Source organism: Aureococcus anophagefferens (genome assembly GCF_000186865.1).
Source record: "Aureococcus anophagefferens unplaced genomic scaffold AURANscaffold_8, whole genome shotgun sequence".
NCBI lineage: Eukaryota > Pelagophyceae > Pelagomonadales > Pelagomonadaceae > Aureococcus > Aureococcus anophagefferens.
This window is the reverse complement of record NW_008705568.1, coordinates 431,598-497,068: the sequence shown is the minus strand read 5'-3', so window position 1 is coordinate 497,068 and position 65,471 is coordinate 431,598. Positions and strand designations below refer to the sequence as shown.

Sequence of the window (65,471 nt, the reverse complement as noted above, 5' to 3'; positions counted from 1 at the left end):
CTACGCGCGCTGCTTGGACGGCGACGGCGCCGCGGCCCTCGCGGCGACGGCGCGGGGCACGCTCATGACCGTCGACGTGACGACGGAGGCGGGCAAGCGCGGCGCCGTCGACGGCCGCAAGATCCGGAGTTTAGTGGTGGAAGGCCACGTCGGGCCCGCGAGGGACGTCGCGGCGCACCCGACGGACGGCGCGACCTTCGCGACCTGCGGCGACGACCGGCGCGTCGTCACCTGGACCCTGGATCGCAAGCTGAAGCACGCGACGCTGCCCCGCGCGGCGACGGCGCTCACCTACAGCGAGCCGTCGGGCGCGTCTCTAGTCGTCGGCCTGGAGGACGGCACGGTCCACTTTCTGGACGCGGAGTCGCTCGACGACGCGCACGGCTTCGAGGCGCTGCGCGAGACGGCCGTGACGGCCTTGGCCTTTTCGCCCGACGGGGACCTGCTGGCCGTCGGCGCGCGGAGCGGGAAGGTGCTGCTCTTCGACCCGCGGAGGACGGCGAAGCCGCTCGCGTCGTTGAGCGGGCACCACGCGGCCGTCGAGGCGCTGGATTTCGGTGTGGAGGGCTCGGGGCTCGTCGTGCTGCGGAGCCAGGACGGTGCGGGCGAACTCTTCTACTGGGCCGTCGACGGCAAGGCGAGCCGGCGCCTCACGCGGCGCGACGACCTGGACGACCACGCGAGTTGGCGCTGGAAGTCGTGGACGGCGAGGGACGCGACGCGGGGCATCGACGCCGTGGACCGCGCTCACGGCCGCGACGCCTACGTCGTCGCCGACGCCGACGGCCTCGAGCTCCGGTCCGCGCCCGCGGCGGCGCCCGACGGGCCGCCGGACGAGCTCCGGCGCGGCGTCGTGCACACGACCAAGGTCGCGCGGCTCGCGTTCCTCGCCGACGACGCCCACGTCGTGAGCCTCGCCAAGGGCGACCGCGCCGTCGTCGTCTGGGCCGCCGACGCGGGCGAGAACTACGCGACGGGCGAGCACTACTCGCCGGGGCCGTCGTCCGCGTCGCCGGCCTACCTCGAGGCGCAGGTGTCGCAAGACGACGACGCGGAGAACTTCCCGCCCGACGCGGAAGAGGACGGCGACTGGCCCTTTTAAAAGCATGGCCCCGCGCATCTGGATGTCCCACGCCGGGAGGTTAGTGAAGCGGGGCTCAGATGGTCCCGAAGGGCTCGAGGGTCGACGTCGCGCAGGACCGGGGGGACGGGTGGAGGGGCCGGGGCGAGAGCGGCGGCGGCGCGACCTTCGGCGGCGCCCACTCGCTGCCGCCGCCCTTCCACGCGGGCCGCGGGCTCGCGCGGTCCGACTCCTTCTTGGCGAAGAGGGGGTGGCGCGCCTCGTCGTCGAGGATGGCCTGCTGGAGGATCCAGGCCTTGGACTGGGTCTTCGTGAGCGTCTCGAGCGTCCGCGGGCTCTTGCTCGGGCTCCGGGGGCTCCGGGGGCTCCGCGGCGACAGGCTCTCGCGGTTCGCGCACATGCGGCTGTGGTAGATCTGGGACCGGATCACGTTGAAGTCCTGGGACGCGTTCGCGAGCTCGAGCTTCTTGATGCGCGTCAGAGCGTCGACGACGGTGTTCCGGTGCGCCTTTCTAGCGCGCTTCAGGGCGGCTTCCAGTTCGCGGACATCCAGCGTGCCGCCGCCGTCGGTGTCCAGGAGCTGCATGAGCGCCCGCAACCGGTCCCTGGGGATGGCGACGCCGGACTTGCGGAGCACGCCCTCGAACTCGCCGACGTCGAGGACCGTGTCCTTGAGGTCGACGCCGGACGTGTTGAACTCGCTGTTCGTGAAGAGCGTGTTCACGCGCATGCCCCGCGAGCCCAGGAACTCGTCGAGCTGGACGAGGGCGAGCTGGGCGGCGACCTCCACGGCCGTGGTGCCGCTCACGGAGAGGCGGCCCGCGCGGCCCCGCGGCGACCTCGGGGACCGGGGGCTCCGCGGCGACCGGGGGGACCGCGAGGCCGCGGATTTCGCGGGGCTCAGGCTCAATTCCGGCAGCGACATCGCGGGCATGGCGGTGTCGTGCACGCAGCCCCGCTCTGCGAAACGCTCTCCCAGACTCAAAAGTAAATTGACAAAAGCTGTTACGACAACACCAACTAAATCTCGTTTGTTTGAGCACGCCCGAGCTCGAGCGAGGAGCGCGCGGCGGGGTTCTAGCGCTTAAAACTCCTCCTCGCCGAGGGGCCGCAGGTAGAAGGGCGTGTCCGTCTTCTTGAGGTCCGGGTTCTTGACCATGGGCGGCTCCCAGGGTCCGTCCTCCTCGTCGTCCCAGCCCTCGGGCCGGTCGACGCCGGGCTTGGGGATCATTTTCGGCTTGTCGAGCTCGACGTAGTTCGGCCGGGGCTCGAAGCTCCAGGCCTCGAACTTCTGCTGCCCCGCGGGGCCCAGCGTGACGTCGACGCCCTTGTGCCAGGGCTGGCCCTCGACGAGGAACCGGTACGTGTAGTGCTGGAAGGCCGCCTCCTTCCACCAGCCGCCGGGCTCGAGCACGGCCTTGGCGTCGTCGACGAAGAGGGCCGCGTCGTCGCGGTCCTTGCCGTGGCGCAGGAAGTAGGCCGTCGCCGCGACCGCCGCGTTGTTCCTGAACCACGCGTCGACGGCCTCCTTGTCGCCCCGCGTCGTGAAGTGGTGGTTCGCGTGGCAGGCCCGGAAGCCCGACGCGTGGCCGCACAGGGCCATGCGCAGCTGGGGCAGGTCCATGAACCGCTCGTTCGCGTCCTGCGACCGCTCCACGAGCGCGTCGAGCGCCGCGACGACGTCGCCCTTGCGCGACGCGACCAAATCCTCGCAGTGGGGCGCGAGCTTCGGCGCCGTCGCGCAGGTGTGGTTCAGGCGCGCCTCCCAGGCCGGGTCCTCGTCCTCCTTGCCCATGAACTTGAGGCGGATCTGCTGCTTGACGGCCTTTTGGATGTCGACCATCATGGTCTCGCAGGCCTCGCAGACGCCCATCGGCGCCGCCTTCTTCTTCTTCTTCTTCTTCGCCTCGGCGACGAGGTCCGCCGACAGGAGCGCGCACGCGCAGACGACGAGCACGGGCCGGGGCAGCCAGCGCGCGCGCCGGGCAGCGGCCACCATTGTCACTCACTGAGGGCGCTGTGGCGAGCCGGCGGCGAGGGCGGCAGGGGCGGCGGCGCGCGCCGGCGCCCCGCCTGGCGCCCCGGCCGCGGGGCCCTGGGCAGCGGGCGGCGGCGCCGGCGCCCCGCCTGGCGCCCCGGCCGCGGGGCCCTGGGCAGCGGCTCCGCGCGCGCGGGCGGCTCGGCCCTCGGCCGCGCGGCGCGCGGAGAAGCTCTTAGGAAGAGGGGTACGATAAAGTAGACACGCGACGAGAGGGCGGGGGTGGGGCGTCTTCGTGCGGCGCGCGTCGCGCGCGGGCGCCGCGTCGCGCGCGGGCGCGGCGTCGCGCGCGCCGGCGAGTCGGGTCGGTTTGCGGGGGCGGGGTGCGCCCTCGTCCTCCTTCTACTCGCCGAGGTTCGGGTTCCAGTCGGGCACGGAGTAGGGCTCGAGGAAGTCCTCCTCGGGCGCGAGCTCGTAGGAGTCGGAGACCTCGATGGGCGGCGTGATCTTGTCCTTGTTGTGCTCGAGGAGGTCCGTCCAGGGGAAGCCGGAGAAGAAGCGGTGCTTCTTGATGGCGCCGAAGCCCTTGCGGCCGTTGCCGAGCCGCGCGGAGGGCTTGGACTTGCAGAACTTGCGGATGATGTCGCTGAGGTGGCGGCCGAAGTGCGACGGCATCTTGATGCGGTTGCTCAGGATGTTGTCGAAGATGCGCATGGGCTCGTCGGCGCAGAAGGGCGGCACGCCGTTGACGAACTCGAAGAGGAGCACGCCCAAAGCCCAGTAGTCCACGGACTTGTCGTGGCCCTCGTTGAGGATGACCTCGGGCGAGAGGTAGTCGGGCGTGCCGCACATGGTGAACGTCTTGCCCTCGACCATCTTCGCGAGGCCCAGGTCCACGACCTTGAGGAAGCCCTCGGCATCCAGCACGAGATTCTCGGGCTTGAGGTCGCGGTAGGCCATGTTCTTCTCGTGCATGTGCTGGAAGCCGAGGATCACCGAACTCGCGAAGAACTTCGTCTCCGGCTCCGTGAAGCGCTTGCGCTTCGTCATGTGCTTGTAGAGCTCGCCGCCCGGCAGGAGCTCCAACAGGAAGTAGATGTACTTGTCGTCCTGGAAGGCGCAGGCCAACTTCAGCACGAAGGGGTGGTCGAGCTGCATGAGCACCTCGCGCTCCTGGAGCACCGTGTTCTGGAGCTCCTGCTCGACGATGGCGGACTTGGCCTGGGCCTTGAGGGCGTAGTGCGTCTCCGTGGACGTGTGCATGACGCGCGTCACCTTGCCGAAGGCGCCCTGGCCCAGGGGGCAGATGTGCTTGAGGTCCGCCTTCGTGATCTTGTCGTTGACGCGCTTGATCACGGGCTGCTTGTTCTTCGTCTCCTCGCAGGTGCCGCCGGCGCTCATGATCTCCTGGACGCTGCCGAGTAATGTAAGGAAGTCGTCGCGGTCGATGGCCAGCAGCTTGACGTCGCCGCCGATGGCCGTGCACGTCGCCGCGCGCCGGTCCTCGGAGATCAACGCGCGGTCCCCGAAGTAGCCGCCCTTCTCCAATGTCGTCACGATGCCGTCGTGCTTCGTCTCGACCTGGACGCGGCCGTCGGCGATCACATAGAACGTGTCGCCGATCTCGCCCTCGCGCAAAATCGCGTCGCCCGCGTGCACGATGTCCTCGTCCATCGCGTCCGCGAGCTTGCGCAGCTGGGGCTCGCTGAGGCAGTCCTTGAGCATCTTCTTCTCCTGCTGGTCCGACGAGACGAGGACGACCTCCTTGAGGATGGCCATGTGCTCGTTGGACCGCTGGACCGCGTGGTACGCCAAGATGAGGCGGTAGGCCTGGCGCGCGATCTTCCAGGCCTTGACGGGGCACGTCGACTTCACCGTCGCCGCGCGCGGCGTGTCGTACATGAGCGCGAGCTCGCCGAAGGAGTTGCCCGCCGTGCACTTGGCCACGGGCACCTCGTTGTTCGGGAGGAAGATGTCGCACGACCCCGTCTGGATGATGTAGAAGCAGTCGCCCTGGTCGCCGGCCTTGATGATGACCTCGCCGGAGGCGTACTCGCAGGCCTCGAAGTTGGCGAGGAGCTCCTCCTTCTCCTCGGCCTTGCAGCGCTTGAAGAGGATGTTGCTGTCCATGACGGACGTGATCAGCGACTTGATCTCCGGCGGCAGGTTGGCCTTCTTGGCCTTGTAGTGGTCCAGGTTCAGCTCGTCCTTGACGCGCTTCCCCGCGTGCTTCGCGTTCACGCAGGCCGCCGCGAGCTGCCGCAGCCGCGCGAGCTCCTTGACGGCGTCGTCGGGGCTCACGTCCTTGGCGCTCAGCCAGTCCTGCTGCTCGCCGTGCTCGCTGAGGCCGTTGAAGACCTGCGCCAGCTGCGGAGGGGAAGAGCGTCCACGGTTGCGCGCGCGTCGCTGCGGGGCGCGCGGCCCCGGCATGGGGCAGCCCCCCGGCCGTCGGCCCCGGCGCGCCGCACGTCGGCTGGCTGCCCCCGGCCCTCTCGCTGCGTCGCCGCGGCGCGGCCATGGCGACGCACCTGGTCCTTCATCTCCTCATTCACCGAGAGACCGCCCCCCATGGCTCAGGGCACCACTGTCGCGCACAACCACGGGGTGGCCAGTTGTACAGGCGAGAGAGCGCTAGCCTCTCGATAAAGCTGGGCAGCCGTATCCAAGGTCAGTTTTATCGATGTAGATGCCACATATCTTTGTTCATTGCACCTCAAAATCACCGAACTGAGGCGATCGGGCAGCATCCCAGGGTCGACGCCTCCGATGACCGGGTCGTTTCTCCCCTGAAGCGCGGCTCCCTGAGCGCGCCGGCGCGCCGTTCAGCTTCGGCCCGCCGCCGCCGCCGTCGTCCGCGCGCCGCCGCGTGCGGTTGCGGTCGCCGCCGCGGCGGTCGTTGCGGTCGTCGTCGCGGTCGCCCCCGCCTGCCGCCGGAGCGGCGCCGCCGCCATGGGCTGCACCTAGGCGCGCCATGGGCGCGGCGGCCTCCGTCGAGCAGTGGCCGCCGCACGACCGCGAGCTCTGGGAGCGGAAGGGCCACCTCGTCGTGCGCGCCAACGGCGCCGTCGTCGACCTGTCGCCCCTGACGTGGTACGAGCGCGAGGCCGTCTCCGACGGCCACGTCGTCACGGCGCTGCGCCGCGACCTCGTCGAGCTCGTCCTCGACGACTGCTCGAGCCTCACGCGCGCGCTGCTGTCCGTCGTGGCCGCGTCGTGCCCGAATCTGAGGATCCTGCGGCTCGACGGCTGCGGCGACGTCGGCGTCGACGGCCTGCTCGCCGCCGCCGGCGGCTGCCCGCGGCTCGAGACGCTGAGCTGCGCACACTGGGGCCAGCTCACGTCCCGGTCGCTCGCGTCGCTCCACACGGCCGCGCCGCGGCTCACGTCGCTCGACGTGTCCCGCGCCGCGAACGTCGCCGCGCTCCCGGGCGAGCCCCTGGCCTCGCTGACGGCGCTGAGCGTCGCCGGCTGCGTGCGCCTCGCCGGCGTCGAGGCGCTGGCGGGCGCGGCGCACCTCCGGGCGCTCGACGTGTCGGGCTGCGCGACGCTCGCGGATCTGTCGCCGCTCCGCCATTTGCAGGGCAGGGCAAGAGAGCGAAATTCCCAACTTCAAAGCCTCATATCTCGGCCGTTTTCCACTCGTTTTGGCTGATTTTTGGACGAGCGATCATCTCTTGGAACGGTCTCGAAGCGTGGATGCTTTTGCCGGGACGCGCGCGCGCGGAACACTCACGTTGAAGCGACATTGAATCTCTCTTGTCCTGCCCAGGCCATTTGGCGGACCTCGCGAGCCTCGACGCGTCGCGCTGCCCCGGCCTCGACGACGTCGCCCTCTTCCTCATCGCGACGCACTGCCCCGGGCTGCGGCGGCTGGCCGCGCGGGGCTGCGGCCGGCTGACCTCCGTTCCCGCCGACCTCGCGGCGCTCGAAACGCTGGACGTCGGCGGCTGCGGCGCGCTCGCGGAGGTGCCCGCGCTCGGCGACGCGGTGTTCGTGGACGTCTCCGACTGCGGGGCGCTGCGGGACGTCGATTCGCGCGGGCCGCTGGAGACGCTGGACGTCTCGGGCACGTCGCTCGCCGCCGCGGCGCTGTCGCGGCTGAAACGCCCGGAGCGCCTCCGCGCGCTGCGCTGCGCGTCGAGCGACGTCGCCGACGGGGCCCTCGCGCGCCTGCTCCCGACCTGCGCGGCCCTCGAGGCGCTGGACCTGTCGGGGAGCGACCGTTTGACGGACCACGGCCTCTCCGCCGTCGCGGCGTGCCACGGCCTCCTCGACCTCGACGTCTCCGGCTGCCCGGGCCTGAGCGACGTCGGCATGATCCAGCGCCCTGCGGCCGTGACGATTGTCGCGAGTTTTTGACCGGGAAAATGATGAAAATCGTGACCGACGTGCTCGGTAGGCATGATCGTCCTCGGCGCGAGCTGCACGCGGCTTCGGCGCCTGAACGTCGCCAACTGCGCCGGGCTCTCGGGCCGCGCGTTGGCCGCGCTCCACTGCCCGGACCTCGAGGCGCTCGACGCCGCGGGGCTGCCCCTCGCCGACGACGCCCTCGACGACGTGCTCGCCGGCGCGCCGCGCCTGCGGGTGCTCGGGCTGCGGGGCTGCGGCGGGCTCACGGACGACGCGCTGTCGGCGATCGCGGACCGGTGCCCGTCCTTGGTCGAGCTCGACGTCGCCAACTGCGGCTTCGCGGAGCTGCCCGTCGACTTCGGCGACCGCCTCGCGACGCTCGAGAAGTGCAACTTGAGCGGCAACGAGTTCGCCGTGCTTGTGCGGTCCGTCGCGAAGCTCCACTGCCGCGACGAGGACCTCGACCTCTCGGACAACCCGTGGACGCGGCCGCCCGCGGACGTCGTCGACGAGGGCATGGACGCCGTCAACGACCACTTCGACGACATCTTCGGGGCGAACGACGAGTCGGACCGCTGGCCGCCCATCGGCTACCCGGCGACGGAGTTCGGGCTCTCGAAGTTCCGCGACGCGGGCCGCCTGGGCCTCCACCGGGACGCGATCCAGGCCGCGCCGCGGTCGCCCTTCTCTATGATCCTGCGGCGACGCCACGACTTCAGCCGCCCGCCAAGGCCGGACTAATTAGCGTGTCGTCTAGCGCTATAGCGGGAGTCGGCCATGTCAAAATTTTAGCGATCAAAGTCGACGAAGAGTTGTGGAGTCACGCCCGGGCGCCAAAGACGTGATCTCGCGCTCGGCGACACCCACAGGGGGGGGGGGGCGTGTGCCTGAACGCGTCGCCCGGCGGCATACCGTAAAACGCGATGAGCAGCGGGCGAAGGAGAAGTCACGACCTAAAGTCGTGCGAAAAAATTTCGCCGGGGAGTAAACTTTCGCGCCAGAGCTCCTCCGAGAGCGTGCGGCGTTACGAGCTCGAGTTCTCGCGGATGACAGGCGTCCCCCTCGAGCAGCCCGTCGCCGCGCACCCCTGGCCCATGGCGCCGCGCGCCGTCGTCCCCGCGGACGACGACGACGACGGCGGAGGCGTCGTCGTCTCGACGCCGCGGCTCGCGCCGAAGCCGATCCGCCCGGAGAACCGCGACTACGCGCCCGGCGGCTGCGCGCCGGCGTCGCCCGCGAGCTCCTTCCTATTCAGCTGCATCTAGCTCGAGCCGCGCGACGCTCCCGCGCGGACCGAATAAAACAGCGCTCGCTGGTCGTTATGGACGCCTGGCGCGCGAGTGGGGCGGATTGCACGCCGGAGGAAAGAAAGTCGGGGCGCGCCGCTACGCGTCCGGGGGCCGCATGGACGGGAGCACGGAGCCGATCGCGGACGTCCGCCGCGCCTTCTTGCCGCGCGTGAGCTTCTGGAATTTGAGGGCCGCGACGTCCTCCTCGGTCATCTCCGGCTCGACGGCCTTGGCCGAGGGCTTGGCGCCGAGCTTGTAGATGCGGAGGAAGCCGTCGCTGTAGGGGCAGCAGACTAAGGTGCCGTTCCAGTTGATCGCGACGGCGTTCGGCTCCGGGTGGTCGTCCGCGTCGTCCCTCTGCTCCGACACGCGCAGGAGCTGGGCCGGGTCGCTCGCGTAGAAGGGGGACTCGTCGGGCACCTTCCAGACGGCGACGTCGCCGTCGCGCTGCGCGCTGCAGACGAACTTGTGGTCCGCGTCCGTGACGACGTCCATGATCCAGGACCGGTTGCCCTGGAATGAGGACTCCGTCGGGAGCTCGAGGGCCGGGCTCGGCGCCTTCTTCGCGTCGCAGGCACCGAGGCACGCAGATACGTCCCAGACGCGCGTCGCGCCGTCGGACGACCCCGTGATCAAACGGTCGGGCCGCGCGAAGCGGCAGCTGTAGACCCAGCCCTCGTGGGCGATGTCGCAGAGGACGACGCCCGCGTGGTTGAGGACGGCGACGCAGAGCGCGGAGCGCCCCGCGGCGATGAGCTTGGCCGAGATGGCGACGGCGAGGACCTGCGAGGACCGGTCGGGCGTCGCGGCCTCGACGGCCTCCTGCTCCTTCTTCTTGCCCTTCTTCTTCTTGCCGCCCTTCTTCTCGGAGGCGCCGGCGTCGTCCTTCTCCGCCGTGAAGTTGACCATGGCGGCCATGTTGGATTCTGAGGTATCAGAATCGTAAGAGAAGATGCGGAGCTTGCCGTCGTCGCAGCCCGTCGCGATGGTCGCGACCTCGTAGACGGCGACGCTGGTGACGGTCTGGCTGTGGCCCCGGAGCGTCGCGACGGCCTCCTGCGTGTCGCAGCGCCAGATGCGCACGCTCTTGTCCTTGGACCCGGAGACGAAGTACGCCTCGTTGCCGCCGCCCGCCGCCAAAGCCGTCACCGCGCGCTTGTGGCCCGCGAAGGTCTTGACGACGTGGCCCTTGCGGTAGTCGTAGGACCGAATCAAGCCCGACTCGCCGCCGACGAAGACGATGGATTTCTTGGAGCCGGACGGGATCATGACGCACGTCAGCTCGCCGGGCTCGTTGAAGCCCTGCATCTTGAAGGGCGTCATGACGACGCCGCCGCCCTCGAGCTCTCGCGTCGCGCCGTTCTCCTTGTCCTCCTTCTTCTTCGACCGCGGCGACAGCTGCGTGAGGCAGTCCTCGCGCGCCTCGCTGATGACGACCATGGCCTTGCGGAGCCTCACGATCTCGTCGAAGGCGTCCTTCTCGCTGAGGACGTCGGACGCGTCGAGCGGCGCCGTGCACATGATGCTCAGCATGCCGTCGGCCTCCTCGATCTTCGGCGTCCGCTCCACGGACGTCGCGCCGCCCATGGCGCAGGGCTACGCGGCGTCGGCCGCGCCGCCGGCGGTCGGTTCGTGCGCGTCCCGCGCGGGCGCGGCGCTGCGCGACCTTCCGCGCCGCCGACGAGTCGCGGCGTGCAACCGTCCGTCCGCGCGCGCGCCGCGGAGCCCTCGCGCGCCGACGCAGCCCCAGGCCCCGACGAGAGCTTCAGTTTTACTGGGGGAAAGGTGAAGGACTAGGGCAAACATATCATTTATGCCAAGGGGGTCTTTGGATTTCATTCGGCCCTCGGTTCCACAGTGGTGCCTCGGTTCGCAGTGGTGCCTCGGTGCTCGGCGCGGGCGTTCGGAGGAGCGCCGGCTGCATCGTCGCGGGCGGGCGCGCCGCCGCGTCCCTCGGCCCCGGCCCCGCGCGCGCGCCGCGCCGCCGCTTCTCCGGGTCCGCGCGCGCAGCCCCCGCGTGGCCCCTCGGCGCCGCCGCCGCATCCGAACGGTAGAAGACACCATGAAGCGCGAGGCCGCGCCGGAGCCCGTCGCCATGGCGCACATCGTCGGCGAGGTCATCAAGAGCGACGGCGAGGGCGCCTTCGTCCTCCAGGGCCGCTGGGCCTTCGAGGAGCACAATCTCGACTCGCGGCACGCGCTGCAGGCGGTTTACAACATGATCCCGCAGCCGCAGAGCGCCACGGACGGCACCTCCTACATCTTCAAGGGCGGGCGCGCCGCGGCGTCCGCCGCCCCTCCGGGTCCGCGCGCGCGCGCGCGGACCTATTTCCCTCGCAGGTTCCAGAACTACGTCCCCGAGGGCGAGGCGGAGACGAAGGACGCGGGGGGCTTCGTCGTCGACAGCATGACCCTGTTCTTCAAGAAGAAGGGCCCGAAGCGCTACGACGTCGCGGGCGTCGGCCGCTCCGAGTTCGTCGACTACGAGGTCCGCGGGACGCAGGAGGGCAAGACGCTGCGGCTCGCGCGCTACGCGACGCGGCCCCCGAAGAAGCCCCGGCCCGCGCGGCAGGCCAAGGCCAAGCTCGCGCCGCCGCCGGCGGCCGCCGCGCCGCCGGCCGCCGAGGCGCCGCGCGACATCGCGGACCTCCGCAGCGCCCTCGAGGCGCACGCCGCCGCGGCGCCGCTGCCCGCCCGGGCCAAGGCCGCGGTGGCGCCGGCCGCGCCGGCGCCGCGGCCCGCGCCGCGCGACTTCAACGCGAAAGGCGGCGCGGCGTTCCCGGCGGCGCTCTACGACGCCGTCGACTCGAACGGCGGCGTGGCCGACGGGGACGTCGTGGGCTGGAGCGAGGACGGCGACGCGTTCGTCGTCCGGAACATCGGGCGCTTCTGCGACGAGGTGCTGCCCTCGCGCTTCGGCCTCGACCGCTGGAAATTCCAGTCCTTCTACGACAAGCTGCACAACCGCGGCTTCAAGCGCGTCGAGGGCCTCATGTACTCCTACTCGCACGAGCACTTCCGGCGCGGCAAGCCGGGCCTGCTCCAGTCCATCAAGGTCATCAAAGGCATCAAAGGGAAGCGCCCGAAGGCGGTCGACGCGGCGCCGCCGGCCGCCGAGCGGCCGCGGCCCGCGAAGCAGGCGCGGCGCGCGGCCGCGGCCGCGGTCGAGGCCGCGGCGCCCGTCGAGGCCGCGGCGCCCGCGGCGCCCGTCGACCGCGCGGCCCTCGCGCAGCTCCACGAGTGGCTCGCGGGCGCGACGAGCGAGGACCTCGAGGCGCACCTCAAGGCGCACCTCGACGGCGCGAGCGCGCCGGGCTCGGACGTCGTCGACGCCTTCATCGGGCTCGTCGACGCGCTCGACGAGTCGAGGGACCTCAAGCGCGGCTACGAGGTCGCGCTCAACAACGACGTCTGCCGCCAGCTCCTGGAGACGGTCGCGGGCCGCGCGGCGGCGGCGCGCGGGCCCGCGGGCGCGCCCGCGCCGGCCGTCGCCGCGGAAGCGCCCGCGCGCGCCCCGGCGCCCGCGCCGGCCGTCGCCGCGGAAGCGCGCGCGGCGCCGCCGCGCGCCATTATCGCCGGCAAGCCGCCGCCGCCGCGCGCCGCGGCGCCCGCCGACGGCGCGGAGCTCGCGGCCTACCGCGCGATGACGCTCGCGGCCTACGCTGCGGAGCTACGCGCCGCACGCGCGCGCGGGCGTGCCCATGGAGGAGGACGCGCCGCCGGCCGAGGACGCCGCGCCGCCGCCGGCCGAGCCGGAGGACGCGCCGATGGCCGAGGAGGACGCGCCGCCGGCCGAGGACGGCGCCGCGCCGCCGGCCGAGGACGCGCCGCCGCCGCCGGCCGAGGACGCCGCGCCGCCGGCCGAGCCGGAGGACGCGCCGATGGCCGAGGAGGACGCGCCGCCGGCCGAGGACGCCGCGCCGCCGCCGGCCGAGGACGACGCGCCGCCGCCGGCCGAGGAGGACGCGCAACTTTTCAAGGAGATCGAGCCACGCGTCTTCTATCCGCCGACGTTCTTTGCTCTGCGCGATGCGCCGCCGCCGGCCGAGCCGGAGGACGACGAGCCCTCGACGGAGGTGCCCTGGACGGAGGCGGCCGCCGCGCCGGCGGCGGCCGAGGAGAGCCCGCTCCGGGCCATCCGGTCCGCGTGCTCGGACCTCCAGGCGCAGCTCGGCGCCATGATCGCGTCCTTCGACGACTTGGACGCCGCGCCCCTGACGCTGTCCCTCTAGGCTAGGAATCGTCTAACGCCGCGAAGATGGACGACAGCGCGAAGTTGGAGAAGAGGAACCCGTCGGGGTCCGCGAGCGCGAGCGCGTCGCCCTCGAGCGTCGCGAGGTTCGCCGCGACGGCGTCGGCCGCGCCGCGGCGCACGGCGGCCTCGGCGTCGGCGCCGTACTCGGCCCGGACGCGGCCGAGGTCGACGCCGTCGGACGTCCGGAGGCCCGTGAGGAGCTCGTCGAGGAGCCAGTCGGCGCCGTCGGATTCGTCGCTTTCGCCGACGGCCGCGCCGCCGGCGACCCAGGCCTCGTAGTCGGCCATGGCCCGGGGTCGCGTGAAGCGGTCGCCGCCGGCCGACGACGTCGCGCCGAGGCCCAGCGCGAGCCACGACGCGCGCGGCCGCCAGTAGAGCGCGTTGTGGACCGCTTTCCGCGCGGGCGTCCGCGCGTAGGACGAGATCTCGTAGTGCCAGTAGCCCGCGCCCCGCAGCAGCCGCGACGCGTCGCGGTACATGTCCGCCGCCAGCGCCTCGTCCGGCAGCGCGGGGCGCGCCGGGGACGGTTTCGCGCCGTCGTCGTCGTACCATCGCCCGAACGCGGTCCCCGCCTCGACCTGCAGGTCGTAGCTCGACACGTGGGGCGGCTCGAAGGCCAGGGCCTCCGCCAGCGTGTCGCGCCAGAGGCCGCCGTCGAGGCCGGGCAGGCCCGAGATGAGGTCGAGGCTCCAGCCGTGCGGCAGGTCCGCGGCGCGGACGGCCGCCACGGCCGCGAGCGCGTCGGCCCGCCGGTGCGCGCGGCCCGCGGCCTCGAGGACGCCGTCGTCGAAGGACTGGACGCCCAGGGACACGCGCGTCACGCCCGCGGCGACGTAGGCCGCGAGCTTTTCGGCGTCGAAGGTGCCCGGATCGCACTCGATGGTGACCTCCGCGCCTTCCGCGACGCCGACGGCGCCGCGCACGCCGTCGAGGAGGCGCCGGATGTGCGCCGGCTCCACGAGCGACGGCGTGCCGCCGCCGAGGTAGACGGCGTCGAGCGGCGCGGCGCGCGCGTCCCACGACGCCATCTCGTGTTCGAGCAGGTCGACGTAGCGCGCGGTCGCGCGGTCGCGCGTCGCCGACGCCTCGCCGGCGACGACGACGGGGAAGTCGCAGTAAAAACAGCGGCGCCGGCAAAACGGCAGGTGCACGTAGAGCGACCGCGGCGGCGCGGTGGATTGCAGCGCCGCGGCGAGGGCGCAGCAGCGGAGGAGCTGCGGCCAGGCGCGGCGCATCGCGTTTTTTTCTTGGCTTTTCGATGTCGGAGACGAGCGATGCGATCACTGCGACCGCTGCGGCGCGATGTTCACGGCGGAAGACGGTGTTTAAGGCGGGTCCATCATCGCGTCAACGAGCAACATCGCATTCTTCGCCACAGGCGATGGCCCGCTCCCGCAGCACATGTTAGCCCTTCTCGCCATCACCTTACCGCGCCGCTGCGTCACCATGAGCGCGTCGAAGGTGCTCGACCGGTCGAAGATCCGCGAGGAGATCCGCGTCGGCACGCTCGTCGTCCCCGCGAAGCGCACGGGCGAGTTCCTGGGCAAGCTGCGGCCCCACCTGCTCAACGTCGCGCGCACGCGCAACGTCGTCGACGGCGCCGCGCCGGGCACGAAGCAGGTGCTGCTGTCGCGCGACTTGCCCGTCGCGGGCTTCGCCGGCGCCATCGGCGACGCGGCCGCGCGCGACTGGGTGGCCGCGGAATTGGCGTCCGGCGGCGCGACGGCCGGCGCGCACGTCGTCGCGCTCGACTACGACTACTTCACGGCGGAGGAGGCCCTGAAGCGCGTGCTCCCCGCGGGCGTCGACGCGCCGACGTCCTTCGAGGCCGCGGGCCACGTCGCGCACCTGAACCTGCGGCCCGAGCACGAGCCCTACAAACGAATCATCGGCGAGATCCTCCTCGACAAGGTCGCGACCGTGCGCACGGTCGTGAACAAGGTCGGCGACATCGCCAACGAGTTCCGGACCTACGACCTCGAGATCCTCGCGGGCGACCCGGACACGAAGGTGGCGCTCAAGGAGCAGGGCTGCCACTTCGAGTTCGACGTCCGAAACGTCTACTGGAACAGCCGCCTCCAGGCCGAGCACGGCCGGCTGCTCGAGACCATCCCCGCGGGGTCCTTGGTCGCGGACTGCACCTGCGGCGTCGGGCCCTTCAGCGTGCCCCTCGCGGCGAAGCGGCGGATCCGATGCCACGCGAACGACTTGAACCCGAAGTCCGTCGAGTACCTCCGCGCCAACAAGGACCGCAACCGCTGCGGCGACCTGCTGGAGGTGCGGGGGCCGGGCTGCGCGCGCGACTTCCTCCGGGGCTTGGTCGCCGAAGGACTGCGGCCGACGCACGCGATCTACAACCTGCCGGCGTCGGGCATCGAGCTCCTCGACGCGTTCCGGGACCTCGAGCTGGCGGCGCCCGTCGTCGTGCACTGCTACTGCTTCGCCGGCGCGTCCAAGGGCGGCCAGGCGGGCCAGGCCGCGGCGGTCGTCGCCGACGTGAAGGCGCGGTGCGAGGCCGCCGTGGGCTCGCCGCTGCCGGAGTCCGCGAACGGCGGCGTGCCGCTCGCGTCGCCGGACGCGGCCGAGGCCGCGGCGCTGGCGGGCGAGCACTTCGTGCTGCGCTGGGTGCGCAACGTCGCGCCGAGCAAGGACATGTACTGCGCGTCCTTCACCGTCCGGCCCGAGCGCGGCGCGAAGCGCGCGAAGGTCGAGCCCTCCTAAGGCGTCGATCGTGGTAGGAATGTGGCGCGTGCCAGGTGGAGTGCGGATTCGCCTTCCGCGCCGTCCCGGGTACAAACAGCACTTGCTTAGACTTGGCGAGGTGTGTCCGACGGGGTGCGCGTTGGTCGCGGCCGCGTCGCCGATGGGGGGCGGGGGGGAGCGGGGGGAGATTCCCGGGTGCGTCCGATTTCCGGGGGCTCAGAAGAGCTGGTCGAGCTGCCACTGGAGCTTCTTGAGCTCGCGCATGGCCTCGAGCGCGTCGTCGGTACGCTCCGCGAGGCGGAAGTCGATCGCGCGCTGCTTCGTGAAGGCGACCGCGCGGCGGAGGTCGTCGCGGAGGTCGTAGGGCCGGCTCCGTCGGTGGATGCCGACGATGTCGCCGAGGTCGCGGAAGTCGCCCTCGAGGACCGCGGAGCCGAGCGCGTCGTTGAGCCCCCGCTTCACGAAATCGTCGGCGGTGGCCGCGATCTCGCGGCAGCGGCCGATCTCGACGGGGCCGAGGCTCCCCTGGTCCTCGAGGTCCTTGACGAACGTCTCGAGGGTCTCGTCGGAGCCCCGGCCGAGCTGCGCGTCGTCGTCGCCCTCGCTGACGGCCCGCGCGGACTCGTCGCGCTTCTCGGTGGAAAGGGAGGGACCCCCGCCGAGGGACTCGAGGGCCGCGGCGCTCGCGCCCATCTCGATCATCTCCTCGGCGGACACGACGCGCCGCAGCTCGCCGTCGTCGGGCTTCTTCCGCGGGGCGGATTCCTCGGACAGAAGCCCGGACCGGGGCGACGACTGCATGAGGCCGTTGCTGGACACGACGCGGCGGATCTTCCGCGTGTTCTCCTCCTCGATGAGCTCGTCGAGGGCCGACGAGCTCAGCGTCACGCGCTTCAGGTACGTCGCCGCGAGGGCGATGTCGAGCTCCGTCATCTGGTACGGAAGCGGCGAAGGCCTTCGCCGCTTCGGTGCCGGCGCCCGCGCGTTTCCCCGGGCGCGCGGGGTCCCGCGGCGGCGGCGGGGCGGGGCGCGGCGCGGGGCGCGGCGGTCGGTGGGGAACGCGGCGCAGAACGAAGCCGCTTGTTGCCAGTCGGAGCCGGAGCTAGCTGGGGAGGCGTGGAAGACGAGAGCGCGACGATGCAAGATCGCTACAAACGTCGCCCTCGAGATCCATCTCGGAGATCCTGATATTGATGGTCCTGAAGCCGCCTTCAGTGAGTTTGCCAACGTCGGCTTGGCGCGGTCTTTGAAGCGCCGCCACGCCTCCGTCCCTCGCCGGCGGCGCGCGGCGGCGGTCGTCGGCGGCGGTGGTACGGGAGCGGCGGTGGCGGCGGGAGAACGGGGCTGCCCACATTCCCGCCTTCTCTGCTCGGCCATCTCGCCGCGGCGGCGGCCAGCGGCACGCCAGCGGAACAGCCGAGGCCCCACGCGCAGAGACAGATACGCGGGAGACCGCCCACGACAGGAACGCGCGCGCACCTCGTCGCGAAGCGGCGCCTCAGAGAGCTGCGTGAGCTGGCGAATTTAGCCCCGGCGAAGAGAGTGAGAGAGTTTGTGGCAAGAAAGCTTGCTCGGCGGCCTCCCAAATCGTCGACGGCCGCAAGGCAGGCCTCGTCGGCGCCGCCGTGCCACCCGAAGAGGCGGCTCCGTCGGCCGCCGCCGACGCCACACAAAGAGAAAACAACAACAAAAACGAGATGGCCGCGCAGGCGCGCTGGCTCGGCGACGACACGAAGGCCCCGTCGACGGCCGACGCGCCGGCGCCGCCGCCGCCGCCCGCCGCGGCGACGCCCGACGCCACCTCGAAGCGCATCTCGGCGCGCATCGAGCGCTACGCCGTCAACGGCGGCGCGCCGACCTACTTCGTGCGCGCGGAGCAGGACGGCGCGGAGCGGACGCTGTCCGTGAAGTTCGAGATGTTCCGCGCGCTCCACAAGAGGCTCCAGGACGACGGCGGCGTGCTCTACGGCACGGCGGACCGCTTCCCGAAGGTCACGCGGAAGGCGCGGTTGGGCCTGCGCATGTCGCCGACGGAGATTAGCGAGCAGTGCGAGCTGCTGAACGGCTGGCTGCGGGAGACGGTCGCGTCGATCGGCGACCTCCCGCTGTCGCTCCAGAGCGAGACGCGGCGCTTCCTGGCGCTCGAGGGCGAGGCGCCGCCGGCCTGGCGCACGGCCAAGTCCACGACGGGCGTCGGCGGCATGCTCGAGTCCGCGCTGCAGCGCGCGAAGGAGCGGTCGCGGAAGCCGAACGCCGTCTACCCGCTCGGGGACTCGGCGTCCCTCCCCGGCGTCACGCGGCGCGGGCGCCTCGAGTGTAGGGACGGCGCGTCGGGCGCCTGGGTCCAGACGCACGTGATCCTGACGCACCTGTCGCTTTTGGTCTTCCAGCCGCTCGACGAGCCCGTCTCCGCGCGGGCGAGCCGGAAGGACCCGCCGCCGGGGCCCCTGGGCCTGCTGAACACGCTGACGCAGCCGCGCCAGGCGTCGGACCCGGCGTCGTCGCCGAATTCCGGCAAGGCGGTCCCGTCCGCGGCCGCCGCGCTCGCGGCGACGGCGGATCTGCCGAACGCGCACCCCGCGGCGGCGGCCGCGGCCGCGGGCGTCAAGGGCGACGACCCGGCGTCGGCGGCGGCGAGCGGCAAGCTGCTCCACAACCTCCACGTCACGGACATCCTCTCCATCCTCCGCCACGGCGACGCGGAGTCCTTCGCGCCGCCGCTGCACCACCGCTGCTTCACGATCGGCGACCTCAACGACGTGTCCATCTGCCTCCGGGCCGTCAACGCGCGCGACTGCCTGGGCTGGCTCAAGGCCATCGCGCGCGCCAAGGACCGCGCGCTCGCCGCCGTGCACCGCCTCGACGACAAGGCCCACGGCCACGACCTCGTCCTCGCGACGGCGACGGCCGCGGCGCGGGTGTGCCGTTCACAAACCATGACTGACGACACCCTCGCGGCCGCGGCGCCGGAGCCGCGCATCGTCGCGCGGGGGTCGCCGCGCTTCGGCTACGGCTGGTGCGAGCCCGTCAAAGTTGAGGTCGAAGACGCGACGTTGGCCCTCGAGCTCAACGCCGGGGACGTCGAGCTCGACGTCGTCGCCCTCGTCGGCCGCGCGGCGGCGGACCAGGCCCAGGGCCTCGGCGCGGCGGCGTCCGTCGGCGACGCCCACGCGGCCGTGTCCGGCGGCGCCCGGGGCGCGTTCTGGTGCGAGGTCGCGGAGAAGGAGGACGCGAGCGACTGCGTGGAATTCAAATCTTCAACCCGACTTCAATGTGCGCATATGCGACAGTTTCGACGCAAGCTCTTCGGCTGTGCTTCGAGAACTCGACGAGAGCAATCGATTCGTCCAAAATCAGCCGAATCGACTTCGATTTGATCGAGCGAGAGAATTCTGAAGTTTGGTCAGGACCACCCAAACCAGCGGTTGATTTCCACACAGGCGAGCGAGGCGCGCGACGACGGCGCGGAGTCCAAGGTCGAGACGCTCGACATCTTGGTGGCTATCGATGCGACAGCCGCGTTCGAGGCGGCGCGCGACGACGCGACGCTGCCGGAGTGGGCGTCCTGGGCCATCGCGACGGCTTTGGACGTCGCCCAAGGGTTCGGCGACGTCTTCGTCGACTCGCCCGCGGCGTTCCTGAAGACGTCCGTGCTCGGCGGCGCGCCGGGCACCGTGTCCCAGCAGACGTTGGAGCACGTCGTCGGGGCCGTGGTCTTTGGGGTCCTGGCGTACGTGGCCAAGGCCTGCTTCCTGGGCGACAGCATCCGTTTGGTCTACGATGGAGAAGATAACGCGTGGCAGCTCCGGGCGTCGCTGGGCGCCATCCTCTTGCTCTCCGTCGCCGCGCTCTCCGTGCGCAGCGCGCTGGCGGCGGCGGCGGACGAGGCGCTGGCGGCGCCGCGGCCCGACGGCGAGCGCGTGCCGCCGGCGGCGCTCGCCGCCGTCGCGGCGGCGAAGCGCGCGCGGAAGCGCGGGCGGAAGCTGACGCTGGATTTACGGTTGGTGGACTGGCGCTGGCGCGACGGGTCCAAGACGCGGCCCGCCGTCGTGCGGAGCGCGTCGCGGCGCGCGGAGAAGCTCAAGGAGGCCGCGGCCGCCGCGGAGATCCCCGCGCCGCGCGACGAGCTGTCGAAGCCGCCGCGCGCGGGCCTCGAGGACGCGGGCGCGTCTTCGGAAAACGAGGTCGCCGACGCGCTCCCGCGGGACGTGCCGAAGCGCTTCCTGGGCGCGGTCCGCGGCGACCCGGCGCAGGCGTTGAAAAGATGGAAGGAGACGGAGGCGTGGCGCGCGGACGGGAACCGGCCCGAGGACGTCCAGTACGCGCCCCAGCCCCACTTCGACGTCATCAAGGCGTCCCACGCCCACTTCTTCCACCGGCGCGACAAGCTGGGCCACCTCTGCGCGTACGAGGTCATCGAGAACCCGAACCGCGCCTTTAAAGCGATGGAGCGGCGGGGCATCGGCATGGCCGACGTCGTCGCGCACATGCACTTCGTGTCCGCCTGGACCTACGCGACGCTGCTGGACGACGTCGACGAGGTGGGCCGGGCGCCCAAGGACCCGGAGGGCTACTTCCTGAAGATCATCGACTGCAAGTCGATCGGCCTCGGCGACTGCGGCGGCGCGACGGCCGCGTACTTCAAGGCCATCAACGCCATCAACCGCAACTACCCGGAGCGCGTCTGGCGCACGATCATCATCAACGCGCCGTCGATTTTCGGGGTCATCTGGTCCATCGTGTCGCCGCTTTTGGATCCGAACGTCCGCGAGAAGATCACCGTGCTGCGCGGCAACTACGAGGCCACGCTCCGGGAGCTCGTCGACGAGGACCAGCTCCCCGTGGCCTACGGCGGCACCGACGCCTCCGTCTCGCCCGAGGAGCTCGCGCTGAAGCAGTTCGTGCTCGACCACTGCACGCCGAAGCGCGGCGACTCGGCCGCGTCCCTCGCGAGCCTCGACGCCGCCGGCGACTCGTCGGGCTCCCTCGCGGACCTCGCCGGCCCCTAGGGGGAGGGCTCCTGTGCCGCGTAACGCGCCGGGATCTCGCGCCCAGTTCTCGAGGAGTCGAGCGCGAGCAGGCTAGGTCGAAGCTGATGCTGCATTGATGTTGCCGACCTCAACGAGAGCATCGCACCGATGCGCGCGCTGCTACACGTGATCCTGCTGCACGTCGCGCGCGCGCTGGCGCTGCCGCGCTACGCGTCCGAGGTGATCGGCAACGGCGAGGTCCTGAAACGCTGGCACATCAGCAACAACGACGCGCCCGCGCGCGTCGGCGGCGGCGGCGCGGCGCGCGGCTTCGGCCGCGCGGCGACCTCGCTCTTCGTGCCGTCGACGCTCACCGCGCCCGAGTACGGCCGGTACCAGCGGTGGCACGTCGCGCAGGACCTGTCGACGCAGCTCCGGAGCGCGCTCGCGACGAGCGCGGTCTTCGCGGGCCTCGGCCTCGGCGGCACCGCGGCCTCGAGCGCGGCGGCGGCGACGGTCGCGTGGCTCGCGCGCGACGCGAGCGGCATGGTCGCGTCTTTGGCCGCGACGTCGCGCTTGGCGCCGGCGCTCGACGGCGACGCGCGGCGCTGGCGCTTCTTCGGCGATCTCTGTGTGGACGCGGCGCTGCTCTGCGAGATCGCGACGCCCCACGCGCCGCGCGCGTGCTTTTTTCCGTTGCTGTGCGCGGCGTCGGTGCTCAAGGCGCTCTGCGGCGTGGCGGCGGGCGGCGCGAACGCGGCCGTGGCGGCGCACTGGGCCGCGTCGTCGGCGGACTACGCCGAGGTCGCGGCCAAGGGCGCGGCGATCGGCACCGTGTCCGGCCTCGCGGGCCTCGGCCTGTCGCTCGCGGCGACGGTCGCCGTGGCCCGCCGCGCGCGCGCCGCCGCGGCGGGCGCGAAGGCGGCCGCGAGCCTCGGTTTGTACGGCGTGTTGACGGCGTTGCACGTCGTCAGCTGCGGCCGCGGCCTCAGGTGCCTGGCCCTCGACAAGCTGGGCTGCCCGCGGCGCTTCGACGTGGTCGTCGACGCCTTCGAGCGGACGGGTTCGGCGCCGTCGCCCGCGGAGCTCGCGAAGCTCGACCGCGTCGCCGGCGCGCCCGACAACGGCGGCCGCGCGGCCCCTTCGGCGTTCCTGCGGGCGTGGCGGCGCCACCCGGCGCGCGTCGCCGCGGCCGTCGCCGCGGCGGGGGGGCGCTACGTCGCCGTGCCGGGCCGCGTCGCGCTCCTCGAGGGCGCGTCGCCGCGCGACGAGCGCGCGGCGCTCCTCCACGGCCGCGCGCTCCGGGGCCGCCGCGACCTCTGGCGCCTGGCGCCGGAGGCCTTCGCGGCGGCCGTCGCCGCGGCCGCGCCCGGCGAGCGCGCCGTCGACGCGCTCGACGCCGCGCTCGCGGCCGCGGGCTACGACCTCGGCGCGTCCGTGCTCCCCGCGGACGCGCCGCGGCTCCGCCTCGGTAACTCCTAGGTCGTCGCGCCCCCGAAGAGCACGGCCTGGACGTCGACGCCGATGTCCGCGAGCGTGTCGTACCACTCGGCGAACTTGGCGTTCCGCCGGTCGTGCTTGTTCCAGGGCTTGCGGCTGCCCGTGAAGTGGTAGTAGGCCAGCTCCGGCGCCGCCGGGCCCGAGTGGAAGGGGCAGGGGAAGTTGGCCCAGACGCGGTCCGCGAGCGGCCCCCCCGCGCCGCGGTCCGCGACGACGCGCGGCGCGGCGCCGCCGCGCGCCAGCGCGCGCGCCGACGCCGCGTCCTCGGCGCCGCCGCGCGGCCCCCACGCGAGGACGCGGTCGCCGAAGATGAGCACGAGGTCCCTCGCGAAGAACCGAAAGTACGCGTACATGTGGCCCTGGTTGCCCCGCGAGTCGAAGAAGTCCCAGCCGGCCTTCATGGGCCGATCGAGCGCGTTGAGCCAGGGCGGCATGTCGACGCCCCAGCCGCGCGCCATGTCCCAGGGGTGGCCGCCGCGCTGGCCCCGGTACCAGAGCAGGTCCGTCATCTTCTTGAAGTGGTCGCAGTCGGGCCGCAGCGAGAACCAGCCCGCGTTGAGCACGCTGTCCTTGCCCGGGCAGCCCACGAAGGGCGCGTCCGCGAGCCCCGGCAGCTCGAAGAGCGCGTCCATGTTCGCGAGGGGCAGCACGTCCGCGTCCAACAGCTGCACTCGGTCGTACTCCGTGTGCTGCCAGGCCCAGAGCTTGTAGTGGCCCATGTGGAAGCCGCGGATCCGCGGCTTGGGCACGTAGCGCCACCGGATGCCCTGGCCGGCGAAGAGCGCCTCCTCCTCCGGGAGCATGCGGTCCTGCTCGGAGCCCTCCTCGAGCGCGCACAGGACGACGAGGTCGGCCCGGGAGCCCTTCCTCGCGAGCGCGTGGCGCAGGGCGAGGATGGGGTAGAGCCAGGTGCCGTAGCGCGGCGCGGACCGCGAGATGGGGCCGACGACGACCATGTAGGCGTAGCGGCTCGCGTTCCTCGCAGCGGCGGGGGCCGGCACGCAGCGCATGGACTTGTCCCAAATCTTGTTGTGCGCCGGCGGCCGCTCCTTCTTCTCCTTTTGCTTCGGCGGCGCGGCGAGCGCGCACAGAGCGACCAGCGCGGCGAGGAGGCGGCGCATGATCGGCGGCGATTCTAGCTTGGCGTCATCATCATCGGTGGCTGCCCGCGGCACGGTTCGCTTCAAGAGCCGCGGCATCATCCATCATGTATCTGGTCGCCAAACGAGCTGCTGGCCCCGCTGGAGGACCTGCAAGCGGTCTGCAAGCGTCTGCGCGCGAGGAGCGAAGGCGCGTCGCGCCGCGCGTCAGACGCGTGCTCCGCTATGGCGAGCCACGTGTCCGCGCTCGACGCCCTGCGCGCGAAGCACGCCGAGGAGCTCGAGGCCTTCGAGGCCGAGGCGGCGCAGCTGCGCGCGGGCAAAAGCGGCAAGAAGAAGAAGGAGGTGAACTTCGAGATCGACCGGCACCTCGCGGACCTGCAGTACCGGCAGCACGAGGAGCTCGAGGCGCTCGACGGCGACGCGGAGACGGAGGACGACGAGGCCGCGGGGCCGAGCGCGGAGGAGGCCGCGGCGGCGAAGCGGGCCGAGGAGGAGGCCGCGGAGGCGCGGCGGAGGGCCAAGGCGGAGAAGAAGCGCGCGAAGAAGGCCAGCAAGGCCAGGGAGGCGACGGAGAAGGAGAAGCGCATCGACGACGAGACCGCGGCGCTCGAGGCGTCGTCCGAGCGTAAATTCGAGCTCGAGGCCATCAACGCGCGGCTCGCGCCGGAGCGGTTGAAAGTCCGCGAGGTCGCGGCCGACGGCCACTGCCTCTACCGGTCCGTCGCGGACCAGCTCGGCGACGGGTCCGACTTTGCGCGGCTCCGGCGGACGTGCGCGGACTACATGGCGTCCCACCGGGACGACTTCGTCGCGTTCGTCGCGCTGGACGCCGACGACCCGGACGCGGCCTTCGACGACCACGTGCGCAAGATCCGGGACACGGCGGAGTGGGGCGGCCAGCCCGAGCTCCTCGCGCTCGCCCGGGCCCTCCGGCGGCCCATCCGCGTCCACGCGCGCGACGCGCCCCTCCTCGAGATGGGCGCCGAGTTCGACGGCGCGCCGCTGGTCGTCGCGTACCACCGCCACTACTACGCCCTCGGCGAGCACTACAACTCCACGGAGGCCGCCGACGCCTAAGTCTCCTGCTTCGTACGCGTCTCTGACTTAGTCTCCACTGAGTCTCCTAGAGGAAGAGGAAGTCGACGCAGCCGCAGGCGACGCCCTTCGCCGCGGGGAGGTCGGGGCCGTCCCGGAGCTTGGCGAGGAGCTCGACGCACTTGGCTTTGACCTCGTCGCGCACGCGGCGGTACTCGGACAGGTCCCCGGGGTCGATGGCCGGCGGATCGTCGAGGTCCCAGTCCTCGAAGATCGCGCGCCGCTTCCAGGCCACCTTGTCCTCGGGGTCGAGCTTGGCGCCGCAGCCGCAGCAGGAGACGACGACGTCGAAGCGCGCCGCGTCGAAGTCGGCGACCGCGTCGGACGAAAACCCGGAGATGTCGACGCCGGCCTCCCGCATGACGGCGATGGCGCCGGGCTTGACCGCCGTGCCGCCGACGATGCCCGCGGACGCGACGCCGACGGAGGCGCCGCCGCGCAGGTGGCGGAGCCAGCCGTCGGCCATCTGCGAGCGGCAGCTGTTGTGGTTGCAGAGGAACATGACCTACGCGATGCGTTCATTTTGCTGCCACAGGACGCGACGCCGGCGACGCGCGTTCACGGCGTACTCGCCGCCGTACGGCTTCGACGGCTTCGCGCCCATCGTCCCTCGCGAGATGCGACGCGACGCTCACGAGATGCGAGGCGACATCATGATGATGTTGATCAAAGCGCCACAGAATTTTACAAACTTCAAACACGTGTGCAGCCAGATTCGTAAAAAAAGCCAGATTCGGGCAGCCCGCATCGCATCTCGCCAGAGCAAGGGGAGTTGCCAAGCACAGTTGCGAAGCACACCAAGCCGAACAGCCATGGCCCCTTTCGCGTCGCTCGCCCGCGGCCTCGCCGCCCTCATCCTCGTGACGCTCTACAGCGAGATGAGCGCGAACCGCCAGGAGTTCCAGGAGGACGACTGGACCTTCTACATCATCAGCGCCGGCATCTGCGCCTTCCTCGCGGCGCGCGCGCCGCGTCCGACGGCGCGCCGCCGCCGCCCGCGCGCCTCGCCCCCGCCCCGCGCGCCGCGCCGGGGCGCGCGCGCGCCGCGGCAAAAAACGCCGCGCGTACCGCAGGCCTACGGCATCGGCGCGAACGACGTCGCGAACGCGTTCGCGACGTCCGTCGGGTCCAAGGCCATCACGGTGAAGCAGGCCGTCATGATCGCGTCGGTCTTCGAGTTCCTGGGCGCCGTGCTCATGGGCTCCAACGTGTCCAAGACCATCCGCAAGGGCATCGCGGACGTGGGCTGCTTCGAGGACAACCCGGGGCTGCTCATCTACGGCATGACGTGCGTCATCATCGCCGTGGGCATCTGGCTCATCCTCGCGTCCTACCTCGAGATGCCCGTGTCCACGACCCACTCCTGCGTCGGCGGCATCATCGGCATGACGCTGATGACGCGCGGCAAGGGCTGCGTCATCTGGAACTACACGCGCAACGACTACGGCAACGGCACGACGAACATGGCCTTCGAGAACTTCCCCTGGCTCGACGGCGTGGCCGAGATCGTCGTGTCCTGGGTCCTCTCGCCCGTGGCCTCGGGCTGCTGCGCCGCGGCGCTCTACGGCATCATCCGGCTCACGGTGCTCCGCGCGGAGAACGCGTACTGGCGCGCCAAGGTCTCCTTCCCCGTCATCGTCGGCGCGACCTTCGCGATCAACACCTGCTACTGGATCGTCAAGGGCACCAAGGGCCAGCCCGAGCGCTTCGGCACCGCGGGCTTGGTGCGCGAGGCCAAGGCCGGGAATTTGGTGCCGACGATCGTCATCGGCTGCTACGTGGGCCTCGCGGCCGCCGCCTGCGCCGCGGCGTCCCTGCCCTACATCACGAAGCAGATCGAGGCCCAGGGGGACCTCGCGGCGCTCCCCGGCGACGACGACGTCGAGGCGACGGCCGCCGACGCGGAGTGCAAGACGCCGCCGAAGGACGACGAGGTGCGCGAGGCGACGAAGGAGGGCGGCGTCGACGTCGCGGGCTACTTCAAGGGCGCCCTGGCCAAGGACCAGTTCGCCGTGCTCAAGACCGACGAGTGCGTCGGCGCGATTCACGCGAACTTGGAGCGCCACGACGCCAAGGCCGAGGCGTTCTTCCGCTACGTCCAGGTCTTCACGGCGACCGTCGACGCCTTCTCCCACGGCGCCAACGACGTCGCCAACGCCATGGGGCCCTTCGCCGCGGCCTACGTCGCCTACAAGAAGGGCAAGGTCGTCAAGTCCAACGAGATGAACGAGGGCACGATGATGTGGATCCTGGCGCTCGGCGGCGCGGGCATCGTCGTCGGCCTCGCGACCTACGGCTACAAGATCATGCGCGCCATGGGCGTCAAGCTCACGGCCATCACGCCGTCGCGCGGCTCCTGCATCGAGCTCGGCGCGGCCTTCGTCATCATCTACGGCACGGGCCAGGGCTGGCCCCTGTCGACGACGCACTGCCAGATCGGCGCGACGGTCGCCGTGGGCCTCTTCGAGGGCGTCGGCGGCGTCAACGTCAAGCTCTTCGCGAAGACGTGCTTCGGCTGGATCATCACGCTCGTCGTCGTCGGCTGCACGACGGCCATCCTCGTCGGGCCCTCGCCGGAGCCCCTCAAGGGCGAGTACTGCGACAACTACGCCGAGGTCCACTACAACTAGAGAGGCGACCCGCGTGCATTCCCCCCCCTCCCTAAGACCCGTCTGTGAGCCTCCGCGTTACCGGGCCCCTACTCCGCCTTCTTCTCCTCCGCCGCCGCCGGCGCGCCGCCGGAGATCTTGAGGTCGATGAGCTTCTGGAGCTCGTCCTTGGACGCGGTCTTCGCCTTCTCGCGGTCCGCGATGCGCGCGTCGTAGGCCTTCTGGGCCTCCTTGACGATGCCCGCGGCCTCGGCCTTGTTCGCGGCGGCCTCCTCCGCGACGGAGAGCTTCTTCGGCGGCGCGGCGGCGGGCGCGGCCGCGGGCGCCGCGGGCTTCGGCGCCTCCTTCGGCCGGTCGCCGAGGCCTGCGAGGCGAGGGGGGTGACGCGCGCGGGAGGCCGCGGAGGCGTCGCGACGCGGGGCCGCGGGCTCTCGGCGACGCGTCTGTTGATGAGGGCCTGGATGTCGTCCTTCTTGTCCGCGGACAGCGCCTTCATGTCCTTGCGGCCCTGCCTGCGACACGGACGCGTGAGGACGACGCGCGGCGCGGCGCGGCGCCGGCGGCGAACGTGCGCAGTCCGAGGTCTTTCTTGGCGCGTTCGACGATCTCCTTCGCCTCGGCGCGGACCTTGTCCTCGTCCTCGGGCTTGGCGCCCGTGGCCGCGGGCGGGGGCATGCCGGACATGGTCGGAGGCGTGGTCGGAGGCGTGGTCGGAGGAGTGGTCGGCGCGAGAGCTTCGCGTCGCCAAGCGCTCCCGAGGTGCAAGGATGATGCGACTTCCGGACGCCGTCCGGATGCCCGTCCGCCGGCGGCGCCTACTCGTCCGGCGCCGACTCGTCCGGCGACCCCGTCCCCTGCCGCCGGCGCGGACCGCCGCCGCGGCGTTCGAGACGAGGGTCCGGCGGCTGGTTACGACCCCTCGCGGCGCTTCGGACGCGCGACGCGGCGACGCTCAGATGAAGATGTAGAGGAGGTACTCGAGGTAGAAGAGGTCCCAGATGGACTTGTAGTAGCCCTTGATCGCGCCCATGTTCGTCGGCCCGCTCCGCCGGTACCGCAGGAAGAAGCGGCCGAGGCCCAGGAGCAGGACCGCGTGGCCCGCGACCATCGGGCCCCGCGCGAAGGCGCCCTCGGGCGCCAACGCGCCCTGCGCGATGGCCGACGCGTAGTTGAGCGCGAGGGCCAGGGACGCGCCGGCGGCGACCTTGGCGACGCCGACGCGCGTCGCGAAGGTCTTGACGCCGTAGGCCCGGTCGCCCTCGACGTCCGGGAGGTCCTTTGTGACGGCGATGACGGCGGCGAAGACGGTCATGAAGCGCGCCATGAAGGCGACGCCCGGCGACCAGGCGAAGGTCTTGCCGAGGGCCTCCAGCGTGGCGTAGTAGACGCCGAAGTTGAGGAGGAAGCCCCGGCACGTCGCGATCGTGATCCCCGCGGCGAGCGGCCCCCGCGCCTTGAGCTTGAAGGGCGGCACGGAGTAGGCCGTCCCGGCGAAGGTGCCCAGCGCGTAGAGCTGGAGGATGAGGGGCGAGAACTGGGTGGCGACGATGGCCGGGCCCGTCACCGCGCACAAAGCGAGGAGGAGCTTCGCCGTCGCCGGCGACAGCTCGCCGGCCGCGATCGGCAGGAACGGCTTGTTCACCTTGTCGACCTCGACGTCGTAGAGCTGGTTGATGCCGACGATGAAGGCGTTGCCGGCGAGCAGGGCGACGAGGCCCAGGGCCGCGCGCGGCAGCAGCTCCCAGCTCCAGCACGCCGCGAGTCCCCCGCTGTCCGCGAGCGCCTTGGCGACGCCGGCCACGGACGCGAGGATCGTGCCGCGGATCGTGTGCGGCCGGCAGAACTTGTAGAGCGCGCCGAGGAACGTGTCCCCGGACACCGAGTTCTCGTCGAGGGCCGCGTTGGCACCGAGGGCAGTAGGCCGGGCCACCGGGACGGACGCGACGGGCCGACCGCCGAGGCGCACGCCGCGCGACGGCGCGGGCAACCGCGCGACGCCCGCGGGCCGCCGGAACGCGGACGCCTGCGCCGCGAGCAGCGCGACGATCGCGGCCCCGGCAGCGCGTGCCATATTGCAATCGAGGCTGAGTCGACGCTCCGAGCCGCCGAGCTTGCTACGCTGGCCGCCTCAACATGGCCTTCACCTCGTCGTCAACTCTCGGATGTTTCATGCATCTTGGGGCAGCCACGACGCTGCGAGATTTAGTGGCTCTGGGAACCCCCAGCCCTGTCGCTCTGCGTGATCCGGGAGCCACCGGCGGCGGCGCGCGAGGATGGCGACCCGGGCCCCGGGGTCGTACATCTGGCTCCCCCATGAGACGGACATTTTCGTGCCCGCCAAGGCGCGTGCCGCGCTCTCGCCCGCCGCTGCCCGGACGCGCCGCCGCAGGTGCTCACGGCGTTCAAGCCCGGCGAGCCCACCAAGTGCCAGAGCGACGACGGCGAGACGCACAACCTGACGGACACGGCGAAGATCGACGTCTGCGACGCGCAGTGCCTCGACTCCGGCATCGACAACCTCATCATGGCGCGGCGCCCGGCGCCCGGCGCGGTCCCGGCCGCGCGCGCGCGCGAGGCGCCGCGGCGCAGGTCAACGACCTCAACGAGAACTCGCTGCTCCACATCCTCCGCGGCCGCTTCAAGCAGGACAAGATCTACAGCAACGTCGCGCGCGTCGCGCCGCGTCCCCTCCGCCGCGCGACGCGCGCGCGCGACCGCCGCCCGTCGCAGCGCGATCCTCGTCGCGATCAACCCCTTCAAGAAGCTGCCGCTCTACACGCCGGAGCAGATGGAGCTCTACCGCGACGGGTCCCGGGGCAAGGCGCCCCACATCTTCGGCATCGGCATCGACCAGGGCGGGAAAAGAGTGCGACATTCCCAACTTCAAAGGCTCCTAGCTCGGCCGGTTTCCTCTCGTTTTGGCTGATTTTTGGACGAGCGATCATCTCTCGGAGCGCTCTCGAAGCGTGGATGCTTTTTCCGGAACGCGCGCGCGCGGAACACTCACGTTGAAGCGACGTTGAATCTCTCTTTTCCCGCCCAGGCATCGACACCTTCGAGGCGATGATGGCGGAGCGGAAGAACCAGAGCGTCGTCATCTCGGGCGAGTCCGGCGCGGGCAAGACCGTGAACACGAAGCTCGTGCTCCAGTTCGTCAGCGACGTCAGCGCGCGCCTCTCGGGCAAGGCCAAGGTCGAGGGCGAGGCGGGCATCGAGGAGCAGGTCCTCCAGACGAACCCCATCCTCGAGTCGCAGGGCAACGCGAAGACGCTCCGCAACAACAACTCGAGCCGCTTCGGCAAGCTCATCACCGTCAAGTTCGACACGCAGGGCGGCGTCGTCGGCGCGTCCATCATCGACTACCTGCTCGAGAAGTCGCGCGTGACGTTCCAGGCCGAGGGCGAGCGGAACTACCACGTCTTCTACATGCTCATCGCGGGCTGCAAGAAGGAGCCGAAGCTGAGGGCCGCGCTCCAGCTCGCGGACCCCCAGGACTACCACTACCTGGACCAGAGCGGCGTCACGGAGGCCGAGGGCTTCAACGACGAGGCCGAGTACGAGGACATGATCCGGTCCTACGGCACGTTGCAGTACTCGGACGCGGAGAAGCAGACGGTCTTCGCCATCTTCGCCGCGTGCCTCCACGCGTCCAACGTCCACTTCGAGAAGGTCGCCAAGGCCATGGAGGAGGACGGGTCGAGGGTCGCGAACCCGGAGACGCTCGCCGTCGTCGCGGCCATGCTCGGCCTCGACGCGGGCGAGCTCGAGAAGGCGCTGACGTCCAAGAACGTGGGCAACAAGAGCGTCATCATCGTCTCCTACACGCCGGCGCAGTCGTCGGCGACGCGCGACTCCATGGCCAAGGCCATCTACCAGGGCTTGTTCACGTGGACGATCGCGAAATGCAACGCGTCCATGGACAAGACCCAGGATTTCGCGAACTTCGCGGCCATTTTGGACATCTTCGGCTTCGAGTCGTTCCACCACAACTCCCTCGAGCAGCTCTGCATCAACCTCTGCAACGAGAAGCTCCAGTACTTCTTCAACGACTTCATCTTCGCGCAGGAGGAGGCCGCGTATGAGGCTGTGTGGAAATCAAATCTTCAACCCGACTTCAATGTGACCGTATTCGACGGTTTAGTCGCGAGGCTTTCTGCCGTTCTTCGAGAACTCGACGAGAGCAATCGATTCGTCCAAAGATCAGCCGAATCGACGTCGATTTGACCGAGATAGAGAGTTCTGAAGTTTGGTGGGGACGTCCCAAACCAGTGGTTGGAATCCACACAGGTACGAGGCCGAGGGCGTCTCCGTGCCCCGGAGCGACTTCGAGGACAACGGCCCGACGCTGGAGCTCCTCGAGAAGCCCCGCCAGGGCGTGCTGGCCATGATCGACGAGGAGATCTCCGTGCCGCGCGGCTCCGACGCGAGCTTATTGTCGAAGCTCGTGTCGAAGCACGGGCCGCACAAGAACTTCGAGAAGGCGGGGCCGAAGAACTGCCCCAAGGAGTACAACCGCGTCGCCTTCGGCATCGTCCACTACGCGGGCATGGTCATGTACGACACGACGGACTTCCTGGAGAAGAACAAGGACCAGCTCCACCCCGACGTCGTGACCATGCTCCACACGACGACGTCCGACCTCGTCAAGACGTGCCTCCCGCCGCCGCCCGTCAAGGGCGGCTCGAAGAAGAAGTCCGCGACGCTCTGCTCCGCCTTCAAGAAGTCGCTCGCGGAGCTCATCGCGACGCTGCAGACGACGGAGCCCCACTTTGTGCGGTGCATGAAGCCGAACAAGGAAAAGATCGGCGGCAACTTCACGTCGGCCATGATGCTCGAGCAGATGCGCTACTCCGGTCTCTTGGAGGTCTGCCGCATCCGCAAGCTCGGCTACCCGCTGCGCAAGGACTACAAGGACTTCGCGAAGCGCTACGGCACGATCGTCCGCGGGACGAAGTCCGTCGACGAGCTGCTCAAGGGCCTCGAGGAGAAGGGCGTGCTCAAGGCGGGCATGTGGGCCAAGGGCACGACGAAAATCTTCATGAAGGCGCCCCAGTCCGTGGACCTCGAGGTCGCGCGCGAGGACTCGCTCCTGGAGACGGCCGTCATCTGCCAAAAGTACGCGCGGCGCTACGTCATGAAGGTGAAGATGAAGACCTGGAAGAAGGAATTAGATCTATTAAAGGGCGCCATCGCCAAGCGCACGGAGGAGGCCCTCGAGGAGGCGCTGAACAACACGTCGGAGCTCCCGGGCAACGGCAAGCACCTGCAAATCGTGAAAGACGCGTCCGCGCTCCTCGTCCGCATCCAGGAAGAAAAGCGCGTCGTCGCCTTCCTGTCCAAGGCCATCGAGAAGCACGACAAGTCGCTGCTCGTCCAGGCCATCGAGTCCGCGGAGAAGATGGACTTCGCGCCGCCGGAGCTCGGCGCTGCGCGCGAGGCGCTGAGCAAGATCAAGCAGGAGGAGGCGCTGATCGCCGCGCTCAAGGACTGCGTCGCCGCGCGCGACCGGAGCGCGCTCGACGCGAAGCTCGGCGAGTGCGCCGACTTTGGCATCCCCGACGACAACGAGGTCGTCGCCCAGGCCCAGGCCCTGAGCCACCGGCTCGCGGAGGACTGTGCCGAACCGCTGGTTTGGGTGGTCCCGACCAAACTTGAGACTTCTCTCGCTCGGTCACATCGAAGTCGATTCGGCTGATTTTGGGACGAATCGATCGCTCTCATCGAGTGCTCGAAGCACAGCCAAAGAGATTGCGTCGAACCCGTCGCATACGCGCACATCGACGTCGGGTTGAAGATTCGAATTCGGCGCAGGCGGAGGAGGACGAGGTCACGAAGCAGCTCGAGGACGCGGTCGCGTCGAAGGCTCTCGGCCAGCTCAGCGCCTTCCTCAACAAGTGCGCCGAGATGGGCTTCGAGCCGAGCTGCCTCGGCGCCGCCCAGACGCTCCAGGCCCAGCTCCAGAAGGAGGCCGACGCGAAAGCCGCGGTGCTGTCCGCGTGCGACCGCCGCGACCTCGACACGCTGCGGTCCGCCGTCAAGGCCGCGGCCGGCGTCGGCCTCGGCGACGACGTGCCCGAGGTCAAGCAGGGCGCGGACCTCGTCAAGACCATCGAGACGGAGCTGGGGCTCGTCGAGGCGATCAAGGCCGCGACGGCCGCGCGCGACCTGGCGCCGCTCAAGGCCGCGCTCGCCGCCGCGGCCGCGGTGTCGCCGGAGCACTACAAGGCGCCCTTCTCCGAGGCCAACGCGACGCTGGGCATCCTCGAGAAGATGGAGGCCTGCAAGGCCGCCCTCTCCAAGGCCGCGGCGGCCCAGGACGTGTCCGCGCTGACCGCGGCGCTCGGCGACGCGTCGAGCCTCGGCGTCGAGGGCCCGGAGCTCGACGCGGCCAAAAAGGCCATGAAGGACCTCGGCGCCAAGGGCGCCGCCGCCGAGAAGCTCATGGCGACGCTCGACAAGGTCGAGACCGTCGCCGAGGTCGAGGCCGCGATGGCCGAGGCGGCCAAGGCGGGCCTGAAGCAGGGCGGGAAAAGAGAGCGACATGCCCAACTTCAAAGGCTCCGATCTCGGCCGTTTTCCACTCGTTTTGGCTGATTTTTGGACGAGCGATCATCTCTCGGAACGATCTCGACGCATGGATGCTTTTTCCGGAACGCGCGCGCGCGGCACACTCATGTTGAAGAGAACTTGAATCACCCTTGTCCTGCCCAGGCCTGAAGAAGGGCGGCGCGGAGCTCAACGCGGCCCTGAAGAAGATCGAGCGCCTCAAGGAGGAGGCGGCCTTCGTGGCCAAGCTCGGCGCGGCGACGTCCGACGCCGACCTCGAGGCCCTCATCGCCGCGGGCGCCGAGAAGGGCTACCGCGGCTCCGCGTTCAAGGCCGCGAACGAGGCCGCGAAGAAGAAGCGCGAGGCCGCGCGGAACTCGAATCTTCGACCCGACTTCAATGTAATCGAACGGTTCGGACCGGTCTCTTCGGCCGTGCTTCGAGAACCCGATGAGAGCCATCGATCCGTCCAAGAATCAGCCGAATCGACGTCGATGTGATCGAGATAGAGAGCTCTGAAGTTTGGCGGGGACCCCCGAAACCGGCGGTTGATGTCCACGCAGGCACGAGGCCGCGAACATGGGCTCCGTGCTCGCGTCGGCCGTCGCCGACATCAAGGCCCAGCGCAACGCCGCCAACGCCAACGCGTTGAGCCGCGCCGTGTCCAAGGGGCGCGGCCTCGGGCTCGACGTGTCCGAGGGCACGGCGATCCTCAAGGACCTCATCGAGGAGGAGAAGCTGAGTAAGGCCATGACGCAGGCCCTCGAGGCCAAGGACGCCGGCGCGCTCAAGGCGGCCTACGAGGCCGCGAGGGCCCGGGGCATGAGCAACGACGCCTACAACAAGGCGAAGATCGCCGTCGAGCGCCAGAATCTCGTCGAGAAGACGAACGCGGTGATCCACATGTCCGACGGCGACTTCGACGCGAAGAGCGCCGACGACCCCGTGGGCCTCGAGAAGGCGCTGAACGACGCGCTGGAGAACGCCATCTCCCTGGGCCTGTCCCAGGACGACATCGCGACGGCGACGGGCAAGCGCGAGAAGATATCGGCGATGGCCGACTCCGCGCGCGTGCTCGCCGCGGCCGTCGAGACGCTCAAGGTCAAGACGGCGTCGCCGTCGGGCATCGTACCGGCGGACCTGCCCGGCCTCGAGTCCGCCGTCGGCACCGCGGCGGCCGCGGGGCTCTCGGGGCCCGCCGCGCGCGCGACCGCCGTCCTCGAACACGCGAAGAAGCAGATCGAGGTCCAGGCCCAGCTCGCCGAGGCCCTCCAGTCCAAGCAGATCAAAACCCTAAAAGCCGCGCTCGACGCCGCCGAGGACCTCGAGCTCCAGCTCACGGTCATGGACGACGCGACGCGCGGCGCGGGACGCGCGCGCGACGCGCGCGACGTCAGAGGCGCCTCGCTCGGCCGTTTGTTTCGGCCGATGTTTCGACGAGCGATCATCCCTCGGAGCGCCCCCGAAGCGCGGCTGCCTGTTCTGGAACGCGCGCGCGCGGAACGCTCGCGTTGCAGCGACGTTGAATCGCCCCCGCGCAGGTCAAGAAGAAGCTCAAGAAGCTCGACGAGGACTTCCGCGCGAAGCAGATGAAGGACGTCGAGGACGGCGACGACGCCGGCCCCGTCACGGACAAGTCCGCCGACGAGCTCGCCGAGCTGCGGGCCGACCGCCAGAAGCGCGCGTCGAACCAGAAGTACGCGTTCCAGAAGTTCGCGGACCTGCGGACGCCCGACGACTTCGCGCGCGGGTCCATCCTCAACAAGCGCAAGACCAAGGAGAACATGCTCAAGCACACGACCCAGGTCATCCCCAAGTCGCTGCTCTCCTGCGACGCGGCGACGGACAAGATGGCCAAGAACATCCACAAGAGCCTCCTGGGCTACATGAAGGACAAGCCGCTCGCGTTCCCCGCGACGCTCGCGGAGGACATTTTGAAGCGGGGGCTCGACATGAAGAACGGCATCCGCAACGAGATCTACATGCAGATCATGAAGCAGCTGAGCTCGAACCCGCAGCCCGACTCCATCGCGCGCGGCTGGCAGATGATGTGCATGGTCGTCGCGACGTTCCCGCCCGCGCGGACGTCGAAGCTTCAACCCGACTTCAATGTGCGCGTATTCGACAGGTTCGACGCGAGCTCATCGGCTCTGCTTCGAGAACTCGACGAGAGCAGTCGATTCGTCTAAAAGTCGGCCGAAACGACTTCGATGTGACCGAGCGAGAGCACGTCAACGTTTGGTCGGGACGTCCCGAACCGGCGGTCGATTTCCGCGCAGGTTCCCGCCGACGGCGGAGCTCGAGAACTACGTCATCAACTTTTTGATGGTGCAGAAGGAGAAGCGGGGCGCCATCCGCAACTACGCCAAGTACTGCCTGCGCACGCTCGAGGGCATGCTCGAGGCCGGCGCGTCGGGCTTCGCGCCGTCCGTCGACGAGATCGCCGCGTACACGGAGCGGCCGCCGATCCTGGCGACGATCTCCCTCGTGGACCACGTCGTCCTCACGGAGGACCTGCCCGTGACGCCGGACCTCAACTGCGGCAAGGTCGCGGAGATCTGCGCGCAGTTCCTCGAGCTCACGGACGAGCGCGCGGCGACGTTCGGCATCTTCGTTTATGATTTGCCCCGCGACGAGGGCGTCGACGACCCCGACGGCCACAAGCCCTACGCGGACCTGGAGCGCACGCCCAAGCCCTGCCAGGACAAGGACTTCATGGGCGACGTCATCGTGCTCAAGGCGCGGCAGAAGCGCCACTTCAAGTTCGTCTACAAGCGCAAGATCTTCCTGCCCCAGCAGAACGGGCCCAGCGACGACGCCATGTTCAACCGCCTCGTCTACCTCCAGGCCGAGGACGAGGTCATCAACGAGGGCAAGATCTTCCCCGAATCGGAGCCCGCCGCGCTCGAGCTCGCGGCGATCTCGCTCTACGCGGCCATGGTCGACGACTTTAGCGGCTGCGCCGGCGATTTGGACGCCATGGAGGACCCGGCGCTCCTGGACTTCGTGCCGCCCAAGTTCCGCGAAGCCATCGACGGCGTCGCCGGGAAGCTCGTCGCGCTCCGGACGCCGCTCGGCGTCGCGGACGCCGAGGGCGACGAGGACGCGCAGCAGGCGCTCATCGAGGACCTCCAGCAGAAATTCGTCAAGACCTGCGCCGCCTACCCCCTCTACGGCGCATCCTTCTTCCACTGCCACCGCGTCGTCGCCAAGGACGAGCCGCCCATCGTCGCGGAGCTCCCGGGCGACGTGTCCGTCGCGTTCGGCCACGGCGGCATGTACATCCTCGACTCGGAGACCTACGACGTCCTCCACCACTTCGGCTACGCCGACGTCTGCCGCTGGGGCGGCTCCTCGTCCATCTTCTCCCTCTTCATCTGGAACCTGGCCGACGAGACGACCTTCGAGCTCAAGCTGTCCACGAGCCAGGCCGCGGACATGGCCGGCATCATCCTCGACTACATCAACGCCATCATGGCCGCCACGGGCGACGACGGCTAGGGCGGCGGAGGCGGGCGCGCCGCGCGCCCCTCGCCCCGCCCCGCCCCCCGCGGCGCGCCGCGCGCCCCCGCGGGGCCGCCGCGCGGCCCCCCTCTCCCCCGAGCGCCCCCGGGGCGCCTTTTTAGCGGTAAGCTGGCTGACCGTCTCGCGACGCCGCGCCGCGCTCCGGGAGGCGGCGGGGCGAGAGGCGGTGCCAGTAGTAGTAGCGCCTACCGCTTCTTACGCCGCTTCTTCTTCGGCGCCGGAGCCCCCGCGTCCCCGCCCGCGGCGCGGAGCGCCCTGTTCGTCGCCCGCGTCGGCGCGGCGTTGGCCGGGTCCTCGGGCCACGGGTGCTTCGGGTAGCGGCCGCGCATCTCCGACCGCACGCCCGGGTAGGCCTCGCGCCAGAAGAACGCGAGGTCCCGCGTCTCGCCGAGGAGCTTGCCGGCGGCGAGAGCAGCCGGAGCGCGACGGGCGCGCCGGCGACGGTCGGCGAGGTCCGCTGCCCGAAGAACTGCTGGAGCTTCGCGTCGACGGCCGGCCCGGCCTCGCCGTAGGTCACGGGGACGCTCGTGCCGTCGGGCGCGGCGATGCGCGTCGGGCACGTCGCCTCGAGATCGACGCCGGCCGCCGCGAGCGCGTGCCGCGCGACCTCTTCCAGGTCGACCTTGAGGTCCGTCGCGAGGTAGGGCCGCACGGCGTCCTCGAGGAGCGCCTCGTCGTCGCCGGATTCGAGCGCGTCGAAGAGCGGCGGCAGCGCGACGCCCGCGCGCTCCGCGAGCCGCGCGCGGCGCAGGAGGCCGTCGACGTCGCCCTTGAGCGCCCTGCGGACGCCGCCGAGCCCGCGGATCGTGGACAGCAGCAGCGCCGCCGCCTCCTCGGGCCCCGGCGGCGGCGCCGGCGCCGCCGCGAGCTCGATGGCGCCGACGCGCGTCGCGTCGCGGGCCCGGCAGGCGTAGCCCTTCGAGGGCACGACGAAGACCTCGCGCGTCGTCGTCGCGAGGGCCGCCACGGCGGCCTCGTCGAGCGGCGCGTACGCGTAGATGCGGCACCGGCCGTCGTCGCCCGTGCCCGCGTCCGCGACGACGACGTACGGGGGGCCCTCCGCGTCGTCGAGACGCGCCGTCTTCCCGTTCGCGAGTTGATACACGGACCCGCCGTAGCTCGCGTCGCCGCGGCGCTGGGCGATCAGGTCCGCGTAGCCGACGGCGAGCGCCCTCCCGAGGTCGTCGCCGGGGCCCGCCGCGTCGACGCGGAGCCGCCTCGCGAGGCGCGCGACGGCGCCGCGGTCCGCGGGCCGCTTCAGGAGGTTCGCGTCGCCCCGGGCGTCGTCGTCGAGGAGCGCGGCGGCCCGCACCGCGGCGGCGGCGTCCGTGGCGTTGGCGACGACGGCGGCGAGGCGCGGCTCGAGGGGCATGTCGGCGATCGCGTCCCCAAAGGGGGTCAACGTCGCGGCGCCGTCGACCACCGCGCCGAGCGACCGCAGCGCCGCGAGCCCGCGGTCGAGGCGCTCGCGCGGCGGCGCGTCGACGAACGGCAGGTCGAGCATCTCGTCGACGGTGGCGCAGCCCCAGGATGCGAGGAGCAGCGCGACGCGGGACAGGTCCGCGGAGCGGATCTCGGGCTCGGCGAAGTCCGCGAACTTGGCGAAGTCGCCCTCCGGATAAATACGCGAACAGATGCCCGGCGCGACGCGTCCGGCCCGGCCCGCGCGCTGCGCCGCGGACGCCTTCGAGATCGCCCGCGTCGTCAGGCGCCGGAGCCCCGTGTCCTCGTCGATCGTCGCGACCCGCTGGAGCCCCGAGTCGACGACGGCCGTCACGCCCGCCAGCGTGAGCGACGCCTCGGCGATGGGGCTCGCCACGATGACGCGGCGGCGCGGCGACGTCCCGAAGACGACCGCGTCCTGGGCCTCGGACGGCATGGCGCCGTAGAGCGTGCAGATGTCCACGTCGCCGCGGCGGTCGCGGAGCGCCGCCGCTACAGTCCTAACTTCCCGGGCGCCCGGGAGGAAGACCAGCACGTCGCCCCGCTCCGGCGCGTCGCGGAGCGCCGCCGTCGTCGCCTCGACGACCGCGTCTTCCAGCGCGCCGCGGCGGCTCAGGAGCGCCGCGAGCCGCGGCGCGCCCCGCGGCGCGTAGCTCACGTCCACGGGGAACGCGCGGCCCGCGCTCGCGATCACCGCCGCGCCCGCGGCGACGGCGCCGTCGCCCAGCAGCGTCGCCGACATCACGACGAGTCGGAGCTCCGGCCGAAACACGCGTTGCGCCTCGCGGCACAGGGCCAGCGCGACGTCGCTGTCGACGCCGCGCTCGTGGAACTCGTCGAAGATCACGGCCGTCGCCTCCGCGAGCGACGGGTCCGCGCGGCACATGGCCAACAGCACGCCGTCGGTGACCACGAGGACGCGCGTCCGTGTCGATCGCTTCGCGTCGCCGCGCATGGCGTAGCCCACGAGGCCGCCGGGCTCCTCGCCGAGCGACTTCGCCATGCGCCGCGCCGCGGCCCGCGCGGCGACGCGCCGCGGCTCGACGACGATCACGAGGCCCTCGTCGAGCTCCGCGGCCGCCGCGAGCGGCACCGTCGTCGTCTTGCCCGCGCCCGGCGGCGCCTCCAGAAAGACGTAGGCGCCCGCGCGCGCCACGCTCGCGCGGATGTCGTCCATGACCTCGAAGATGGGCAAGGCCTGCACCGTCGCGAGCGCGTCGTCAAAAGGTGCGGCGCGGCGCAGGCATGGTCGTCGAGTCCGTGCGCGAGGCGGCGCGAAGGCGCCGGCGCCGCCGGCCAGCAGCGCGACGGCGCGAGGCGGCGCGAAGGCGCTGGCGCCGCCGGCCAGCAGCGCGACGGCGAAGGCCTTGCACAGCGCTCGACTCATGGCTCGACGCAGGCTTGCGCAGGATGGTCCATCGTCGAGCCTGCAAAGTTCACCATGGGGCCTGAAGGGCAAGTTGACGCCGTGGGAGAGCTCGAGTTTCCATGCACGTTTCCATGCCTTCAGGCCCCGGGCGTCGTCGCGCCCGCCACGGCGAACAACGTTACCCGCGCGGACCCCCGCGGGCTCACTTGCGTTTCCGCGGCGGCGGCGGCTCCGCGAACTGGCCGAGGATGAGGCAGAAGATGAGGGAGAACGCGCCGTAGATGATGAGGAGGATGCCCACGGCGGAGACGCCCGAGCTCTCCTTGACGTCGAGGGCCGTGGACCGCTTCTTCGTCGCGTACTCGCCGATTTCGTCGACGCGCTCGCGCGCCTTGCCGCGGCCGATCGTGCCGTAACTCATGACGTGGCGCGCCTCGTTGCCCTGGTCGTCGAGGCGGACGACGAGCTGGTAGGAGTAGCCGAGCTTGCGCACCTGCTTCCTGCGCATGTGCTTGACGTTGACCGCGCGGCCGCGGCGCACGCGGATCAACTCCGCGCGGACGAGGTCGGAACCGAGGAACTCGTGCGTGACTCTTTCGTCGTCCTCCGTGTCGACGACGAGCGTGCACGTGCTCGACCGGTCGCCGCAGGTCACGTGCCGCAGGTCCGTCGGCGTCCCGAGGAACCGCACGCCGAGGCCGACGACGCCCAACGACACGAGGAGCCAGACGTAGGTGCCCGCCGTCGCGCAGGACACGCGGGGGAGCTGGGTCTTCGCGCGCGCGGGCGCCGACGACGCGCCCGACGTCGGGAGGAGGCTGTCGCCGCCGCGCTTCCGGAACATGGGTCGCGTCTCCGGCGCGGCGCGACGCGTCGAACCAGCACGGCGAACTCGAGCGAGGCTGCCGATTTTGTGGAGGTGCAGCATGAGCTCGCTGAAAGTCGATCGTGAACCGAAGTGCCGAGAGCGCCGACGTGATGGCTCGATCGATCTAAACAGCGTAACTCGCAGATCCGTAGCAGATCGGCCGCGCCGGAGCGCCAGCAACGTCGCGCGCACGGCCGCAGATAACAAACAAAACACAATCCAACGATGTACCGGTCCATGTACCCGCACTCGCCCCTCGCCCTCAGCTTCCAGCCGCAGCGCCCGCGCGTGCCGCGCCTCGAGTTCGTGAGCGGGAGCCGGTGCCTGGCGTCGCTGTGGATCGTCTGCCAGCACTTTTCGCCGCACTCGAGCGACGGCGCCCTCGTCAAGGCGCTCTGGCGCTCCGACGCGGCCGTCGACTACTTTATCGTGCTGAGCGGCTTCGTGACGCACTGGGCGTCGCGGGGCGCCTTCGCGGCCCTGCAGCGGCACCGCGACGACGCCGCGCGGTGGCGCGACGGCGCGAAGAAATGGTACGGCCGGCGCTTCGGCCGCGTGCTGCTGGCGACGTACGTCGCGATGGCCGCGTCGTGGGCCATGGTCGCGGCCGCCGGCGGCGACGCGGCGCCGGGCCACGTCGGCCGGTGCGTCCTGCTGGTGGAATCCTGGCTCGCGCCCGCGCGGTGGTGCCCCGACGGCCAGACCTGGACCGTCGCCGCCCTCGCGCCGTCGTGGTTGCTCTACCCCGCGGTCTACGACAGACTGGTTTACGAGCGGCCGGCGAAGGTCCTCGCGCCGCTCGGCCTCGCGCTGGCGGCGCTGCCGACGGCCGTCGCCGTGGGCCTGCTGCGGCGCGGCGACGCCCCCTTCGGGTCCGTCCACGACGCCATGTACCTCTGGCCGCCCGCGCAGCTCTGCGACTTCCTCCTCGGCGCCGTCCGGGGCAGGAAAAGAGAGCGACATGCCCAACTTCAAAGGCTCCGATCTCGGCCGTGTTCCACTCGTTTCGGCTGACTTTTGGACGAGCGATCATCTCTCGGAACGGTCTCGAAGCGTGGATGCTTTTTCCGGAACGCGGAACACTCAGATTGAAGCGAACTTGAATCTCTCTTTTCCTGCCCAGGCGTCGTCGCCGCGGAGCTCGCGGCGACGCAGGCGGCGCGGCCGCGCTGGCGCCTCGCGGCCCCCGCGGCCGACGCGTCCTGCCTCGCCGTCGCGGCGCTCGTGCTGTTCGCCCCGAACCCGCGGAGCCGCTACCGCACGGGCGCCGAGGAGCTCTTCGACCACGGGTTGGCGCCGCTCTTCGCCGGGCGGGAAACAAAAATATGCGACACGACTTCATGTATTCGCACGGGTTCGACGTACTCCGTTCACTGTCTCAACAGCACTCGCCGAGAGAAAAGGATCCGTCCAAAAATCGGTCGAATCGACTTCGATGTGACCGAGCTCGAGAGGTTTGAAGTTTTTGCTGGACGGGGCGTTCCACTGGTCGTTTCCGGCACAGGCTCTTCGCGGTCTTCCTCTACTGCGCGGCGCGCGACGCGACGGCCCTCGAGGGCGAGCCGGGCTCGATCTTCGCGGCCCTCTGCCGCCACGACGCGCCGCGGTCCCTGGGCCGCGCGTCCTTCGAGATCTACCTCTTCCAGTGGCCGCTCCACGCGGCCTTTTCCGCCGTCGGCCTCGACACGAAGGCCGGCGGCGAGAACTTCGCGGCCTACGTCCTCGCGCTCTGCGTCGCCGCGGTGTGCTACGAGGCCTACGTCGAGCGGCCCTACGTCGCCTGGCTCCGGGACAAGTTCCGGCCCCTCGAGCCCCTCGGCGCGGAGCGGTCCGCGTCGTCGAGCTCGCTCCCGGCGCTCTAGGCCTTACGGTACAAAAAGCGCAGGCCGAGGTAGGTCGCGCCGTGGTAGAAGAGGAACATGGCCGCGAGGACGCCGCAGGATCGGCCGACGGAGCTTTCGAAGGTCGCGTCGTAGCCCTCGCGCGCCGCGTAGGCCGGCCCGAGCTCGACGCGCAATACGAGGTCGTAGGCGAAGCGCAGCGGGCTCAGGAGCGACAGCGCGCGGGGCGCGGGCGCGAGCGTCCGCAGCGACACGAGCAGGCCCGACGTCACGAACGCGTGGATGAACACCGCCGCGGCGAAGACGAAGGCGACGTCGCCCGACGGCGATACGGCGCAGGCGCAGAGAATCACCTGGCCGAACATGGCGCCGAGGAGCACGACGGCCGCCGCGTAGCCCGGCGGAGTCCCGCCCAAGCCGCAGGCGATCTCGTAGACCGCCGCGACGGGGAAGTTGATCAGGACCACGCAGACCAGCTCCACGGCCGCGTAGGCCTGCGCGTAGGCCGCGCAGGAATACAGCTCCCCCCGCCGCTCGCGGATGAAGAACCTAGGAACAGACGGGAGTGAAGGAACGGATATCAGCCGAAAGCGCGGACGCGTCGACGCGGAGACGCCGAAGAAACGCGCTGGCGGTCGTACATGAGGCAGCCCAGGGGCACGAAGCAGATCAGCGTCACGAAGAGCGGGATCGTGAACGCGGCGCCGCGGTACGTCGCGTGCCTCAGGGCCGCGTCCGGGTCGGTCTCGAGCTCCGCGAGGTCCTGCGGCGCCTGCGCGCCGAAGACGGCCCAGCACAGCAGGCCGCATAAGACCGTCAGGACCGCGCGCGCCGCGAAGTTGCCGGGGTGCCGCAGATGGCCGAGCGCGACGCGCCAGGCGAGCACGCGGCACTGGACGGCGTAGGACGGCCGCGGCGCCGGCGGCAGCGGCGCCGCGGACGGCGGCGCCGCGATCAGGGCCTCCGCGGGCCGCCGCTCCGCGAAGGCGTCCGCGGCGCGCGCGACGTCGTCGTCGCTGCGCATCGTCTTCTTGCCGAAGACCTCGGGGGCCTTGTCGAAGTCGACGGCCGTGAGGTCGAGGACGAAGTCCGCCGCGTTGCCCTCGAAGGTCCGTCCGACGTAGCCCAGCGTGCGGAACCAGTCGACCGCGCCCGCCGTCGGGCCCGCGAAGACGAGGCGCCCCCGGCTCAGGAAGTAGGCCGTGTCCAGCAGGAGCCAGACCGCGGACCGCGGCTGGTGGATGCTGCAGAGCACCTGCGTGTGAAGGGCGATCGCGGGGGACCGACGCGCGGGGCTCGCCGGGAGGGAAACCACGCCAAAAAGACGCCGGCATCGACGCCCATGCGCGTCTTGAACGCGAATTCGCGCAAAAGGCCCATGACCTTGAGGCACGACGCCGCGTCGAGGCCGGACGTGGGCTCGTCGATGAGGAAGACGCGCGGGTCGCCGACGAGGCCCGTCGCCAACGAAAGCCGCCGCCGCTGGCCGCCCGAGAGGCCCCGGACGACGACCCCGCCGGACAGCGTGCCGCCGACGAAGACCGCGCGCTTCTCCGCGAGGCCCAGCGTCGCCAGGAGCGCGTCCGTCGCGGCCAGCGCGCCGCGGACGCCGGCGCCCGCGAGCTTGAGCCGCGCGACGAAGTAGAGCGCCTCCCACGTCCGCAGGTGCGGCAGGAAGCAGTCGTCCTGGGGCACGAAGGCCGCGACGGACCGGAACGCCGCCGCGGAGTGGCGCCGCCCGAGGACGAGGCACGAGCCCCGCGTCGCGCGCAGCCGGCCCGTGAGCACGTCCAGGAGCGTCGACTTGCCCGCGCCCGACGGGCCGAGCACCTGGGCAGCAAAAGGGTGATTCAACGTCGCTTCAACGTGAGTGTTCCGCGCGCGCGCGTTCCGGAAAAAGCGCCCACGCTTCGAGGCCGTTCCGAGAGATGATCGCTCGTCCAAAAATCAGCCGAAACGAGTGGAAAACGGCCGAGATATGAGCCTTTGAAGTTGGGAATTTTGCACCCTTTTGCTGCCCTGCAGAGCACGCTGACGAAGCCGCCGCACCGGAGCGCGCCGCTGACGCCGGCGACGGCGCGCGCGCCGTTGAAGTCGACGTCGACGTCGCGCCACTGGAGCAGGGGCAGCGCCTCCTCCGCGCGGGGCGCGAGCTTCGAGACGTCGAAGCGCGCCGAGCTCGCCCGCGGCCGCGCCCGCTCCCGCCGGAACGGCTCGTCGCTGGGCCGCCCGGACCAGTGGTCGTCGTCGTCGCAGAGGATCGACGCCGCGTCGACGGGCCGCGCGTCGGCGCACTCGACGGCGTCGCGCGCCGACCAGCCGCCGCAGAGGAAGGCCATCGATGCTGCCCGAAGGCACTGCAACATCAACGTGTCTAAAATAATCGCAAATTTACCTCAGTGTGGATCGACGCAGCTTGTGGCCGCAGCCTCGCGCCAACAGGAGCGGCGGTCGCGGCCGCTCCCCCGGGGCCCGCCCCCCGCCGACCACCATGCTCCGGTCCTTCTCACCGCGGCGCAAGTTCAGCTTCGACCTCGCGCTGCACAAGTCCAAGGAGAAGAAGAAGGACAAGGCCAGCGACGACGGCGGCTTCGCGGCCATCGTCGACGGCCTCAACCGGTCCGAGGAGCCGCGGGGCCGCGCGGAGCGCACGTCCCGCAAGGGCTCCTTCTTCCGGAGCTCCCGCGACGACGGCGGCGGCCGCCGCGAGCCGAGCGCGCGCGGGTCCTCGCCCGAGCCGACGCGCCAGTCCTGGCTCCGCATGCGCGAGGCGCGGCAGCGCGCCGCGAGCCCGAGGTGCGCCTTCCCCCCGCCTCGCGCATGTGAGCCTTATCATCATCCCCATTCGTAGGCCGTCCGAGGCCGAGCGGCGGCCCGCCGCGGAGCGCGAGGAGCGGCGCGAGGCCGCGCGCGCGCGCGGCCGCCGGTCCGCGCGGGGCGACGACAGCCCGCGGATCCGGGAGCTGAGCCGCGAGGGGAGCCGCGTGCGCCGCCAGCAGGAGGCCCAGAAGGCCGCCGCCGCCGCGACGTCGACGGCCGTCGTCGCGAGCCCCGCGCCCGCGCCGAGCCGCCAGCCGTATCCCGCGCGGGCCGCGTCCGCGGACTCGCGGGGCCGCCAGGCGCCCGCGCCGAGCGCGACGTCGAGCGCCGGCGACCTGGCCGGGCGGCCCGCGAAGCCCAAGAAGCCCGTGGTCATGACGGACCCGCCGTCGTGGCACGAGCTGAAGACGCGGGCCCTCGAGGCGGACTTCGCGGCGATCGAGCGCTTCGTCGGCGAGAACGGCGGCTTCGCGTCCGACGAGGCGCGCACGCGCGACCCGCCGACCTTCGACGACTGGTTCCGCACGCGCTTCCCCGAGAACAACCTGTCGTCCGCGCCGTCCGCGCACAAGGCCCTCTGGGCCGAGCACGAGCGCCAGCTCCGCTGGACGTCCGAGGAGCGGACGAAGGCCGGCGCCGTCCAGGGCAGCAAAAGGGTGATTCAACGTCGCTTCAACGTGAGTGTTCCGCGCGCGCGCGTTTCGGAAACAGCACCCACGCTTCGAGAGCGCTCCGAGAGATGATCGCTCGTCCAAAAATCAGCCGAAACGAGTGGAAAACGGCCGAGATCGGAGCCTTTGAAGTTGGGAATTTCGCACCCTTTTCTTGCCCAGGCGCCGTCGACTTCGTGACGCCCGAGCCCGACGACGGCGGCGGCGGCTACCTCAGCCGCCTCCGGAAGAACAGTCAGAACCCCGCGGCGAAGCGCGCGGCCAAGCCGGCGCCGACCGCGCGGACGCCCCTCGTGCTCCGCTCCGGGTCCACGAAGCGCCTCAACGCGTCCGGGTCCCAGACGCACACCGTGACCTGGAAGGTCGAGCGCTGGTCGGCCCTGCCGTCGGGCTTCCGCCAGGGCGCGCGCTACCGGCCGCCGGGCGGCGCGCCCTGGTCCCTGGACCTCTACAAGGGCGGCATCAAGCGCGAGCGGCCGGGCATGGTCGCGCTCTACGTCCACTACGACGCGCCGTCGGACCGGTCCTTCGCGCGCGTCGCGTCGCTCGAGCTCTCGTTGCTCCACCAGAACGGCGGCAGCCACCTCACGCGGAAGCACGAGGGCCAGCGCGTCTTCGGCGCCAAGGCGGACCAGGCGAAGCGCATCTCCACGTCCGCGGGCACGGCCTCCCTCGCCCACGTCGTCCTCACGCAGGTCGAGGCGCTCGGCTTCTGCGTCAACGACGCCGTCGTCCTCCGCGCGGAGATCGAGATCGCGGCGGACTCCGTCTCCCTCTAGCCCGGCAGGGCGCCCAACACCCCCCGCGCGCCATCGGTCGCGCGACGCGAGGCCGCCACGCCTAAGCTCGCGCGACGGGAACGCGAGGCAGGCCTCACGACATGGACTTGATGAGCTGCTCCTGCGCGACCTTCATGGCGTCCTGGATGGACATGTCCGTGATCGTCGTCGTGCCGTCGACGCCGCGCATGAGCACGCGGTTCGCGATGGTCTTGGGCTCGACCTCGAGGATCTTGCCCTGGTCCACGAGCTCGTCGACCGCGAGCATGACCTGCGCGAGGAGCTCCGTCGAATCGACGGCGTTCCGGCTCATTTTGGAACACGTCGTGTGCTCTCGTCGAGCGCTCCACGGAGAGCGCACCGCGTCGAACACACATATTGAAGTCGGGTCGAAGACGCGATGCCCGCGCGGCGCGCCGCGATGTCCAGATTCGAGAGGACGTACCGCGACTCGATCGAGCCGTCGAGGAGGATCGTGAGGGCGACGAAGAGGCCCTCGAGGACCGTGTCCAGCAGGAGCTCGTTCTCGTGGCCCGCGCCGACGACGTAGAGGAACGTGTCCCCGCGCGCGCGAAAGATGGCGACGCAGCCGTCGAGCATGACCGCCTGCGGGACTCCGCCGCGTCGCGCGCGCCGCGCGCGCCCCCCCCCCCCCCCGGTTTCTCGTGTCGTCGCGACGCCGGGAGGCCTCGCGTCGGAGTCGACGGCGGCGGCGTGGTTGTGCTTCGTCTTCCTGAAGAGCTTCTTCTCGTAGGCCGTCTCGCCCCCGGCCTGGAACGTCCGGCCCCCGGCGGCCACGGGGTAGTACTTGGCGACGAGGCGGTTCCCGTCGGCGTCCATGATGATCACGGCGAGGACCCGCGGCGTGTGTTCCATCTCGTTTTGTGTTTTGTGGACGCGGGACGACGCCTCGGGACGAGCGCTCTCAGTCGCGCCGCCTCGATCGACCTGAAGTCCTCGCAAAATCGTGTTTTCGCCGGTGCGCCTACGCGTGTCGTCGCTTGGCGCCTCGAGTGCGTCAGCCAAGAGCCTCGACGAGGGAGGCATACTCGCCTCATGACCCGTCCCGCGGACGCCGCTTCCGAGGCGTCTCGCGGATCCCTCCCCCGCGAAGCAACTAGCCGGCGCTTACGTCGCCGCAGCGCACGAGCCCCGAGAGGTCCATGCAATCACCGTCGACGTCGGGCCCGCCGTCGAGGCCGCGGTGCTTCGCGTTCGCCTTTTTTTTTTGAAATGTAGCAGTGTTGAGGTCCTTCCACTTGTGCGTCTTGCCGGCGCCGTCGGTCTTGAACGTGTTGCGGCGCCACTCGTCGCTCGCGTCGCGTCGCTTCGCCGCGGCCGTCGCGCGCGTCGCCGCGAGGGCCTCGACGTCGGACCGGAGGTAGCATGTCCGGCCGCCGACGTCCTGGGATCTCAGCCCCCTGAGATCGCCTTCGCGCAGCGCGTGGACCGCCGTCGCGAGGCGCGCGGTCACGAGCGCGTAGCGCGGCAGCCGCTCGCAGCCTTCGCAGAGCCGCGCGTCCAGCAGGGGAAAGCGATAGTCGCTCCTCGCGCCGCACTCGACGCAGCAGCCGGGGGCCGACGGAGGCCGCGGAGCCGCCGCGGCGACGACGGCCCGCGCGGGCGACGGCGGCGGCGGCGGCTCCGCGGCGGCGCGCGCGCCGTTATTGCGCCACTCGGCGAGCACCGCGCGCGGCGCGGCCGCCGACGCGCCGAAGACGTCGTCGAGCGCCGCGTCGACCGTCGTCTCTTCTAGCGCCAGCAAGTTTTCGAGCGCGTCGTCGACGCCGAGGCCCAGCGACGCCGCGAAGCGCCGCAGCTGCTTCCGCGACGCCGCCGACGAGAGGGCGCTGCCAATGTCCATTGCTGCTGGTTCTTGTTGCACGCGACGACGCGGGTCGGCGCCGCTGCGCTGGCGCGAGCCGCCCAGACTGCTGCCCCGCGTTTTGTTGCAGGTCAACGAGTGGCTCAACTCCTCTCGAAAGAGGCCTCATCGGGCGATCGATCGAGCTGAGGTGAGCCGCGCCTGCGTCTCCCACACCACCAGCACCAGCCATGCCGTCGAAGCGGAAGCAGCGCGAGACGGTGCTGGGCGAGCAGTTCAGCGAGTCGCTCTTCGGCGCGGCGGCGAGCGCGGCGAAGCAGAGCGACGCGAGCCTCTTCTTCGTCGACGACGGCGCGTCGTCGAAGAAGCCGCGGCGCGAGTCCAAGGCGCTGCGGTCCCTGTCGGCGCCGACGGAGCGGGCCATCGCGCGCAAGCTCGCGAAGAAGCTCGCGCGGGCGCGCCCCGCGGCGCCGGCGCCCGCGGCCGCGGCGCTCGAGGACGACGCCGACTGCCAGCTGGCCGACTGCTGGGCCGACGACGACGCGGTGTCGGACAAGGCGAAGGCGCGGCCGTCGCGGTCGGCCGCGACGGCTTTGGCGGGCCAGTCCTACAACCCGTCGCTCGCGAGCCAGCAGGCCCTCGTCGCCGCGGCCGTCGCCGCGGAGGAGCGGCGCGTCGCGAAGCTCGAGGACGACGCCGAGTGGTGGGCCGAGCGGCGCCGCAAGGCCGCGGCGGCGCCCGCGCCGGAGGTCGATGAAGAGAGCGATGAAGACGATGAGGACGCCGGCGGCGGGACGAACCCGCACCACGAGGCGAAGGCGCGGCTCACGCAGGCCGCGCGGAACAAGCGGAAGCGGCGAAAGATGGCGGCGTTCGCGGAAAAAGAGAAGCGCGCGGCCAAGGCGCGCAACGTCGAGTTCGAGGGCCTCAAGAAGCTGCGCAAGGAGGCCGCGAAGAACGCCATCGTGGCGCCCAAGGCGAAGAAGGCGCCCGCGCCGCGCGCCGCGGCCGTCGCCGCGGCCGCGCCGGGCGAGGTGCCCTTGCTCGACGACCTCACGGGCGCGCTCCGGTCGAACAAGGCGCTGCGCGCGGGCGCCGTCCTCGCCGCGGCCCACGCGGGCCTCGCGGCGCTCCACAAGCCCACGAAGCGCGCCGCGCCGAAGAAGCAGCGCCGCGTCAAGTACCGCGGCGCCAAGGTCATCGCCCGCGCGGGCCACGCGAAGCTCGGGTCGAAGACGCGCACCCACTAAGTACCTCGCTTACCACCCCGGGCCACGCGCCGGAGGTTGCGCTCCGGCGGCGGGAGGCCCGGCAGCGACGCGTTCGCGAGCCGCGCGCACGCGGCCTCGCAGCGCGTGCCCGCGAGCAACGGCGCGAGCTCGTCTATGCGGTCGACGCGGTACGTCCTAGGAAGGCACAAGTAGCACCCTTAGTCGCCGTCGTCGAGGTACCAGGCGGCGGCGGCGCTGAGGCCGCCGTCGTCGGCCGCGGCGACGGCGTGCCAGGTGCCGCGCGGCACGAAGAGCGCGTCGCCCGGCGCGAGCGCGACCTCGCCGAAGGCCACGCGGCGCCGGAGCGCGCCGTCGGCCGCGGCGGACACGGACCCCGGCGACCGCTCGACGTAGGGCCCGTGGTCCGCGTGCGCGAGCCGCCAGTTCCGCTCGCCGCGGAGGCAGACGTAGACGTTGTCGTAGGCGTCGCGGTGGACCTGCGTCGTCGTCGCCCCGCGCGAGACAAACAGCTGGCGGGACCGCCGGCGCCGCGCCGGTTCCAGGGGGCACGCGGGGAGGCCGAGCGCCGCCCAGCGCGCGTCGTCGAGGTCGTCGAGCACCGCGTACTCGGCGACGCCCGCGGCCGCGTCTCCCTCGCCGCAAACCCCCGCGCCGCGGATGAGCGCCGCGAGCGTGTCGTCGCGCGCCATGGACTGGGTCAGGAGCGCGTCCGGGTGCTTCGTGCCGTCGAGGCAGAACGCGCCCTTCGGCGACCGGAAGACGCGGCACGAAACCTCCGGGAGCTCGTCCGGCGGGAAGCGCGCCGCGGCGCAGGCGCCGCGGACGACGCGGTAGCCCGGCGGCGCCGCGTTGGCCCGGTCGAGCGTCGCCTCGAGCGCCTCGCGCGTCGGCGCCGCCGCGACCGCGAACCAGAGCGGCGTCGGCGCGCCTCTTCGCCGCTTCGCGCCGTCGGCCGGCGGCGTCCACTCGACGGGCCGCGGGGAGTACTGGGCGTAGTGGACGCGCCGGTCGTTGGGACCGGCGTTGGCGCCGCTCGCGTGCCACGTGTCGCGGTCGAAGACGACGACGTCGCCCGGCGCGCAGCTCGCCCGAACGTCCTCTCCCGTCTCTTTCGACCGCAAGACCAGCCCGCCGTCGGCCGCGCCGCAGGCGTCGAGGGGCGCCCACGTGGAGCAGAAGCGGTCCGGCGCGGCCTCGCCGCCGAGCTTCGCCAGCTGCTTCGCGTCGTCGCGGTGCCACGCGAATTCTGTTCCTGATCCCGCGGGCTTTACGACGAAGACCTCGCTCAGGAGATACACGGAACCGTAGCCCGCGTGTTCCGCCGCCGCCGCCGCGAGCTGGCCGAGCACGGCGCGCTCCGCGGCGGCGGCGCCGTCGCCGCCGCCGCCCGTCGCCGCGCGCCGCGCCGTCGCGTAGGCCCAGGCCTCGCGCCGCGCGGGCGACGCGGCGCCGAGGCGGCCCCCGAACGCGCGGCCCATGAAGTCGACGTTGAGGTCCGCGGCCTCGAGCGCGGCGTCCGTGATCTTCAGCTGCGCGCGCGCGCGGCGCAGGTCTCCGCGCAGGGCGTCGACGGCCGCCGCCGGGAGCCACCCGCGCAGGACGCAGAAGCCGTCGCGCTCGAAGCTCATGGCGGCGCGACGGCCGTCGCGATGGCGAGGCTCTCCCAGGTGCAGATGGCGAGGAGCACCGAAGCCGTCAACAGGCACATGGGGTGGCGCGTCGAGCTAACTACGCCTCAGCAAACAAGCTCTCGATCCATGCGCAAGGCCCTGACGAAATCCAATGCGGCTGAGATGCAGCTCACAGCCAAAACGCGCTGGTGCCGATTCGGCACCAGAATGCGGGGTAAATTTTGACCTTTGGCTCCGAGCCACCAAACTTTTGGAAACCTGAAAACCTCATCATTGCTACGCCGTGCGCCACAGCCTGATTGCGCTCCGTTAGGGCTTTGTGGCAGAGCTCGCTAATGCTGCCGCCGCCTAGCAAACCTCAACATGTTGTAGTATATAACTCCCGACGCCGCGCATCCGGGTGTGGCGGAAGCGCCCAGCGCGGGCGGATGGGCCGCATCGAGGTCAAGCCCAAGGGGGCGAAGGTCGTCGAGGTCAAGTCGAAGCCGGCGCCGAAGGAGACGCCGACGAAGAGTTTGAAGAAGGGCGGCACGAAGGTCGTCGAGGTGCGGGCCAAGTCCAGCGGCGACGGCGGCCACAAGCATCATCATTCACACCACCACGAGAAGGGCGCCGACGGCCATAGGCACCACCATCATAGGCATCACGAGAAAAAGGAAGACGACGGCGACGAGTCGCGCAAGCACCACCACCACCACTCGAAAAACAAGCACGCGAACGAGCACGGCCACCACGGCGCGCTCGACCACGGCATCCACAACAACCGCAAGGCCCAGGAGCGGGCCGCGGCCTTCAAGAAAGACAAGATCTCCGACAGCGCCCAGGACTTTGTGCACCAGAAGAAGGAGGCCAAGGTCGCGGAGTCGAAGATGAAGGACCTGAGCGCGGAGTACATGGAGCTCGTCGAGATGGAGGAGGGCGAGGAGGCGCTGTTCATGCCCAAGAAGGACAACTACGAGTCGAACGCGCACCAGGGGCTCAAGTACCACGCGCTGACCAAGGACGAGGCCTGGCGCAACGCGCCCGAGGAGGCGGAGCGGGCGCGGGAGAAGGAGAAGGTCAAGGGCAAGAACGTGGCGCCGGGCTACCGCGCGAAGCGGGGGAAGATGCTCGCGAGCCGCACGGACCACCGCGCCGGCGTCGACAACTACGCGGCCCACCTCACGGAGACGCACGCGCCCCCGAAGCCCCGAAGCCAGGAGGAGAAATGCATGAAGACGCCGACGAAGTCGCCGGACCGCAAGTACGCCGCCGAGACCATCGCCGACGACCCCCTGAGCTTCGACGCGGAGAACGCGAAGCGGCTCAACGAGCGCATCCGGGACGACCCGCGGTCGCGGAGCCTCGCGGCGCCCTTGGCCTACGTGTCGTCGCACCCGCTGCTCCTGTGCCAGCGCACGCGGAGCCACGTGCGCGCGGGCTTCGCCGCGGCCGCCGTGCGCCTGCTGAAGCTCTCCGACGGCGACTGCCGGAGCCTGCGGTCGTTCTTCCGGCGGACCGACAGCGACCGCAGCGGCAAGATCTCCGTGCCCGAGTTCATCGACCTCATCGGCGCCAAGGACTCGTCGTTCGTCCGCGTGCTCATCGACCTCATGGTCTTCGAGTGGGCGGACCTCGACGCGGACGACCAGCTCAACTTCGACGAGCTCCTGCTGGCGGCGTGCGTCGTCTGCACGCTGAACGAGAACGAGCTCCTGCACGTGCTCTTCAAGGTCTTCGACGCGGACCGCAGCGGCACCGTGGGCCACCGCGAGTTCGCGCGCCTCGCGTCCGCGATCCAGGACCTCGGCGCCATGTTCCCGGGCAACTACATGGACTTCATCGACAAGTTCGACGGCGACGGCTCCGGCGACGTCGACTTCTCCGAGTTCCTCAACATCCACCGCAGCTTCCCCATGCTCTTCCACCCCATCCTCGCGCTCCAGGACAACTTCCGCAAGCGCACGCTCGGCGTCGAGCGGTGGAAGGCGCTCAACATGGCCTACGTCCAGAGCCAGGCCACGGGCATCCGCTACAACTCCAACAACGAGAAGGCCGGCTCCGTCCACGCCATGAACCTGACGTCGGCCCTCCGCGACATCGGCCTCGACGACATCGACCAATAACTCTGTGTGCTCTTTCTTGCGAGGAGGTGCGCACCCGCGCACTCTCGTCGATCACAGGGCGCCTCTTTACGTCGCGCGTTCGGGTTGTACAGGGCGGGAATCCCGCCGCGTTCACGTCATGCCCGCGCCGGCGGGCTCGTCGGCGTCGACGTTGGGGAGCGACGAGTCGTAGGTCGCCTCCATCTGGGACGCGAGGAACGGGTCCTGGAGCGCGGTGCGGTGCCGGCTGCCGTCGTCGTCCGAGTACTTGTAGAAGAGGTACCAGGCGGCGAGGAAGAGGCCGACGCAGAAGAAGTCGCCGATGACGAGCCAGGCGAAGGGCGCGGGCTCGCAGGTGAGGTCGTCCTTGTTGAAGCCCGTGAGGAGGTGGTACGCGTCGCCCTCGGAGTCGACCTTGAAGCCGTCGCGGCACAACGCGTTTCCGGCAGAAAGAGCGTCGGCGTCGAGCGTCGCCGCGGAGAGGAAGCCCGCGCCCAGGAGCCCAAAGGCCCAGGACAGGGCGTGGACCGTCGGGAGCTCCTCCTTGTAGACGAACCAGGCCTCGCCGGCCGTCGCCGCGAGGCCCCCCAGCGAGAGCGCGGCGCGGAGCGCCGTGTTCGTGCCCGGCCAGGGGCAACTGAAGGTGCCGTCGTACTTGGCGATGGCGAAGCGGAAGGGCCGCACGTGGGACACGTAGAGCGTGTCGCAGAAGTCGCCGTGGGCGACCTGGAAGCCCTGCTCCTCGAGCACGGCGCCCTTGTTCGGGAGCCGGAAGGTGAGGACACTCATGGTCAGCGTCGTCGCGGCGAGGCAGCCGACGAGGGCGACGACGATCATGTCGTCGAGCTTCAGGTCCCCGAGCCCCATGGCGTCCGCGGTCCACGGCGCGCGCGGGAGGTCCACGGCGCGAGGGAGGAGCGCGCCCCGGGCTGCGAGGTGACTGAGAGAGGCTGCACCCGAAACGTTGAACTGCTCGTTCCGTGCACGATCGACGTCGAGTTCTCGCTCGAGTACGCGCCGTCCGAGTTGTGTCATCTCGACGCGCGCGCACTCCGAAACCGTCGTCGAAACCCGCACTGCGAAACGATGGCCGGCCACGTGATGAACGCCGGCGGCGGCGCCTGGCTGCTGTCGGAGTCGGAGCGCGAGGACGGCTGGACGACGGACCACGCCTTCCTCGGGCGCGAGGTCGCGCGGTCGACGTCGGAGACGGAGGAGAGCCGGGGCACGATCTACGGGTTCCTGCCCGCGACGGCGGACGACCCCTACGTCGCCGAGGACGGCAAGCCGGCGCCGCTCTTCAAGGTGCGCTTCACGTCCGGCGAGCTCGACGGCGACGTCGAGGACCTCGAGCTCCGCGACGTCGTCGAGTCGCTCGTGCTCGAGATCGTCCCGTCCGCGCGCGCCGCGCCGCCGCCGAAGAAGAAGCGGCGCGTCGTCTCGCGGGACGCGCCCGCGCCGGACTCGGACCTCTCCGACGACGAGCCGGACGCCGAGCCCGCGCGGGACGTCGAGGACGACGACGACGAGGACGACGACGAGTCCGCGCCCGCGCCCGCGGCGACGCCCGAGCCCGAGGACGACGACGAGTCCGAGGCCGACGAGAGCCCGAGCAGGGCGACGACTCCGACTACGAGTAGGCGTCTCCACTGCGAGGTAAAGATCAAGCACTCTCGGGGGGCAGCGAGTCCGCTCGGCCCCGGGACCGCGGCGCGGCGGACGCGCGAGGATCGTGGTGCCGGTCCGGGACGTCGCCGTCGACCGGGCAGCGCCGCCGCCCGTCGAGGTCTGAGAGCGGTAAAAAAGCTCATCTTGAAGGGTATACATCCCGCGCAAGTATCCGATGGTTTTTTTTAGCTGAAACGCCTCCAGGGGCTCGACGCAACATTCTCTTGACGAAGCGGCGCTCTTCGACGCGATGCGGGCGCTCCTCGTCGGGGCCCTCGCGGCGTCGGCGGTCCCCGCGGCGCGGTCCGACGACGGCGGCGCGTCGCTGGCGCAGGTCGGCTGCGACGAGGCCGTCGCGCCCGGCGCGATCGTCGACGGCGTTGCGGCGTTGCGCTCGACGGCGCGGGCGGCCCACTTCCTGCGCGACGGCGCGCCCGTGGCCTGCGGCGGCGCCTACGCGCCCGGCGAGACGCTCGCCGCGGCCCTGTCCGGCGCCGGCGGCGCCTTCGTCCTCGAGGCGCGCGGCGGCGGCGCCTTCGCGGCCGACGAGCCCGCCGCCGCGTGCGCGGACGACGCGGCCTGGGCGAAGAACGGCGCGCCGGCCAAGGACTGCGCCTGGGTCGCGAGCCTCCCCGACGCGCGCTGCGCCGTCGTCGGCGCCGACGGGTCCCTCGCGGCCGACGCCTGTCTGGCCGCGTGCGGGGGCTGCGTCGACGGCGACGACGGCTGGTGGTCTCCGAACGCGACGTGCGGCGCCTCGCGGGCCTTCGCGCAGAACGCGACCTTCGTCGCGCCGATCAACGGGTCGAACATCAGCCTCGCGGCGCTCTGGGTCCAGGAAACCGTCGACGTCTCGGGGCTGTCGTATTCCTACTCCTACGTCGGCTACGCGCTCGAAGGCGCCCTCGCCTCCGACGCCTGCGTCCTCGTGCCCGGCGCGCCGTTCCCGACGCCGGCGCCCTCGCTCAGCGCCGCGCCTACGACGCCGCCGACGCACCGCTACAAACCGAGCGCCGCGCCGACGGCCGAGTGCCACGACGTCCGCGACTGGTACAAGAAGGGCGCGCCGTCCAAGGACTGCGGCTGGGTCGGCGGCTGGGGCGCGCGCTGCGAGAGCGTCGGCGAGGACGGTTCACTCGCCGTCCACGCCTGCGCCGCGTCCTGCGGCTGCTCCGAGGCGCCGACGCTCGCGCCGACGTTCTCCGCGGCGCCTTCCTACGTCCCCACGTCCTTCCCGCCGTCCTACGCGCCGACCTTCTGCAACAACTCGGCGCTCTGGGCCAAGAGCGGCAACCCGTCCAAGGACTGCGACTGGGTCGCCAAGAGCCCCGCGACCCGCTGCGAGGCCCTCGGCTACGACGGCGCGGACGCGGCGCAAAAGGTCGAGGCCCACGCGGCCTGCCGCTTCTCCTGCGGCTGCTCCGCGCCGCCGAGCGGCGCGCCGACGTCCACCTTCGCGCCGTCCGTGTCCCCCTCGACGGCGCCGCCGAGCGTGCCGCCGACGGCCGCGCCGAGCGGCGCGCCGACGACCGCGCGGCCGACGGAGTCGCCGTCGTACGCGCCGACGTCCGCGCCGACCTACCCGCCGTCCGCGACGCCCACGGCGACGCCGCTGCCCAGCGCCATCCCGACCTACGCGCCGTCGCCGGCGCCGTCGGTGACGTTCCTGCCGACCTACGCGCCGTCGCTGCCGCCGTCCGTCGCGCCGACGAAACCGCCGACGCCGATGCCGAGCCCCGCGCCGAGCCCCATGCCAAGCCCCCTGCCGTCGCTCCTGCCCACGCTCCCGAAGCCGCCGACCGCGGCGAACGAGGGCGCCGACGCGCCCGACCACGGCGGCACGGCGAACCAGGGCGGCGCCGACGAGTGGTACGACGGCGCGGACCGCCACGCCTCGCACGACATCTGCGACGACGTCTGCGGCGGCCTCTCCTGCGCGAACTACGCGCCCGAGACCTGCGCCGCGGCGTTGGATTTAGGCTGCGACTGCGGCGGCTGCCACTGCGTCGTCGCGAACGCGACGGCGGCCGACGACGCGCCGACGCCGCCGCGGCGCTGGGACGACGACGACGTCTTCCTCGACGACCTCGCGCTCGACGACGCCTGGGGCGTCGTCGACAACAAGCCCCGGGCGGAAGTCTTAAAGCAGGCGGCCTTCGCGCGGGACCCGGACTGCATCGACAACAACTTCAAGGAGGACGCGCACGCCGAATGTTTGGAGTTTTCGTCGGACGCGTCGTGCTGCGGCCACTTCGCGACCCAGGGCGCCTGCTTGAGCGACTTCGCCGCGGGCGGCCACTACGAGGGCTACTGCGCTCGAACCTGCGGCGCCTGCGGCGGGTCCTGGACGAATTTTCAAGCGGCCATCGACGCGCAAACCTACGACGCCGACGTCGACAAGGACCGGATCCTCGCGCGCGTCGCCTTCCTCACCTACGTCGCCGCGCTTTTGATCGCCATCGTCGCGACGCCCATCTTCTGGTGCAACTGCCGCAAGCGCTACGTGCTCCAGACCGACGAGTGGAAGTGCCAGGTCTGCAAGGTGCCGCACGTCGGGAAAGACGCGCACGAGAAGTTCTGCACCAACTGCGGCGCGAAGCGCCACTTCGGGTCGAAACAAAAGACGCTCCAGGCGCCCTACTGGGAGCCCATGGGCTACATGTTCCTCGCCGTCTTCGGCGGCATCTTGGCCGTCGGCGGCATTATCACATTAGCGGGCGGCGCGGCGGAGGGGTCGTCGACGAAGGATTTGGTGGACGTCGACAACATCTACATGTACGCGACGGGCGACACGGGCGGCACCTGGGACGACCGGGGCCTCACGATGCACGCCGGCGTCCACATGGAGGTGAACTACGACGACGCGGGCGCGCTCAGGGTGTTGTTCGACGCGACGCGCGTCGTGTTGACCTACAAAAACGCCTTCTACGCGCGGCCCATCGGCTACGTCGACGTGCCGTCCCTCAAGATGGACCCGGGGGACCAGGTGCTGATGGACCTGCCCATGGTCTTCGAGTTCCGCACGGACGACTTCTGGGGCAACCACATCCTGCACGACGTTTTGCACGGCGCGCCGAAGATCGTGCTCGGGCCGTCCGTGCTGCATCTTCAGGGCAAGTACGTCGGCCCCCAGGACAATGTGGTGGATTGGATCCTGGACGGGTCGGACCTCGACATGGCGTTCCATTTCGCGTGCGCGGCGAAAGCGAACATGTCGCGCGCGAATTTGATGGACGTCACGAAGGAGACGGCGAATGGCGCCTGGTTCGACATCGACGAGTGCTCGTCCGTGCCCACGGCCGACTCGATCCACAGCCGGCTCCGCGCGTTCCAGTGGACGTGCGTCGTCTGCGGCTTGTTCCTGGTCGTCGTCGTCCAGATCGCCTTCGAGCTCAAGCTCCAGGCCCACGCGGACGTCCAGCGCCAAAAGCGGTCGAAGCCGCGGCGCAACTCCTTCGTGGACAAGGTCGACAGCGGCACGCTCACGGACCCGGGCCTCGAGGCGGCCCACATCACCTTCGACGACGACGACGCCGCCGACCGCGCGTTCCTGGGCCTCGAGGAGTCGAAATTGGAGATCGAGGCGTCGCCCGCGCCGCTGCCCATGGCCGCGACGCCAGCGACGGTCGAGGACCTGAGCCGGAGCCTCGCGGACAAGATGGACGTCGACGTCTCCGCGTGCGCGTCTCCCACGCAGATCTTCGCGGAGCTGCTTCGTTCCAGCGGCGGCGGCCACATCGACCGCAAGGAGCTCGCCGTGCTCCTCCGCGACAGCGGCGCGGGCCGGTCGCCGACGCCGAAGAAGCGGCAGACCCCGCCGCGACGCCATCGACGCCATGATCGCGCCCCACGTCAACGGCGGGCTCGCGACGCCGCCGCTCGCGCCCGCGCAGCCGTCGCCGCCGCCGTCCGCGCAGCCGCGGCGCATGAGCGCGATGAGCCGCATGTTCGCCGTCGAGTACGCCAGCGACGACTCCGACTCGACGGACGGCCGGCTCTGAGCGCGCGCGCGCTTGTTTTTCCGGGGTGGCTTACGACGGTGCGACACCCCTAGGGAATTAGGATGCGCATTTCCCGGCGCTCCTACAACAAGAACATCATGGTTCGTCCGCGGCCTTCCGCTGGAGGAGGCGGCCCTGGGCCTTGGAGAGCCCGAGCTGCGCGAAGTCGTCGTCGTCGATGAACTTGAGGTCCTCGGGCGTCTTGGCGCCCCACTCCGTGAGCTTGTCCTCGCAGCGCGCGAGGCCCAGGTCGTTGAGCAGCCGCTTGAGGTCCGAAGACGCGGCGACGCTCGCGCGGCGGCTCGGCGTCGCGGGCGGCGCGAAGGCGGGGCTCAGCGCGTGGACGGGCCGCGCGAAGGCCTTGGGGTCCCCCTCAACGGCGGCGGCGCTCGCGCGGATGGCGACGACCTCGCCGTCGTCGTCGTCGCCCTTGCCAGGCGTGGCCGGCTTGTCCTCGTAGGACGCGAATTTCGCAAAGTCCGCCGGGGCTTCCTCGACGCGGAGGGCCTGCTCCCAGACCTCGGGCACGACCGCGGCGGCCGGCGGCGCCGCGGCGGCGCCGCGCGCCCGGGCGAAAAGGGCGGCGCAGCACGCGAGGCCCAAGGTGACGCCGACGGCCTCGAGCTTGCCGAGCCCCGGCGCGGCGCAGACCGACACGCCGAAGAAGAGGGCCAGGGCCTCGACCTGGCCGCGCGGCGACATGAACATGGCGTGTGACGGTCGCGACCGCGGGCGGCGCGGGCCAAGGGCAGCTGATCCCCCGGAGAGCCCACCAGATCCTCCACTTTCAACTCAAGCCCGGCCAGCCGGGGCTGCCCTATTGAAGTTTTGTGGTGGTTCAAGAAGACAGAAACTTATTAGGGGTTTCGATCTCCGACACGCGATAGGCTGCCCCATCGCTGCTCCGAACCACGAGACGTGCGGCGTCGCACGCGATAGGCTGCCCCATCGCCGCTCCGAACATGTCGCTCATCACCGTGGAGATCTCGGAGGACGCCTACGACGTCGTGCTGGCCATCCTCATGGGCCTGGCCTGGACCGTGGCCAACGTCGTCGGCGGCTGCATGGTCTTCGGCCTCTACGCCATGGCCATGCGGCGGCCGAGCGCGGCGCCCAAGGGCTTCCTCCCCAAGGAGCCGAGCGACGACGGCTCCACGGCCCCGCGGACGCGCGAGATCTTCCGCCACAAGAAGGTGCCGGCTGACGCGGACTACGTCGTCGTCGGCTCGGGCGTCTCGGGCCTCTACCTCGCCGCGCTGCTGAGCCGCTGCGGCTACGTCGTCGTCGTGCTCGAGCAGCACTACCTCGCCGGGGGGTGCATGCACGAGTTCGCCGACGGCGGCTTCACGTTCGACACGGGCGTGCACTACGTCGGCCGCGCGGAGAAGTACGGCAAGCTCATGGACATGGTGTCGCTGCCGCGGCGGCGCGTCGCCTGGGCGCGCCTCGGATCCGAATGCGACGGCTTCGCCTACGACTGCCTGCGCGTCGGCGACCTGCCGCCCCACGCGCTGCGCGCGGGCGAGGACCGCTTCGTCGCGGATTTGGCGAAGCGCTGGCCCGCGTACGAGGGCCGCATCCGGCGCTACGTGGCGCTGTGCAAGACGTCGAACAAGGAGGCGGATAACTACTTCTTCGGCAAGCTGTTCCCCAGATTCATCCAGAAGCTCGTCGCTCCGAGGCTCTGCCGCAAGTTCTACGGCTTCGCGAGCGCGACGGTCGACGAGGTCATCCGCGGCGACTGCGGCATCGACGACGACGATTTGGTGGCCACGCTGACGGGCTACGCGGGCAACTACGGCCTCGCGCCCTCGGAGGCGTCGTTCTTCGTCCACGCGGGCGTCGCGTCGCACTACATGGGCGGCGCCTACGTGCCAGTTGGTGGGCCCCAGGCCATCGCGGACGCGCTCGTCGCCACGGTGAACGCCTACGGCGGCAGGGTCCTCATGCGCGCGGCCGTCGAGCGCGTCGTTCTGAGCGACGCCGGCCGCGCCGTCGGCGTGCAGCTCGAGGACGACGACAAGGTCATTCTCGCGAAGCGCGGCGTCGTCTCCGCGGCCGGGTGCCTCCAGACGCTGAAGCTGCTGCCCGACGCGGCGCGGCGCGAGGTCGAGTGGGCCGACGCCATTCTGAACCCCGCCTCCGAGGACTTCGTCGAGCAGGGCATTTCCCATCTCTCGCTCTTCGTGGGCTTCGACACGACGGCCGCGGAGCTGGACCTGCCGTCGCAGAACCAGTGGTGCGTCTCCGGGAGCGGCGAGACGGCGAAGGCGTGGCGCGCGCTGCCGGACGGCGCGGCCGCGGCCGCGCGCGGCGACCTCGGCACCTACTTCGTCGGGTTCCCGTCGGCCAAGGACCCGTCGGCGCGCGCCTCGAAGCCCGCGACGTGCTCGATCATCTCCGAGACGAACGAGGCGTGGTGGCGCCCGTGGGCCGACTCGCCGGCGCACAAGCGGCCCGAGGCCTACGACGCCCTGAAGAAGGCCTTCGAAGAGCGCATGCTCGCGAAGCTCTACGAGCTCTTCCCCCAGTGCGAGGGCCGCGTCGTCTTCTCGAAGCTGGGCACGTCGCTCACGAACGACCACTACCTCAAGCGCGCCGCGTCCTACGGCCTCGCGCCGACGACGAAGCGCTACGCGTCGCCGAAGATGGCCGCGATCCGCCCCGAGGTCGCGGAGATCCCCGGTTTGTTCATCACGGGCCAGGATGTGACCACGGCCGGCTGGGCCGGAGCCCTCATGTCGGGCGTCATGACGGCCATGGCCATCCTCGGCTACGGCTTCCTCGACCTCGCCGTCTTCAACCGGGACCTCGTCACGGACCTCCTGCGCGTCACCGACGCCGCCGAACGGACGGACAAGAAGACGAACTAGGTCCGTGGGCGCTTCGGGGGCGGGGCCGCGAAGAGCGCGTGGCCGGGCGCCGGCGGCGGCGGCGCCGAGAAGAGCGCGTGGCCGAGGAACGCCGGCGGCGCGGCCGCGTCGTCCGCGAGGTCCTCCTCGTCGTCGACGTCGTCGAGCTCGACGACGTCCGCCGTCGACTCCAGGGGCGCGCTGCAGGAGCCGAAGCCCATGGACGCGCACGTCGCGCCGCCGTCCAGAAACGGCTCGCCCGTGATGGGGTGCACGGGCCCCGACCACGACCGCCAGAGGCCGCACAGGTCGCAGGTCGCCCAGCGCTCCGTGCCCAGGCGCTTGTGCTCGGCGCAGTGGAAATTCGGCGCCGTGTCGTCGCCCGTGAAGTCGACGACGCCGCCGGAGACGAGCGCCGCGCACGGCGCGTGGTAGCTGTGCTTGCACTTCGCGAGCCCGCACCCCACCGTCGCGCCCCGCTTCCCGCAGCCGCTGCACTTCATGTGGCGGCCGCGCCGGAGCGCCGCGACGCCGTTGAAGACGTGGCCGCCGGAGCGCCGCACCTCGGGCGCGAGCGCGAGGCAGTGGTCGTGCGTCCACTGGACTTCGCCGTCTCTTAACAGCGGCGGCGACGTCCAGGCCCAGTCGACGGTCCGCCCGGACATGTCGCAGAAGGCGCAGGCCGCGTCGGCGGGCGGCGTCGCGTCCGCCGCCCCGCGCGCGTCGGGCATCACGCTCCCGGGCGCGGCCATCGCGGGCTCCGCGGCGACGGCGCACGAATTGAAGGCCGCGTCCTCGTTGTCCTCGCAGACCCACGCGCCCTCGGGCAGCGGCGCGGGCCGCCCGGAGTGGGCGTCCATCTTGCGCCAGGCGCGCCACTTGAAGCAGCGGTCGCACTGCACCGCCTCCTCCGACTTGCGGTGCTTGTTGCAGAGGAAGTTGACGGCTTCCGAGGGGTCGTAGAGCTCGCCCGCGGCGACGGCGCAGCGCAGGTGGAAGGTCTTGCGGCACGTGGCGACGGCGCAGCCCACGGTGGCGCCGCGCTCCTTGCAGGACACGCACTTGAGCGAGCGGCCCCGCTTCACGGCCGCGAGCACGTTGTGCAAACCGTCGTCCGCCGAGCCGTAGACCTCCGCCGAGTAGAGCGCGCAGCGCTCGTGGACCCAGACGGCCTGGCCCTTGGGGCCGGCGAAGGGCGGGAAGACCAGGTCGCCCTCGAGCGTGCCCTCGTCGGCGTCGGGGCTCGGCGTGCCCTCGTGGCGGTTGCACAGCGCGCACACGTCGGCCGCCGTCGCGTTGGCCGACAGGTTCAGGCGGCCGTCGGCGTAGGTGGCGTCGGGCGCCGGCGCCGGCGCGGGCGCGTCGGCGTCGGCCGGCGGGGGCGGCGGCACGAGCGCCGCCAGCCGCGCGATCTCCGCCCGCGCCTCGCGCAGCTCGTTGCGCAGGCGCCGCGCGTCGGCCCGCGCCGCGTCGCGCTCCGCCACGACGGCGGCGAGGCGCGCGCCGTCGTCGCCGCTGGTGCCGGACGCGGCCCGGGTCGCCCGCCGCTTCGGCGCGCACGCGAGGTCGTCGTCGTCCATCGCGGCCGCTTCGGCGCAAGGCGCCGAGGCACTTTGTGGAGGCAATGTGTGTGCTTCTCGGGTTCACTCACAGAGTTGAAGTGTATTTTAGCGCGGCTCGACGCGGTCTGGTCGGTCTGGGAGAGCACGATGCGCGCAGACCTCGGCCGCTAGACCTTCGATGTGCGCCGGCCTCGGCCGCTAGACCTTCGAACCAGCCAATGGGCGCCGGCGCGTCCGTCGAGGCCGAGGGCGCCGCGACGAAGGACGAGGTCGTCGCCTTCGCCGGCGACGCCTTCGACGCCGGCGCCTGGGACGCGGCGGCCAAGGACGGCGCCGGCCGCGTGGCCTGGGCCGACGTCGCCGCGCACGCCAAGACGAGCGCCATCGAGGGCACGACGGAGGGCGGCTACGTCTACGGCGCGGCGGCGCGGCGCGCGTCCGTGTCCGCGGCCATGGAGCTCATCGAAACGGAGAAGAGCAGCGAGGAGGTGCTCGACGCGCTGGCGCCGACGCCGGGCATGGACCGGGCCGCGCGCCTCTTCCACGCGCTCGCGACGCACGTGAGCAAGATGAGCGAGACGCTCGGCAGCGGCTTCGGCGCGTCCTACAAGGGCGCGCACGTCAACTACGCGCGCCTGTTCAAGGCCTGCGACGTCGACGCCGCGGGCATGATGGACAAGCAGGAGCTGATCTTGACGCTGCGGACGACGCTCAAATTGAAGAAGAGGGTCATGACCGACGACGACGTCGGCTTTCTCTTCGACATGATCGACGGCGACAAATCCGGCGTCGTCACGATGGCCGAGTTCAACATGTTCGCCAAGGGCATCGCGCCGACGTCCGACGCCGTCGGCGCGAAGCCGCGGAAGCTCCAGCACTCGGCGACGACGGGCGCGCTCCGCGCGCCGCCGCCGAAGCATCTGGACCGATCCGCGTCGGCGGGCGAGCTCGCGCGGCTCGAGCGGTCCAAGGCCGGCGACATGCACCGCGCCCAGGTCCAGACCGTGCAGACGAAGACGTCGAAGCAGCAGGAGTACAGCGCCGTGCCCCTGGCCTGCGGGCCGAGCGTGCCGAAGCTCGAGGGGCGGCTGAAAAAGGGTCTAAAAGTCCCCAAGGACATGTCGGACCACCACCTGCTCCTCTGGTTTTTAGGCCAGCACATCGCGTCCGCGGCGAACAAGAACAACAAGCTCGTCAACCCGGGCAAGATCAACTACTTCAAGTGCTTCCAGATCTTCGACCTCGACGGATCCTCGGGCATCTCGCGCGACGAGTTCGCCAAGACCGTGCGCCGGACGCTCGGCGTCACGTCGAACGAGATCTCCCACGCGGCGCTGGACACGATCTTCCGCGAGATGGACGACGACGGCAGCGGCGTCATCTCCGTCAAGGAGTTCTCCGCGTACATGCGCGGCTCGACGAACGCGCAGCAGGCGCGCGCGACCGCGTCGCCCGCGGACGCCGTCTTCGGCGTCGCGCGGTCCGTGCGCCGCGCGTCCCAGTCCCTCGGCCGCGCGACGCCCAAGGGTGGCCGCAAGTCCGTCAACGGCCGGTCGGACCTCGAGCGGCGGAGCGTGAACAACCGGTCGAAGATGGGCCGCGGCGGCCCGCCCGTCGCCGTGCCCCAGATTTTGAGGCACGCCGAGCCCAAGAAGAAGCAGGTCGAGGTGACGCCGACGTCCTGGCTCGACGACCTCCAGAAGAAGCTCGACAAGGGGCCCGCGCCGCCGCCGCGCCACGTCACCTGCGCGAACGCGACCATCGAGAACATCAAGAAGGAGCTCGACGCGCACCATAATACGTAGCGCTGTGCTCGGGCGC

At 71.2% G+C, this 65,471-nt stretch overlaps 15 protein-coding genes across 15 annotated transcripts in view; 8 read left to right on the top strand and 7 right to left on the bottom strand.

The window, feature by feature from the left end:
- The window catches only part of AURANDRAFT_63813 (hypothetical protein), a gene marked incomplete at both ends in the record, with an annotated part of 2,934 nt that extends 1,832 nt beyond the window's left edge, over positions 1–1,102 (top strand). The window contains one exon of the mRNA XM_009038551.1: positions 1–1,102. This exon is cut by the window's left edge and continues 1,832 nt beyond it. Coding sequence (XP_009036799.1) covers positions 1–1,102 — 1,102 coding nt within the window.
- Positions 1,103–3,596: 2,494 nt separating this feature from the next.
- AURANDRAFT_3822 (hypothetical protein) lies at positions 3,597–4,379 on the bottom strand (the record flags this gene model as incomplete). The annotated part of the gene is made up of 1 exon (XM_009038196.1): positions 3,597–4,379. A coding segment is annotated over one exon (783 nt), but the record flags the coding sequence as incomplete, so codon positions are not given.
- Positions 4,380–4,457: 78 nt separating this feature from the next.
- On the bottom strand, positions 4,458–5,189 carry AURANDRAFT_25889 (hypothetical protein; the record flags this gene model as incomplete). Its single annotated transcript, XM_009038267.1, has 1 exon — positions 4,458–5,189. A coding segment is annotated over one exon (732 nt), but the record flags the coding sequence as incomplete, so codon positions are not given.
- Positions 5,190–6,030: 841 nt separating this feature from the next.
- AURANDRAFT_63811 (hypothetical protein) lies at positions 6,031–8,150 on the top strand (the record flags this gene model as incomplete). Its single annotated transcript, XM_009038552.1, has 3 exons — positions 6,031–6,700; positions 6,829–7,410; positions 7,459–8,150. The coding sequence occupies 3 exons, from the start codon at positions 6,031–6,033 to the stop codon at positions 8,148–8,150; spliced, it is 1,944 nt and encodes a 647-aa protein (XP_009036800.1).
- A 1,986-nt stretch (positions 8,151–10,136) lies between these two features.
- Positions 10,137–12,930, top strand: AURANDRAFT_63810 (hypothetical protein; the record flags this gene model as incomplete). Its single annotated transcript, XM_009038553.1, has 4 exons — positions 10,137–10,326; positions 10,753–10,984; positions 11,039–12,131; positions 12,427–12,930. The coding sequence occupies 4 exons, from the start codon at positions 10,137–10,139 to the stop codon at positions 12,928–12,930; spliced, it is 2,019 nt and encodes a 672-aa protein (XP_009036801.1).
- On the bottom strand, positions 12,929–14,304 carry AURANDRAFT_37383 (hypothetical protein; the record flags this gene model as incomplete). Its single annotated transcript, XM_009038266.1, has 1 exon — positions 12,929–14,304. One exon carries the CDS (start codon positions 14,186–14,188, stop codon positions 12,932–12,934), a length of 1,257 nt encoding a protein of 418 aa, XP_009036514.1.
- A 389-nt stretch (positions 14,305–14,693) lies between these two features.
- Positions 14,694–15,629, top strand: AURANDRAFT_12241 (hypothetical protein; the record flags this gene model as incomplete). Its single annotated transcript, XM_009038554.1, has 2 exons — positions 14,694–15,437; positions 15,540–15,629. Coding segments are annotated over 2 exons (834 nt in total), but the record flags the coding sequence as incomplete, so codon positions are not given.
- A 9,573-nt stretch (positions 15,630–25,202) lies between these two features.
- On the top strand, positions 25,203–26,954 carry PTA4 (putative inorganic phosphate transporter; the record flags this gene model as incomplete). Its single annotated transcript, XM_009038555.1, has 1 exon — positions 25,203–26,954. One exon carries the CDS (start codon positions 25,203–25,205, stop codon positions 26,952–26,954), a length of 1,752 nt encoding a protein of 583 aa, XP_009036803.1.
- A 2,503-nt stretch (positions 26,955–29,457) lies between these two features.
- Positions 29,458–32,013, top strand: AURANDRAFT_26057 (hypothetical protein; the record flags this gene model as incomplete). Its single annotated transcript, XM_009038556.1, has 3 exons — positions 29,458–29,799; positions 29,994–31,009; positions 31,221–32,013. Coding segments are annotated over 3 exons (2,151 nt in total), but the record flags the coding sequence as incomplete, so codon positions are not given.
- Positions 32,014–38,391: 6,378 nt separating this feature from the next.
- On the bottom strand, positions 38,392–39,834 carry AURANDRAFT_26011 (hypothetical protein; the record flags this gene model as incomplete). The annotated part of the gene is made up of 1 exon (XM_009038265.1): positions 38,392–39,834. A coding segment is annotated over one exon (1,443 nt), but the record flags the coding sequence as incomplete, so codon positions are not given.
- Positions 39,835–40,909: 1,075 nt separating this feature from the next.
- AURANDRAFT_63807 (hypothetical protein) lies at positions 40,910–41,698 on the top strand (the record flags this gene model as incomplete). Its single annotated transcript, XM_009038557.1, has 1 exon — positions 40,910–41,698. One exon carries the CDS (start codon positions 40,910–40,912, stop codon positions 41,696–41,698), a length of 789 nt encoding a protein of 262 aa, XP_009036805.1.
- An 844-nt stretch (positions 41,699–42,542) lies between these two features.
- ABC39 (hypothetical protein) lies at positions 42,543–44,864 on the bottom strand (the record flags this gene model as incomplete). The annotated part of the gene is made up of 4 exons (XM_009038264.1): positions 42,543–43,074; positions 43,167–43,780; positions 43,909–44,355; positions 44,562–44,864. 4 exons carry the CDS (start codon positions 44,862–44,864, stop codon positions 42,543–42,545), a joined length of 1,896 nt encoding a protein of 631 aa, XP_009036512.1.
- Positions 44,865–46,338: 1,474 nt separating this feature from the next.
- Positions 46,339–47,733, bottom strand: AURANDRAFT_69789 (hypothetical protein; the record flags this gene model as incomplete). Its single annotated transcript, XM_009038263.1, has 3 exons — positions 46,339–47,066; positions 47,216–47,401; positions 47,489–47,733. The coding sequence occupies 3 exons, from the start codon at positions 47,669–47,671 to the stop codon at positions 46,890–46,892; spliced, it is 546 nt and encodes a 181-aa protein (XP_009036511.1).
- Positions 47,734–49,866: 2,133 nt separating this feature from the next.
- On the bottom strand, positions 49,867–51,623 carry AURANDRAFT_71538 (hypothetical protein; the record flags this gene model as incomplete). Its single annotated transcript, XM_009038262.1, has 2 exons — positions 49,867–50,026; positions 50,072–51,623. 2 exons carry the CDS (start codon positions 51,478–51,480, stop codon positions 49,867–49,869), a joined length of 1,569 nt encoding a protein of 522 aa, XP_009036510.1.
- Positions 51,624–60,327: 8,704 nt separating this feature from the next.
- AURANDRAFT_25702 (hypothetical protein) lies at positions 60,328–62,109 on the top strand (the record flags this gene model as incomplete). Its single annotated transcript, XM_009038558.1, has 1 exon — positions 60,328–62,109. The coding sequence occupies one exon, from the start codon at positions 60,328–60,330 to the stop codon at positions 62,107–62,109; it is 1,782 nt and encodes a 593-aa protein (XP_009036806.1).
- Between the last annotated feature and the right edge of the window lie 3,362 nt (positions 62,110–65,471).